The 55,399-nt window shown below is 41.0% G+C and overlaps 1 protein-coding gene and 1 long non-coding RNA gene across 2 annotated transcripts; both read left to right on the forward strand.

Moving 5' to 3' along the window:
* Window positions 1-20,552: 20,552 nt before the first annotated feature.
* On the forward strand, window positions 20,553-22,056 carry LOC143117559 (HEPACAM family member 2-like). The gene is made up of 4 exons (XM_076279276.1): window positions 20,553-20,634; window positions 20,952-21,299; window positions 21,441-21,732; window positions 22,047-22,056. The coding sequence occupies exons 1-4, from the start codon at window positions 20,574-20,576 to the stop codon at window positions 22,054-22,056; spliced, it is 711 nt and encodes a 236-aa protein (XP_076135391.1). The 5' UTR covers window positions 20,553-20,573.
* LOC143123927 (uncharacterized) lies at window positions 22,054-23,771 on the forward strand. Its single transcript, XR_012986959.1, has 4 exons — window positions 22,054-22,131; window positions 22,780-22,816; window positions 22,928-23,088; window positions 23,375-23,771. It is a non-coding gene; the product is annotated as an uncharacterized LOC143123927 (long non-coding RNA).
* The last annotated feature ends 31,628 nt before the right edge of the window (window positions 23,772-55,399 follow it).

Genomic DNA, 55,399 nt, shown 5'->3' on the forward strand with positions numbered 1-55,399 from the left:
GTTTGTTTGGTTTGGTTGGTTCGTTTGGTTTGGTTTGCAATGGCTTAGTTTTAGATTCATTATTGAATGTATAATAAGAGGGAGATAGATAGATAGATAGATAGATAGATAGATAGATGCATACACACATACTTTCAGACATATATACATAAGTACATAGATACGTTCAAACATAGGTGTATAGATAGTCATACTTATGATATAGAGTTCATGTTCTTCCATCTCCCTGCAGTACTCCTGACCATCCAGAGGGGGAGCTGTCTGTGATCTACAGCAGTGTTCAAACTAAATCCTAAAAATAACCCAGCTGGCAATCTTGGAGAGAAGAAAAACATTAATTTATGCACATTTAAGACATGTTTGAAGGAGGTACATTTCCCATTTATTTTTGATTATGAAGGTCATTCTCTATTAGGATTATATATTTACTAAATAGACAGATCTACTCCTAGCCATTTTACAATCAATATTAAGAAAACTTTAACTTCATTTTGAAAGATTTATTATACTAATATCTAATATACTTCTATTTATTTTGGCATGGTTTGATAAAGGCAACACTGCTGAAATGCACAGTATATAGCAATGTCAAAATAAGAGCCATGTGAGATTAAAGGTGCGATTTGTAGGATTGTTACCGAACGTTCTGTAGGCCAAAATCAAAACACTGGTGAACGTTCTCAAGACTACCAGACGCGAGCCTCTTCTGGGTTGCCAGAGGTAATGAAGACTTAGCTAACGTTAGTTGACCTGCAGCTGCTTTAACGTTTCTCCAACCATGACCCAGCTACACATTACGGAAACAGTGAAAACAAAAAATACCTCTCTAACCAACGTAACATATTTAGCTGAAGTTAGCGATGCAGATTAAGTTTAGCCTAGGCTACCTGCTGTGGAGAAATATGGCCAGCTCTGCGTCAGACTTGATTGATATTCTTCGTTTGACGAAGACGTCACCATCTCAGGAAGCTCCTCCGATGTCCACTTACTTTGTTTCTTGCTTTAATTTTGGAAATTTGCCTGCCTCTCGTAGGCGTTCATGACTACAACTGACAGCTGTTGACAGTTGGCCTTAATTAGCTAATTTGGCAACCCAAATAGGAGGACGCGCTAGCCCATTATTAATACACTATTCTAGAATTAATCATTCAAAACATAAACGAAAATTCCAAGAGATTCCGCCCTGTAACTCATTTTTTTTCATGGGTTTTAGGGGTTTTACGGGTTAGAGTAATGTTGTCAAATAAGCCATTACTTCAATTTATCGTGTTTTCTTACTCTCTGACAACATATGGTGATCATTTTTGGAATGGTTACAGTTTATTTTCCATTATTTCCTACATACTGGACCTTTAAAGGCTTTTTGAACATGTAACCCAGGGGTCGGCAAATAGTGGCCCGCGAGATGACGTTAATTTGCTGTTTAAATAAAAAAAAAAAAAAATTTTTTTTTTTTTAACCCCATGTTTTTAAAAAGAAAAAAAGGCCTACAGCAATCCCATCAATTTCAAAACATTTATTGAGGTATAGATGATAGTCCTACTAAAGTGACAAAATAACAGGTGGAACATCCTTGCAGTTATCCATGACGCACAGGTCGGAACGGTATTGGCACGCGAGTGCGCGTAATCTTGTGCAAAAAAAAAAACAAAAGTGTCCTGTCTCCCTCTTCCAGTGGGCAAGGTCAAAAATAGCCTATGTTTCGTTAAATTAATAGGCTTGGCATTAATAAATGCAGGCAGGCTCAACACATACCTCTGCTTCCATTCTTCTTTGTAGGTCCTGCATTCTGAATCAATTTGACTGGCTTTTGGGCTTTTGACAACGACATTTTGCATCGATAACTAGCATATAGCAATGTTCAGCTAATCATTTACACGTCATCCAAAAGAATAATATTTGTACACATTAGTTACGGCAAGTTGCTAGGCAAGTCGCCTGTTTCATGAGAGACGACAGGAGATGCAGCAGGCGGCATAAAAACAGCGCACATAAGCAAATAAACGTTTTTAATGGAATTAAATTAAATGCATTTTAAAAGTTAGATGATGTTTATTTTAATATAATATAATAACTAATAATTTAAATAGTAGGCCTATAACCCCCCACCCCCCCATTACAAAAGCTATGGCCCGCGATGCCATTGTCTGAAAAAAAATTGGCCCGGGTCCAAACGTAATTGCCGACCCCTGATGTAACCCCCACACGAGAGCTTCACACATTTTTCAAAAATGTGTTATGCTTTCAGAATTGTTTTCCAAGAGGTAAAAAACATTATATATAGTTTTGCCCAGAGTTGCTAGTGTCATTGCAGACTTTTCCAAAGTCACAGCAACCATCGGAGTCATCACAGCACAGTAGCCTACATTGCATTTTTTGTTCCCCCCCCCACACACACACACACACGCACACTCACACACACACTCACTCACATTCTCACATGCCTGTATAGCGTGTACACACACATCATACATTTATACATTTTTTAAAAAAAATATTATTTACACTGCCCAAGTACCTTGTATGATTGTTACATATTCACTGCAAATCAAATGTGAATGTGTTTGACAAGTTTGGGTTTTGCATGCATTTGCCTCACATAGCTTTTGGTTTATTGTAGCACAGTTGTTTCATTTTAATAGATGACACATTATAATATCATTTCAATCAGACATTTATACAAATAATTTCTAATTTGTTTATAAGCACCTGTAAACATTGTCATATAGTGTACCATTGCTGTTGTTTCCTATGTAATTTCATTGACCACAATGCAATATTCCCACTGTTCTAATCAAATTTTATTATGTTAGACCAATCAAATGTTTTGTGTTTATTTGAATTGTGTAAACAACCAATGATTATTTGTTTTTTTTATTCTGCCCGCAAACTTGCGGGGAACATGAACATTCCATCTCTTCAGTCAGGCTTGTCAAGGCTTGTCAGTCCCAGTTTGCCCGAAGAAAAAAGAAGTCACTGTTTCTCCTGCTCCGCCTGTCAGTGCTGTTTCATGGAGACTTAGCGGTGCTTTTATTGCACTGCACTTAGTGGTGCAGTTAATGTTTAGTCAAAGATTGTTAAGGCGGAGCAAGATACTTCGTCGTAGTTCATGTCTATGGGCGCGAAATGGGGATCGAATCCTGTCTGCATAAAGAGGCATGTCGATGACGTATTGATGAGCGTACGTTGCAAACTGCCAACAGCAGCAGCATAAATAACTGGCGCACACCTGATATAAAGTCGATTTTCTCCAGACTGGAATGCTCAAAAATGCTAAAAATGTACCTGAAATGTTCACAAGGGTTTGAGGATCATGAAAACGTGCCTGAAATTCACATTCCTAACTCTATAGAACTAAGACCTTAGCATATGTGGTAAAATTCTGAGCTATACCCATAGACTTCAATGGAGCAGTCGCTGCCTCTGCTCTGCATAAAGGGGGATTTTGACCCCCCCCCCCCCCCCGTGCGATCCGGGTTCCCGGAAGTGGCTCCTGATGAAGTATCTTGCTCCGCCTTAACAATCTTTGGTTTAGTGCTACTGGTTGTTAGCTACTAGCTACTCTAGCTCTTGCTGCAGTTTTTCTTTGGAGATGAACTCGATTAGGCTATACCTCCGGTGCTGGACCCACCAGAGCTACACCTCCCGATGTCAACTGCTTTACCGCCCGCTGCTGAGTCCAATGGAGGACCAACCGCCCTGCTACTGCTGGTGTCGTTGGCTACCTCGGCTAACTCAAGGCTGCTGCTTGCCTCCCGTCTACGCTGGGACACTGGTCATCAGCTCATTGGCTGAGTGGTGTGAAACAGTCCGTTCGTGACTTACACTTACACTGACACACACACTCGGTCTCCACCACGAGCGACCGACGAGTCGCGGTTGCTACCTTGCCTTCAGCTCATAGAGCTGACTTCAGTGCACCAACAAGCTCCAAAGGCCAGCGCTTGGGGGTTCATATCTGCTCATTGTGTATTGTCTTCACATGATTGTTTTCTCTGTGTTAATGTTGCTGTTTACACGGCGAATCGGTGTCTGTGTATATATTGTTGTTTTTTTCCCTTCAGAGTGAGTTGTTCCTCGCTAGTCTGCTTGTCAGGGTTCTGTATCACTTTTACTTCTTATTGAAGCTCTTTATTAAATAAATATTCTGTACTGTTAGCCTATATTTCATTATACTTTGGGTGTATTGGCAATTCATTTCTGTATGCATCCACTTACTATTTACACATACACTGTATCATTTGTATTCTGTAGGAATACATTATACACTAGCCTAAGGTAAGTGTAGTATTTTTACAGTGGAGGCACCGCGCTATTGAATTTATTGTGTTTTGTTAGCCTACTGGAATTCAGGAATCTCAGCCAGCTCACCATTCCAACGCTGAGAATTCAGGATCCTGTTTGCACCACTCTTGTATACTGATTGTAACTAGTGCCAGTGCACACCCGTTAAGAAGGGGTTTCTTTGAAAGACCAACTTTTTTGTTAAGCATATTTTGCAGTAGACTGTATACCATGTTTTAAACTTGTAACCCAAGAGTTTTTGAGGATCTGCCATGTCTCTATATCTTTCCATAAAAATATTTTCAAATAGCAATCAGGGGGTCTTGTTTTATTTTTCATATGTGGTGTCTTTGTATGGAATCCTGAAGTGGACATGGACTGTGTGTCTAACAGTGATGTGGAGCCCCCTACTGGCCGTTGTGCTGCATTACCAAATGAGTGCTGGTCAATCAAGGAACTGCAGGGGATGGGCCACTGACATGCACACACACTGACAAACAAGACACATACGTGCACATACACACACACACACACACACACACAAAGAGATTCTACTTTTAGATTTAGGTCCTCACACATTTTGTGAGAAGCTGTGCCAGTAAGAATCAGCTGGTTTAGTGGTTGGAACAAATTTGTGGTAGGACTTTTACTTTCTGAAGCCGGACACCTCTGGTTCGTAGTAGCATGTATTGTCCAGTAGGGGGCATCCATAACAGCAATCCCAGTATGCCAATGTCCAGTTTAAAAAGGCTGGAGCTGCAGAGGGGTGAGTTTGTAACCCCTGAAGACCAGAACACTTATTAATATGATTTTACTTTTTTAGTTTACCACATTAGTAGGTTTGTTTGATTTGGGTTTTAGATTAAGTCCCCTACATTATTGCTAAATTTCACTGAAATGTAAGAAGGGATAGATAGATAGATCAATATATAGATACTGTAGATAGATAGACAGACAGACAGAGACAGACAGAGCTTCCAGATGCTTCCTCCGTGCAACACATAGTGTGTTGGTGAGAGGGGAAGAAATATACTTTGAACCGAGACACAAACCTGGATTTCCGTGGTCCGTATACCCCTGTGGGGTGTGTGACACACGCATGCAATGAGTGTGTGTGTGTGTGTGTGTGTGTGTGTGTGTGTGTGTGTAGCACTCTAGCACACCACCTGTGTTTGGTCACATTTAAGTCGCCACAGTTCTCTGTGTGCTTCTCACTAAAATGGATAAAAAAGCATCTAAAGTGCAGTTACAGTGCTGCATAGAAGAGGGAAGAATATCATGTATGGGGAAAAGCTGAAATCATACACACATTATTATTGTTTCCTGACATGCATATGTCTATGTTTATCTTGCATTCTTTTCAGGTGCTCATATCTGGGGAACTTTATGTGTGACTGTGTGTGTATCCATTAATTTATTCGACCTTACAACATAAATGTACTACAACTCACTCTCTCTCTCACACACACACACACACACATTCTCACTCACACACACTATCTCTCTCTCTCTCTCGATTCTCATCGCAATATGAATTTTAACCCTCCGATATTCATCCAAATAGTGAACACTTCTCAATCATGGTTTCGCCTACAGGTTTTCATCATCAGCTGGCCAAAATACTAAACCATTTCCTATTTTCTTGGCTCATACTGTGAGTGAGAGCAAGGATTTGTGGGTAATACCATATGTTTGTTGTTGATTCCATATAGTTGTGTGAGTTGTCTCTCAACGTCATCTGAAAATCGGCCTGCTAACATGTGCCATGGCGTTCAAGCATAGAAGTGACGGCAAGAATACAAGGAGCAGGAGGAAAGGGTGGCAAAGCTGGCAAAATGAGCGGCATTTAGATTTGTAGTAAGGAGCGGAAATGACACGACTACGGATGACACCCATCCCAGCAGCAGCAATGAGTGTCAGCCACCAGGCAGGTCTGCTTTGAGTGTCCTACAGTGTCACGCATTAAGCAGGGGTTGAGACCACAACTACAAATAGTGACACATGCAAACATGCAGACAGAACAGGACTCTTCCTCTCCATGTCTTACTGTTGTATAGGTCAGAAAAGTGATGATTTCTGCTACTCATACAGTATTGGCATAACCACACAACATGTCACACACACACACACACACACACACATAGACACACACACACACACACACTGATTGGCATAACCACACATGTTACAGTGAACATAGAAAGGTAGCTCATATATAAAACTTTTTGTAAGTATTTGAAAGGAGTGTGTGTATGTGTGTGTATAAATCTATGCAGTGAATACACAGATCCCACAGACCCTTTCCAAATGAGAACAACAACATACAGTCCTATGCAAGACCCAGAGGATGACAACTTGTAAGTAGAACTGAATTTAATTTGGTAGTGCTTGTCAACCGTGTGCTTTTTATATCCAAACACGAATGTTTGAACATTTTTAGAATATTCTGAGAAATAGCGTGTCACACTCGGCATAACACATACTCCCACAAACTGCAAAACAGTGTGAAAGCTGCAAATGCAGACCCATCACCTCTGACGCCACTGGGTGTATGGAGGGAAGAACGTGTGGTTGTGTGTTGGACTATGCTCCACCATAGGTATCTAAGGTATAATGTAACATAGACTATGCTCCTCCATAGGTATAAGGTATAATGTAACATAGACTATGCTCCACCATAGGTATCTAAGGTATAATGTAACATAGACTATGCTCCTCCATAGGTATCTAAGATATAATGTAACATAGACTATGCTCCACCATCCACCATAGGTATCTAAGGTATAATGTAACATAGACTATGCTCCACCATACACCATAGGTATCTAAGGTATAATGTAACATAGACTATGCTCCTCCATAGGTATCTAAGGTATAATGTAACATAGACTATGCTCCTCCATAGGTATCTAAGATATAATGTAACATAGACTATGCTCCACCATCCACCATAGGTATCTAAGGTATAATGTAACATAGACTATGCTCCTCCATAGGTATCTAAGGTATAATGTAACATAGACCACGCTCCACCACAGGTATCTAAGGTATAATGTAACATAGACTTTGCTCCACCATAGGTATCTAAGGTATAATGTAACATAGACTATGCTCCACCATAGGTATCTAAGGTATAATGTAACATAGACTTTGCCCCAGATGCACAGAGCAGGGAAGACACACATGCAGATATTCACATCTTTGAAATAATCCCTTACTTGATCAACAAATTAATCAATCCTGCCACTTGTAAGATAATTCTTTCAGAAATGGTATCAAGCTTGTGTTATAATAACCAAAAATAGGAAGTACAAAAAAGTGTCCTTCCAGATAATGACGTCAGTGTCTTAAACATAGCAGTTTGTTCCTGTACATCAGTTGACCACAGGCATCTGAATATATTAGAGATGCATGCTTCTATTAATGCTCAGACCTGCTGTTAGTGTTCCTCATGCACAGTACTGACTGAACTCTACAACCAGCACGGTAAGTCTTAGAGTCAGTTATGTCTTATTACTTTACTACATTAACTTAACAAGCAGTCTTGTCTTTTATAGCATGTTATTATTTAAAAAAAATAATGGGCATGTATTGACCAAATTTTAAATCAATTTTAAAATGTTTTATTTCAGTTCTATATATTCACACACACACACACACACACACACACACACAGTAGGTCAGTGGAGGCTCTGTTAGAGTCCATTGTGTTGCTCCATAAAGGTCAAACTTCTTTAGTGTCTAGGATGACACATACTGTATACTACTGCTCATGAGGTCCTTTTGAGGGACATGTTCAACTCAAGAATCCTAAAGGTTTTTGTAAGTGGGTTGTACGTGAGTTACCTTGAACGTCTCATCATGCCCATGACGTCACTCTCATAAATATTAGAAAGCTAGATACCGCATTGACTGTCGAGTTCTATTAGGTGGCATTGTAAACGCGGCTGCGGCTTGTCTATGGGCAACATTTTCAGGCAATCACAGACACCTGTCTGATTTCCAGTCAGAGTCTCATGCTCCTTCATCGGCCTCCAGTTATTGTTGCCCCCACCAAGATGGCGTCGCTATTTACGTACGTTCTGGAGCCCAATGCGGTATCTAGCTTTCTAATGTCTATGCTTGCCTTCCTGTTTCTGCTACAGTGACTCACTAGCTCCTCTTGAGGCACAAACTGGCATTGCGAGGCCAGGGTCATTACAGGCCAGGGTCATCATGTTTTACTGTAGTAGACATCTGGCAACACAGAGCAAAGGCAGCTATGACACATCAAGACAGTTACTCATTCACATTATATACTTGGCCTTACACATTTAGTTAGTTGTACACATTTAGAAGTGTATAAAAACAATTAAATGTATCTGCCAATGGATTAAGTAAATTTATCTTATTTTTTTTAAAGTCTTAAATCTTATCTTAATTAAGATTTGTGCAGTGTTTTTGTGTCATTTGTGTCAAAGTTACATTGTATTCATTGTGTGTTTCTTCTTCTCAGTCACAGTGTCAAATTGTTTGTGTTTATTTCTTCATTCCCCCGTGGGAAATTTATTCACACTATGTGTGAGGTCAACGGCCAACTGCATCTTAAGAAAAAAAAAAGTTGACTAAAAGAGAGGTCAGCAAAAAAAAAACGTCTATCTGTCAGTAGGGTGGCAAAAGAGGAACCTGCTGCCTCTGTTGTTAAGTTACAATGCCAGACACCCCGAGTCTCCCGGAATGTCTGGGAGTCTCCCGCATATTGATAGCGGCTCCCTGACGCCCGCAAATTAGGCAAAATCTCCCGGAATCTATAGTGAGCGATCAAGAGCACGCATGCGAAACCGCGTGTACATTTGAGTGTAGCACGCACACGACGGGAGAGAGAGAGAGGGGTGGTGCGTGTGTGCCTGAGCGCATCCAAGACAGAGAGCATCCCGATTGGCCTGTTTCGCTAAATCAACCAATCAGTTTTCAGTGTAGGCGGGCTTTCAGTGCCTCAAAAAAAGGAAAATGTAAGACCCATTTCAAAGTGTAGGCTATTGTCTCATAAGTGTCTAATAATGATAGGCCTATGTCTTACACGCTGCACTGTTTGTAAAAGTGCCCATGGCGGGTTAAATGATTGCAAAAGACATGTTGAGGTGAGTTTATCAAGTGTCAATTCATGTGCATATTATTCAGGCCTATACTAGATGGCTAGTTGCCAAGGCTACATGAAAAGACCAAACTACCAAAATCTACATATTTTATTTTTTACAATTTCTATCTAGGCCTTCCTTATTTGGTGTACTGACTAGACATTATTGAACATATTAATCTGTATTTAAGTAGGCTAATTTTTTTTTTTATTATTATTTTTTTTTTGGGGGGGGGGGCTTCATGATACCTCCCTGAAATGACTTTTTGCAGGTTGGGATGTCTGCAATGCTAATACAATGACGACAACAAAGAGTTGTGTATATAGGAAATGTAAGTTTTCTGGAACACTTCTTAACTCATTGAGTGCCAAAAACGTTTTTCCTTCCCATGCGTTGAGTGCCAAAAACGTAATATTATGCTTTTTTTTAAAATTACGAAACTAGACACTCTAACACACCTTATATGTGATTTTGGGAACTCTGTGATGAATGGAAATGAAATATATGACGATCGTGAAACTCATGAAAACGCACACATCTGGACATTTTATCTGGACATTTTATCATAACTTGGTTGCCGCTTTGGGTCGAATCAGTGACGCATGCACGTCAGGTCAAAAACAGGCCATTTTCGTTGGTCTATCACTAGGTGGCAGTTTCGCCAGGTCTCGCTGATCACTTCCCGGAAAGTCACACAAGTAAGTAACAGGCAACACTTCATATTTCATGAAAGACGTTATATCTCCATTTCTAGAAAAAAAACAGCGATTTTGGTGAAAACTAGCCACTGTTTAGCTTGGGATTTCTCAGGAACAGAGGCGTGTAGAAATACACGGTTTGCACCCACCGAGAGCTTAAAGTCTCACCTTTTAATCGAGCTATTGCATGTGTTCATAGCTATAACACAGAATATGCTGTGGCTGTACAAAAATCATCAACAATGGCCTAGATTGCTGGCACTCTAGGACAAAGCTCCCGAAAACAGCTTGGCATTCAATGAGTTAATTCATACAGAATCCTAGCCTGGCTAACGTCATACCCTCATCTCAAATGAGACGGGGTCTGGGAACTAGGCATTAATTTTCTCGTATTTGAAACGTGGTTTACGAATGCCCAGAGCCGTTTATTGGGCGCTACGAATGTCTATCAATTGCGTCTGTACGTGGCTCATAACGGCTATGGTGTGTCGTCATCATCTTACTGCCCTCCCTCCGTTCTGTGATTGGTCCCCTAACTGAGGCGAAAATTTGCTCCATGGTATCCAGGCTGCCAAGCAGCGTGAATTAAATCGCGCGCAAGGCAGCATGGGAAAACCCAGGCTAACAGAATCCTGAATCATTCTTAATATTACTGGCAGTCTGTAAATCTGATTAAGCTATCATCTCAGCAGAAAGGAACCTGCTTTTTCTTCTCTGTGAAGTTACAGTATCGTGAGAAGGAGCATCTTACACTTGGCTCTTTACCCCTGTGTGTGAGTCGACCACAAGCGCCTGAATGTTTAAAGGAACCATATTGTAACGTTTACCAAGAGCCAGAGTTTCATTAACTGGTTTATTGAACAAGCACACAATGTAGCATGTAACACACAGCGGCCCGTGTCAGGCCCAGAACGCAAAGAGGCAGAACTTCCTCGAACCGTAGACTATATTCCTCGGGGGGTCCCGCCCCCCCTCTCGCCAGGCTGCCAACCATGAGCGTGCCCGGGGTTACGCAAAGCACGGTCGCTACAATATGTAAGAAATGTATTTCAATTAATCATAAAATGGCCCTGATATGTCACTAGACATTAAGAAATCATGTTCATTTCAAATACTTATATTACTGACAACAGTAGTCCGGCCAGGATATTGTCATTTAAAATGTGAAGTTGCAGACCTCAACTGATGTTGATGTTGTCATGTTGTGTTTTGGCCGGATGCGCCACCCTGCACCTATCTACTAATCACGAAGTCAGTAGTGTTTCGGCATCCAGATCCGGTTGCCAGCTCTGCCAGTCAGGGTGGAGGGGATACACCGCTCTACAGTAATTTGAAAGTGATTGCAGTACCAGTTTTGGCCACAATCTTACATACGGTTCCTTTAACAGCTCAGAGCTGCACGTGCTGCACATTTACAGCCACTGAACAGTCAGCGAGGTAAGACTCTTATAGGGCACTACTTTGTTTATGAGGTAAAACTCTTACAGAGCACTACTTTTGTATTGAGGTAAGACTCTTATAGGGCGCTACTTTGTTTATGAGGTAAAACTCTTACAGAGCACTACTTTTGTAATGAGGTATGACTCGTATAGGGCGCTACTTTGTTTATGAGGTAAAACTCTTACAGAGCACTACTTTTGTAATGAGTATGACTCGTATAGGGCGCTACTTTGTTTATGAGGTAAAACTCTTACAGAGCACTACTTTTGTAATGAGGTATGACTCATAGGGCGCTACTTTGTTTATGAGGTAAAACTCTTACAGAGCACTACTTTTGTAATGAGGTATGACTCTTATAGAGCGCTACTTTGTTAATGAGGTAAAACTCTTACAGAGCACTACTTTTGTAATGAGGTATGACTCTTATAGAGCGCTACTTTGTTAATGAGGTACGACTCTTATATAGCGCTACTTTGTTTACTATACAGCACTGTTTACGAGGTAAGAGTCTCATAGGACGCTACTTTGTTTACGAGGTAAGACGACTACAATGCTGCAAAGATTACAGTATGTAGTAAGAACAGTCAGTAACACATTATTAATAAATAATATTTATATACTGCAGACTAAGGCTAAAGGCCTGAATAATATGCACATGAATTGACACTTATTAAACTCACCTCAACATGTCTTTTGCAATCATTTAACCCGCCATGGGTAATGCTAAAGTCACTGTTACAAACAGTGCAGCGTGCAAGACTAGGCCTATCATAATCATTATTTTTTTCTCTTATGATAGAAGGGTAGCCTTGGGTCTTACATTTTCCTTTTTTTGAGGCACTGACTCTGCTATGACGCTCCTGTTCTGAACTGATTATTTAAGTTCGGGAGAAAAGAGATAAAAACTACACTGAAAACTACACTGAAAACTACACCTACACTGAAAACTGATTGGTTGATTTAGCGAAACGGGCCAATCAGGATGCTCTCTGTCTTGGATGCGCTCAGGCACACACGCACCACCAGCTCTCTCTCTCTCCCGTCGTGTGCGCGCTACAGATGCACATGCGGTCTCGCATGCTCGCTCTTGATCGCTCACTCTAGATTCCAGGAGATTTTATCTAATTTGCGGGCGTCAGGGAGCCGCTATCAATATGCGGGAGACTCCCGGAACTTCCGGGAGACTTGGGATGTCTGTACTGCCATTCTCAAACAAGGGTCAAGGTCACTTTACAAAAAACAGCTCACTAATTTTGATGTTGCAAAGTGCAATACAGCAGAAATGAGTTGGGTAATGTGGAGTGTTTTGTTTTCAAATCTAGAGTAACATGATGCGGATTGGCTTTAAGTGAGGGTTTCATGGAAACCGTGTCACTGTAAATGAGTTCTTGAGAACTTCCTCATCTGAGGGCTGGGCATCCATCCTGAGTTTGGATGTAGCGTGATATTGGGTGTCGCCTAGTGACAGCCCTGGCATAACTATCACTTTATTCTTTTTAAACTTTTCCTCAGCAATTGCCTCTAGAGGTGTGATCAGCTGCCTATGAAAAAAGGGTGGGAAATTGATCACTTTTGAAATGCCTAAAAGGAGAATTCCTGTGAGATATTGACCTAAAGTGTGTTGAAACATGATACCGAGTGTGAACGTATGTCTCATAGCTTATCTCGGCTTGTCCCCTGCACTCCGAAATCTGGCGCTAGTTAGCCGATGCTACCAACAGGTTTTCAAAGGGGATGCCTCGAGCATCGGTCTAGCTGTGGTAACTTCAGTGTTTTAAAGACTGAATCACTCACGATAATCATATTTGTCATTTATTTCATTACGAACGTAACAGGGCATCCATGCAGCAGGTTTTCTATCTAGTATTTCATCAACTCAATATACCTAATGACCCTGAAGGTCAACTGAACCTCTTGTGGTGTGGCGTGGTACTGCAGATAAGTGCAACATAAATATCAGGATACCACACTAGCCATGCAAATAAATCACTGTGTTACACCATTTACGAGGCTCAAAGTAGCTCCACACTTCATTGGTAGACTTCTGAGGGCCCTGACATTTAAGACGAGACATTCAGAACTTTGAAAAAGCACTGGTAGTTTATTTACAAGACGATTTATACAGACAGTACCTTCAGGAAGTTTACCGTTCGCCGCCATCTTGAATTTAGTCACAATAAGTCGAGCGACAAGTACGAATGAACAGGTATGATAAGGGATCAGATTCCGAAAATAATTTCGTGGAAATGCATGGATTCCAGTTGCTTCCAGTAGCAACAAGAGAGAGAGAGAGAAAGCATGCATCAGATACTTAACTGAACAGACAGTCAATCAATCAATCATCACACAGTTTTTCTGTATACAACAATTCCAAGCATCAATATTCTGCATGCAATAAAATCCTCCATCCTCCAGCACCAAATGTTTTATTCAGTGTTAATACACGACTCTTCATAATGCTGAAGAATGCGCCATTCACTTGAATGGGTCTTCCCAACGTTCGGTGGTCTGCTAATTCTCAATAACAGACCGTTGCTAAGTATAACAGACCGCTGTCAAGGAAAATGGGTTTTGTGCTTCTATTTCACATCTTTCATATCACTACGCAAGGACTGGAACTTCATTCAAAAGTAAAAGCGGACGGTTGAACTTCAGCTGTGTTCTAAAGAATGCTGCGCGTCGGGGTTCGGGACCTATTTCCCGATAATGACCTTACTTACTGCAACACAAAAAGAAGGGGCTGCACATGACTGGTCCTGTGAGTCTGTTCCTGTACTGTAACTGGAGTGGTGTCTATGAATGTCCTGCTGCTGCTTAGAATATGATTTCAGTATACTTAGAAATGTAGTGACTTGCAACAAAAATGAATGATGAATGATTAATTATCTTTCTCCAATATCACCTTTGACAGAGAGCAGGCTTCTGTGTGGAGGTCACTGAGATGATGATCAAAACTTTCCTCCTCCTCATAGTCATCCTCCAAGGTTAGCAGTAGTCTCATGTTAGTGACATCACTTACACATAACATCATTTTGAGATGACACTTTCATTTTTTTTTTAATTGAAACTAGTCTTTGAGTTTGTAAATCTTGTTTCATGAGAGGTAACACAGACATTCACAGTAAACGGGCGTTTTTCTTGCAGATGTCAATAACAGTGGTGCAGAAGTTGACTGGGTGACCCTCCCGGATCAGAACATCTGTGCTGTGAGTGGGTCATCAGTGGTCATGCCCTGCTCATTCACTCATCCATCAGGTTTCACTGTCACTAAAGTGTTCTGGGTGACTGTCAGTCAGTGGACAAATGAAGCCCCTGATCTGAAGTCTAATGGGTCTTACAAGGGCCGTGTGCAGTATTTATGGAAAAATGACACCAACTGTGCCCTGCAACTGAACAAAGTGAAAAAGAAGGACAGCACAAATTATTATGCAAGGATTGTGACAAATAATGACCAACATAAATGGCGAAGCAAATCTGCAGTTCAGTTGTCAGTTACAGGTATGTCTCACAGTAATTGTGTATGACAACACACCAACACATTTATTTGCTTTGCCTGTGTGTGATGAATATTTATCTTGTCATTATTTTCATAATTTCTAATGTGTTATTTGTTTACTTGTATCTCACTTTTCCTCCAAGAACTCAGGATTAAGGAGTCAGGAATCAGGATCAATAAATCAGAGGTGATTGAGGGAGGTCAAGTGCAGCTGAACTGTAGCACCACCTGCAGGCCAAATGGAAATCACACAGTGATATGGAGAAAGAATGGACAAGATGTACCCACTGAACAAACAGCTAACAGTGAACTCAAGCTACTGAATGTCAGTGTAGATGATGGTGGCAACTATTCCTGTGCACTGAAAGACCACACAGGACTTCCTTCTACACCAGTGGAGATAACTGTCATGTGTGAGTTTGAAGAAAGCCACTCGTCAGTCAGAATACAGTACTGTAGCTCAGTACTAAATGATACTAAACAAAGAGGCATATTGCTCACAGGGAGTTATTGTTGTTAGTGTTTGTTCTTATGTCCCTGTTGTCCCTGATGGAATGCTCTGTGATCATATTAATCAGATGAGTCTATTAATTTCAATATCTCGTTCAATATCTCCAGTCTCTCCAAAGAACACCTTGGTCTCTACTTCTACTGATGTGATGATTACCAAGGGCAGTTCAGTGACTCTGTCCTGCAGCAGTGATGCCAACCCACCAGTGGAGAACTACATCTGGTTTAAGGTGGATGAGTCCACTCCAGTAGGATCAGGACAGCAGTACACCATCACTAACATCAGCTCTGAGGATGGAGGACTGTACTACTGTGAGGCCAGGAACAAATATGGAGCTGAGAACTCATCTGCTGTGTCCATCACAGTCACAGACCTGGGTATTTAACTTTCCCTTTGTGTTTCTGCACCAAGATTAGCTGATACTATTGAGTCATTAATGGAACTGTTTGTCCCTCACAGGAGCCCGTAGTCCTGTATTGTATGTGGTAGCAGGAGTCTCAGTCTGTGGAGCTGCAGGTCTGATCTGTGTGCTGGTCTGGATCAGGTCAGTACTGATCACTCTCACTTTGCCATTTTATTCAGTAAAGTCTCTTCACAAGGTGAGCATCTATTACCTAGGAATTAGGTAATCATAATATGTTGTGTAGTCGTTAGGGCTGAGACAATAAACATTAGACTACATGAGAAACTGTGGAGAGGGAGTAAACAGGTTTCTGTAATGGATACCAACTGGTGACCTAATGTAGTGCAAATTGGTAGCAACATCTTTCATTGTATTGTACGAGACAGAAAATAACCATTAGTTACATAAGACTAAATTATTTGCTTAACTAGTTATTACTATTGCTGTGAATTAAAAGCCAAAGATGGACAACCATATACAAACCTATGTGTCCTCATGTATTACACTTCTCAGTGTGTGTGTGTGTGTGTGTGTGTGTGTGTGTGTGTGTGTGTGTGTGTGTGTGTGTGTGTGTGTGTGTGTATGTTCCCACAGGAGGAAGAACAGTACCTCCAGCTCAAACTGTTGGAACACAGACAAGAACACACAGGTGAATATGTACCTGTGTGGAGGGGGGGGGGGGGGTCCTTTGAGATGGTATGTTTGGACACAGCAGTTCAACTTGGGGACAAAATTGCTACCAACACCAATATATTGGGTTAGATACACACAACATGCGCATGCTGATGAACATGTTAATCTATCACCAGTATAATGTTTTGTTATTTTTTTATTATAATGTGAATTGACTATGTTAATAGTGTCTCATTGGAGAGTATCTCTTTCTGTCTTTGTTTTAGGATGATGTGGATGATCCTCAGACAGGACACACTGATGCCATCCAGATGAGATCAGTCCAGAGACCTGATGCAGTCTACCAGACCCTGAACCCCAACACCACCCAACCTGATGCAGTGTACCAGACCCTGAACCCCAACACCACCCAACCTGATGCAGTCTACCAGACCCTGAACCCCAACACCACCCAACCTGATGCAGTCTACCAGACCCTGAACCCCAACACCACCCAACCTGATGCAGTCTACCAGACCCTGAACCCCAACACCAACCAACCTGATGCAGTACAAGAGCCTGAACCCCAACACTGTGGATTGTGATGGAGTTGACCAAAGTCTGAATGAACTCCCAACCTAAGTAAATTTATTTTTTTCATTTGTTTTTCCCTTAATAACTATTGTGTGTCAAATTTTATTTCATGGTGAATAATTTATTTCTGATATGTCACTGTATTCATATTCCGAGGGGATAATCTGTGGTCTTCATTGAAGAGGTCTATTACCACATATTGCATATTATATTATTACTTCAAGTCCTTTAACACATTTTTGTATGATGTGCATTTGCTTGACACCATGTTTGCAAAGCTTGTTGCTTTTTAATATGAGATAGAAAGTCTGATCTAATTTTCATGAAGTATTTTTCAAAAATATGTTATTCACACTTTTGTTATTTGTTTTGTGCATCATGTTGTTGCAGTGAGCTGTATGCCCTGTTCTCAACATTCACAAGTCATTATTGTACAGGTCTGTGCAAGTTTTTGGGTTTGTCAAGTCTCAGAATAAGCTTGAATAAAAAACCTTTGAACTCACAAAGCATTACAGCGGTCTGTTCTTTATTTATTTATAGTCATCAATCAAAAATGCTACAAAATCTAAACATACTTCAACAAACCTTTATGTTGATTACAATTGCACAATTGATAATATATCTATAAAACATGAGTAAATTAGGTCCTACAGTAAAATCATTCAACTGACTGGCTGTAGTTAGAGGAAGAGTTGTCTGTGAGCTGTTTATGATTGTGTCATTCCACTTCTAATCCAGCAGAGGGCGCTCTTTATGCTGTACTCTGTAGGTCAGTGGAGGCTCTGTTAGAGTCCCTTGTGTTGCTCCATAAAGGTCAAACGTTAGGGGGCAACCGTGGCCTAATGGTTAGCACTTGGGACTGGAGAGTTGCCGGTTTGAATCCCGACCAGTAGGCACGGCTGAAGTGCTCTTGAGCAAGGCACCTAACCCCTCACTGCTCCCCGAGCGCCACTGTTGTTGCAGACAGCTCACTGTGCTGGGATTAGTGTGTGCTTCACCTCACTGTGTGTTCACTGTGTGCTGAGTGTGTTTCACTAATTCACGGATTGGGATAAATGCAGAGACCAAATTTCCCACACGGGATCAAAAAAGTATATACTTATACATCTTTAGTGAAACATCTTTAGTGATGATCTTTAGGATGACACATATACTACTGCTCATGAGGTCCTTTTGAGGGACAAGTTCAACTCAAGAATTGTTTTTTGTAAGTGGGTTGTATGTGAGTTATCTTGAATGTCTCATCATGCCCATGACGTCACTCTTACTTGCCTTCCTGTTTATGGTTCAGTGACTCGCTAGCTCCTCTTGAGGCACAAACTGGTATTGCGAGGCCAGGGTCTGCATGTTTTACTGTAGTAGACATCTGGCAACACAGAGCAAAGGCAGCTATGACATATCAAATCAGTTACTCATTCACATTATATACCTGGTCTTACACATTTAGTTAGATGTACACATTTAGAGATGTATCAAAACAGTTACTCATTCACATTATATACCTGGTCTTACACATTTAGTTAGTTGTACACATTAAGAGATGTAAACTAAAATTCCTCTCTGTACCTTTAAGCCAGATGAACTCTATTATAGCTCTTCCCACTTCCCTACACTTCTGCTATTTCTGTGATATCATCTTGCAGACATTTGGTGCACTACAAAAAATAACCAAGTGTTAATTTTATATGAAGATATCTAGTTTGTATTGTGTTTAGTATAAAATACTTACCTTGAACTTTCTTGTAAGATTATTTGACTCAAAATAAGTTGAAATGTTCTTAAATTAAGATATAAAAACAAGTAAATTTATCTGCCAATGGATTAAGTAAATTGATCTTTAAAAAAAAAAATCTTAAATCTTATCTTAATTAAGATCTGTGCAGTGTTTTTGTGTCATTTGTGTCAAACGTTACATTGCATTTGTTGTGTTTTTCTGCTTCTCAGTCACAGTGTCAAATTGTTTGTGTTTATTTCTTCATTCCCCCGTGGGAAATCTATTCACACTATGTGTGAGGTCAACGGCCAACTGCATCTTCAAAAAAAAAAATATTATTTTTATCTGTGGTGAGTAGGGTTGGCAGAAAGGAACCTCCTGCCTCTACTCTGGGAAGTTGCAATGCTAACAGAATGCTGACAACAAAAAGTTGTGTATATAAGTTGTGTATATAGGAAACTGATAGTCTGTCAATCTCATTAAGTTATCATCCCAGCAGAGAGGAACCCGCTGTTTCTGCTCTGTGAAGTTACAGTGTCGTGAGAAGGAGCATCTTAGACTGGGCTCTTTACCCCTGTGTGTGAGTTGACCACAAGCGCCTGAATGTTTAACAGCTCAGAGCTGCACGTGCGGCACATTTACAGCCACTGAACTCAGCACTCAACAGTCAACGAGGTAAGACTCTCATAGAGTGCTGCTTTGTTTACGAGGTAAGACTCTCATAGAGTGCTGCTTTGTTTACGAGGTAAGACTCTCATAGAGTGCTGCTTTGTTTACGAGGTAAGACTCTCATAGGGGGCTACTCTTTGAGCTAATTTGTTTTTAATGCTGCAAAGATTATGTAGTAAGAACAGTCAGTGTCACTGACTCAGTGACACCAATATTTAATATGTAATGTTTATATACTCCATTCTCAAACAAGAGTCAAGGTCACTTTAGAAAAATCAACTTACTAATTGCCATGTTGCACAGTGCAATTCAGCAGAAATGAGTTGGGTAACGTGTAGTGTTTTATATAAACATCTAGAATTATGATGCAGATTGGCTTTTTAGTGTTTCATGGAAACCGTGTGACTGTAAATGAGTTCTTGAGAACTTCCTCATCTGAGGGCTGAGCCCTCTGAGTGGGTGTAGCATGATATTGGATGTCGCCTAGTGATACATATTTTGCCCAGTTTATGAAATGAAAACAGTGTTAAACTAAAACTGTGAAGGCCCTGCTATCACTTTATTCTTTTTAAATTGTTCCTCAACAGTGTCTAGAGGTGAGGTCAGCTTCACATATGTGTTCTTTCATTTCTGTCAAATGTCCTGTGTGTGTGTGCGTGTGTGTGTGTGTGTGTGTGTGTGTGTGTGTGTGTGTGTGTGTGTGTGTGTGTGTGTGTGACAGAGAGAGAGACATAGAGAGAGAGAGATATTTGCATCAGACACAATTTCCTGCATGCAATCAAATCCTCCATCCTCCAGCACAACATGTTTTATTCAGTGTTACTGCAACACAAAAAGAAGAAGCTGCACATGTCTGGTCCTGTGGGTCTGTTCCTGTAACTGGAGCGGTGTATATGAATGTCCTGCTGCTGCTTAGAATATGTTTAGTGCATATTTAGAAATGTAGTCACTTGCAACAAAAATGAACGAATAATAATGATCTTTCTCCAATATCACATTTGACAGAGAGCAGGCTTCTGGGTGGAGTTTACTGAGATGATGATCAAAACGTTTCCTTCTCTCGGCGTGACTTTCCTCCTCATAGTCATCCTCCAAGGTTAGCAGTAGCCTCATGTTAGTGTTATTGTGTATAGGTGGCATCACTTACACATAACATCATCCTCCAAGGTTAGCATTAGCCTCATGTTAGTGTTATTGTGTACAGGTGGCATCACTTACACATAACATCATCCTCCAAGGTTAGCAGTAGCCTCATGTTAGTGTTATTGTGTACAGGTGGCATCACTTACACATAACATCATTTTGAGATTACACTTTCTTTTCTTTTAAATTGAAACTAGTCTTTGGGTTTGTATATCTTGTTTCATGAGAGATAACACAGACATTCACGGTAAATGGGCGTTTTTCTTGCAGATGTCAATAACAGTGGTGCAGCAGACGACTGGGTGACCCTTCCGGATCAGAACATCTGTGCTGTAAGTGGGTCATCAGTGGTCATGCCCTGCTCATTCACTCATCCATCAGGTCTCACTGTTACTAAAGTGTTCTGGCTGATTGACCTTCAGTGGACAAATGAAGCCCCTGATCTGAAGTCTAATGGGTCTTACAAGGACCGTGTGCAGTATTTATGGAAAAATGACACCAACTGTTCCCTGCAACTGAACAAAGTGAAAAAGAACGACAGCACAAATTATTATGCGAGGATTGTGACAAATGATGACAAATGGCGAAGCAAATCTGCAGTTCAGTTGTCAGTCACAGGTATGTCTCACAGTAATTGTGTATGACAACACACCAACACATTTATTTGCTTTGCCTGTGTGTGATGAATATTTATCTTGTCATTATTTTCATAATTTCTAATGTGTAATTTGTTTACTTGTATCTCACTTTTCCTCCAAGAACTCAGGATTAAGGAGTCAGGAGTCTGGATCAATAAATCAGAGGTGATTGAGGGAGGTCAAGTGCAGCTGAACTGTAGCACCACCTGCAGGCCAAATGGAAATCACACCGTGATATGGAGAAAGAATGGACAAGATGTACCCACTGAACAAACAGCCAACAGTGAACTCAAGCTACTGAATGTCAGTGTAGATGATGGTGGCAACTATTCCTGTGCACTGAAAGACCACACAGGACTTCCTTCTACACCAGTGGAGATAACTGTCATGTGTGAGTTTGAAGAAAGCCACTCGTCAGTCAGAATACAGTACTGTAGCTCAGTACTAAATGATACTAAACAAAGAGGCATATTGCTCACAGGGAGTTATTGTTGTTAGTGTTTGTTCTTATGTCCCTGTTGTCCCTGATGGAATGCTGTGATCATGCTGTGTTGATCACCTTCACAGATCTAGGTATCTCTCTCTCTCTCTCTCTCTCTCTCTGTCCTTTTTAATCCCAGGTCATAATTTCTTGCTGCATCTGTTTGTGTGTGTGTGTGTGTGTGTGTGTGTGTGTGTGTGTGTGGGTGAGTGTGTGTGCATGTCCTGCTCTGTTTGTCCCTCACAGGAGCCCGTAGTCCTGTACTGTATGTGATAGCAGGAGTCTCAGTCTGTGGAGCTGCAGGTCTGATCTGTGTGCTGGTCTGGATCAGGTAAGTTCTGATCCCCAATGAGTTTAACTCTCACTACTACACTATAACACTGAGTACTGATCCCCAATGAGTTTAACTCTCACTACTGCACTATGACACTCAGTACTGATCACCAATGAGTTTAACTCTCACTTCTGCACTGACACTGAGTACTGATCCCCAATGAGTTTAACTCTCACTACTACACTATACTGTAACTCTCATTACTGACACCATAGGGGCCGGTGTTTCTCTTTATTTAGGGTGCATTCACACTAGACCGTTTGGTCCAAACCCGAGCTCGTTTGGACCAATGGTTCAGTGATTTTTTTTTAACATGAACACAGTCTATAGAACCCGCATGCGGACCTGGGTCCGGACCAGGCGCTGCTAGAAATCGGGGGGCTGGGGTACGGTTTGTTAGAACTCCGGTGCAATACAAATGCTATCTGTTCCAAAACCAGGAAATATACTGCTGTTTTGTGACGTTGCAAAGCGATATTGGTAAAAAGAATCTAGTGGGTCAGGGCTAGGGAGGAGTAATCACACTCGGGTACGGTCCAGTTAACCGGTGCCAGTGTGAATGCAACCTTAGATTACACTAAGCCACAGATAACTTTCACTTTCATCTTGATTTAACTTTGATCACATTTCCATTTGGTACATTAGCAGGACCAGGAGGAGGAGGAGAGAACACAACAAAGAGGTGAGATGGCTGTTCCTTTAACCATCATTTGTAATGAAGAAAATCATCTTAGTGTATTGAAGAGATGCTGGTGATTTCAGGATGATAGGTTCTGTTTTCCTTTATTTTCAGAGGTCTGCTGGTCCCCCCAGTGCTGAGGCTGCAGGAGGAGCAGATGATGATGGTCACTACCCCAACATCAACCCCAACGACTTCAGACAGAGTGTAGGAGTTCAGGAGGACGACGTCCAGTATGCCAGTGTCCAGTTCAAAAAGGCCGGAGCTGCACAGGGGTGAGTCTGAGACTAAGATCGGAAGACCTTTTATTTATGTGAGCATATCAGTTGGTTTGTTTGGTTTGGTTGGTTTGTTTGGTTTGGTTTGCAATGGCTTAGTTTTAGATTCATTATTGAATGTATAATAAGAGGGAGATAGATACATAGATAGATAGATAGATAGATAGATGCATACATACATACTTTCAGACATATATAAATAAGTACATAGATACGTTCAAACATAGGTGTATAGATAGTCATACTTATGATATAGAGTTCATGTTCTTCCATCTCCCTGCAGTACTCCTGACCATCCAGAGGGGGAGCTGTCTGTGATCTACAGCAGTGTTCAAACTAAATCCTAAAATTAACCCAGCTGGCAATCTTGGAGAGAAGAATTAATGTATGCACATTTAAGACATGTTTGAAGGAGGTACATTTCCCATTTATTTTTGATTATGAAGGTCATTCTCTATTAGGATTATATATTTACTAAATAGACAGATCTATTCCTAGCCGTTTTACAATCAATATTAAGAAAACTTAAACAAGTCCATTTTGAACGATTTATTATACTAATATCTAATATACTTCTATTCATTTTGGCATGGTCTGATAAAGGCAACGCTGCTGAAATGCACAGTATACAGCCATGTCAAAATAAGAGCCATGTGAGATTAAAGGCTTTTTACATGTAACCCCCACACGAGAGCTTCACACTGCTTTCAAAATTGTTTTCCAAGAGGTAAAAAACATTATATATAGTTTTGCCCAGAGTTGCTAGTGTCATTGCAGACTTGTCCAAAGTCACAGCAACCATCGGAGTCATCACAGCACAGTAGCCTACATTGCATTTTTTTTTCCACACACACACACACACACACGCACACTCACACACACACTCACTCACATTCTCACATGCCTGTATAGCGTGTACACACACATCATACATTTTTTTAACAAATATTATTTACACTGCCCAAATACCTTGTATGATTGTTACATATTCACTGCAAGTCAAATGTGAATGTGTTTGACAAGTTTGGGTTTTGCATGCATTTGCCTCACATAGCTTTTGGTTTATTGTAGCACAGTTGTTTCATTTTAATAGATGACACATTATAATATCATTTTACTCAGACATTTATACAAACTAGATGTACCGCAGAGCGGTACAAAATATGACCGCCGCTCAGTCCAGCACATTTTTTCCACAAAAATAAATCACGCTGAAAGGCCTATATGATTCTAACTGTCTCACGAAATTGCATTATCCACACTCAATTCTCACTGGTATCTGCTAGACAACAAGTACCAAAACATGATTAGTTCATAGATTTCACATGTAAAATTAATTTTATACAACCCCACCTCCATCTTGCCTGTTCATAATTCTGAGAAATTCTTGATTGTTTGTGTTATGTTTATGTTATGTGTGTGGGTGTGTGTGTGTGTGTGAGTGTGTGTGTGTGTGTGTGTGTGTGTGTGTGTGTGTGTGTGTGTGTGTGCGTGCTTGTGTGTGTGCCTGCGTATGTGCCTGTGCATGCAAGCGTACATATGTCTACTGTGTGAGTATGTGTCATACGTATGATTACTGTGAATGTATGTGTGTGTGTGTGTATCTGTGTGTGCACATGAAATGGGTTAACATGACCCCTGGAGGCAAACATAAGGGAAAAAATGGTCATCCTAGTCCCTACAGTTCTCAAGATATTCACAGAGAACTGTGTCTGTCCTACCCTCCTTTCGGGGGGTCCAGTCCAGTGGGGGGGGGGCTTCAGATCAAAACGAAAAATGACGGTTCCATGCTTTCCATGTGGGGCTACATGCCCACCAAGTTTTGTGTACTCCGGTCATAATGACAACACTTCCAATTTCGTGCAGTTTTGACTATGTTAGGTCACAGATACCTGCGATTTCAACACCTCATTTTTACTTTTTTGTGTTTAACTAGGTGGCGCTATACATGAAATGAGTGGTTATTGAATGGGTTGACATGGCCCCTTGAGATCAACATACAAAAAAAAATGGTCCTCCAAAACCTTACGGTTCTCGAGATATTCACAGAAAACTGTGTCTGCCCTACCCTCCTTTCGGGGGATGCAGTCCATCAGTGGGGCTACAGATCAAAACGAAAAACGATGGTTCCATGCTATCCATGTGGGGTTACATGTCCACCAAGTTTCGTGTACCCCGGTCTTTCAGTGTCCCGGGAATCCTTGATGGAAATTTGGGCATGCGAAAAAGAAAAAAAAAAAAAAAAAAAAAAATCTGACTAAACCTATATGACCGCCGCTTCGCTGCGCGGCGGTCATAATAATTTCTAATTTGTTTATAAGCACCTGTAAACATTGTCATATAGTGTACCATTGCTGTTGTTTCCCATGTAATTTCATGGGACACAATGCAATATTCCCACTGTTCTAATCGAGTTTTTTATGTTAGACCAATCAAATGTTTTGTGTTTATTTGAATTGTATAAACAACCAATGATTATTTGTTATTTTATTCTGCCCGCGAACTTGCGGGGAACATGAACATTCCATCTCTTCAGTGAGGAGAAGGCTCGTCAGTCCCAGTTTGCCCGGAGAAAAGAGAAGTCACTGTTTCTCCTGCTCCGCCTGTCAGTGCTGTTTCGTGGAGACTTAGCGGTGCTTTTATCGCACTGCACTTAGTGGTGCAGTTACTGTTTAGTGCTACTGGTTGTTAGCTACTAGCTACTCTAGCTCTTGCTGCAGTTTTTCTTCGGAGATGAACTCGATTAGGCTATACCTCCGGTGCTGGACCCACCAGAGCTACAACTCCCGAGGTCAACTGCTTTACCGCCCGCTGCTAAGTCCAATGGAGGACCAACCGCCCTGCTACTGCTGGTGTCGTTGGCTACCTCGGCTAGCTCAAGGCTGCTGCTTGCCTCCCGTCTACGCTGGGACAACGGTCATCAGCTCATTGGCTGAGTAGAGTGAAACCCTCCGTTTGTGACTTACACTTACACTGACACACACACTTGGCCTCCACCATGAGCGACTGACGAGTCGGACGAGCATTGTAGCGGTTGCTACCCTTCCTTCAGCTCATTGAGCTGACTTCAGTGCACCAACAAGCTCCAATGGCCAGCGCTTGGGGGTTCATATCTGTTCATTGTATATTGTCTCCACATGATTGTTTTCTCTTAATGTTGCTGTTTACACAGTGAATTATTGTGTGTGTATATATTGTTGTTTTTTTCCCACACTGGTATTTAGCCTTAGCTAACAGGGTAACAGCTAGAACATTAACGTTCAGCTGTAGGTTCCCTTCAGAGTGAGTTGTTCCTCGCTAGTCTGCTTGTCAGGGTTCTGTATCACTTTTACACCTTATTGAAGCTCTTTATTAAATAAATATTCTGTACTGTTATATTTCATTATACTTTGGGTGTATTGGCAATTCATTTCTGTATGCATCCACCACTAGTTACTATTTACACATACATTGTATAATTTTTATTCTGTAGGAATACATTATACACTAGCCTAAGGCAAGTGTAGTATTTTTACAGAGGAGGCACCGCGCTATTGAATTTATTGTGTTTTGTTAGCCTACTGGAATTCAGGAATCTCAGCCAGCTCACCATTTCAACGCTGATAATTCAGGATCCTGTTTGCACCACTCTTGTATACTGATTGTAACTAGTGCCAGTGCACACCCGTTAAGAAGGGGTTTCTTTAAAATACCAAATGTTGTTAAGCATATTTTGCAGTAGACTCTATACCATGTTTTAAACTTGTAACCCAATAGTTTTTGAGGATATGGCATGTCTCTATCTCTTTCCATAAAAATATGTTCAAATAGCAATCAGGGGGTCTGTCTTATTTTTCACATGTGGTGTCTTTCTATGGAATTCTGAGTGGACATGGACTGTGTGTCTAGCAGTGTTGTGGAGCCCCCTACTGGCCGTTGTGCTGCATTACCAAATGAGTGCTGGTCAATCAAGGAACTGCAGGGGATGGGCCACTGACATGCACACACACTGACAAACAAGACACATACGTGCACATACACACACACACACACACACACAAAGAGATTCTACTTTTAGATTTAGGTCCTCACACATTTTGTGAGAAGCTGTGCCAGTAAGAATCAGCTGGTTTAGTGGTTGGAACAAATTTGTGGTAGGACTTTTACTTTCTGAAGCTGGACTTTTACACCTCTGGTTCGTAGTAGCATGTATTGTCCAGTAGGGGGCATAACAGCAATCCCAGTATGCCAGTGTCCAGTTTAAAAAGGCTGGAGCTGCAGAGGGGTGAGTTACTTGTAACCCTTGAAGACCAGAACACTTATTAATATGATTTTACTTTTTTAGTTTACCACATTAGTAGGTTTGTTTGATTTGGGTTTTAGATTAAGTCCCCTACATTATTGCTAAATTTCACTGAAATGTAAGAAGGGATAGATAGATAGATCGATCAATAGATAGATACTGTAGATAGATAGACAGACAGACAGAGACAGACAGACCTTCCAGATGCTTCCTCCGTGCAACATATAGGGTGTTGGTGAGAGGGGAAGAAATATACTTTGAACCGAGACACAAACCTGGATTTCCGTGGCCCTGTGTGACACACGCATGCAATGAGTGTGTGTGTGTGTGTGTGTGTGTGTGTGTGTGTGTGTGTGTAGCACTCTAGCACACCACCTGTGTTTGGTCACATTTGAGTCGCCACAGTTCTCTGTGTGCTTCTCACTAAAATGGATAAAAAAGCATCTAAAGTGCAGTTACAGTGCTGCATAGAAGAGGGAATAATATCATGTATGGGGAAAAGTTGAAATCATACACACATTATTACTGTTTCCTGACATGCATATGTCTATGTTTATCTTGCATTCTTTTCAGGTGCTCATATCTGGGGAACTTTATGTGTGACTGTGTGTGTATCCATTAATTAATTTATTCGACCTTACAACATCAATGTACTACATCTCTCTCTCTCTCTCTCTCTCTCTCTCTCTCTCTCTCTCTCTCTCTCTCTCTCTCTCTCTCTCTCTCTCCTCATCGCAATATGAATGGTAACTTGATAATTCATCAAAATAGTGAACACTTGTCAGTCATGGTTTCGCCTACAGGTTTTCATCATCAGCTGACCATTAGCGACTTTCAACAGAACTATAGTCTTAAACCATGAAATAATTTAGCTCTCAAATAGAAAAAAAAAATACTAAATAATTTCCTATTTTCATACTATATCATACTGTGAGTGAGAGCAAGGATTTGTGGGTAATACCGTATGTTTGTTGTTGATTCCATATAGTTGTGTGAGTTGTCTCTCAGTGTCATCTGAAAATCGGCCTGCTAACATGTGCCATGGCGTTCAAGCATAGAAGTGACGGCAAGAACACAAGGAGCAGGAGGAAAGGGTGGCAAAGCTGGCAAAATGAGCGGCATTTAGATTTGTAGTAAGGAGCGGAAATGACACGACTACGGATGACACAGATCCATCCCAGCAGCAGCAATGAGTGTCAGCCACCAGGCAAGTCTGCTTTGAGTGTCCTACAGTGTCACGCATTACGCAGGGGTTGAGACCACAACTAAAAATAGTGACACATGCAAACATGCAGACAGAACAGGCCTCTTCCTCTCCATGTCTTACTGTTGTATAGGTCAGAAAAGTGATTTATGTTACTCATACAGTATTGGCATAACCACACAACATGTCACACACACACCCCAACAGACACACACACATAGACACACACACACACACTGATTGGCATAACCACACATGTTACAGTGAACATAGAAAGGTAGCTCATATATACAACTTTTTGTAAGTATTTGAAAGGAGTGTGTGTGTGTGTGTGTATAAATCTATGCAGTGAATACACAGATCCCACAGACCCTTTCCAAATGAGAACAACAACATACAGTTCTATGCAAGACCCAGAGGATGACAACTTGTAAGTAGAACTGAATTTAATTTGGTAGTGCTTGTCAACAGTGTGCTTTTTATATCCAAACACGAATGTTTGAACATTTTTAGAAAATTCTGAGAAATAGCGTGTCACACTCGGCATAACACATACTCCCACAAACTGCAAAACAGTGTGAAAGCTGCAAATGCAGACCCATCACCTCTGACGCCACTGGGTGTATGGAGGGAAGAACGTGTGGTTGTGTGTTGGACTATGCTCCACCATAGGTATCTAATGTGGCAAGTGGTAGGTTAGCTCTCTAATAGAAATGTCGACTACGCCATCTGAGGCCCTGCCCCTCAGAATATTCAATCAATTGGACTAACTTAGTACATGAAGCCCAACCAGGCAACACAGGTTCGTGGTCACAGAAAACCAGAGGCGTGGTTCCAAAAATACACTGTCTTTATTAACAAATATTAAAAACATATAGGGAGTGAGTTCTCTCCAGACAGTCAGACTTTTTGCCACTAAGGCACTGACACAAACGGCCTACAAGGCCTGGACACACATGACACACACACATACACCAGAATGAGCTCATCAGAGTACTGGCTGAGGAGGGATGGGAGGAGCCAGGAACAGGGCTGGAGCTTACCCAGGGCTGGAGAGCATATCAGGCAGAGGGTCTACAGACACACCACACGTGAATATGTCAATAGCAAATACTCAAAATGCACCACAGCAGGAAAAGTGAAGGGACGCCACCACCTCGAGATAGTCCGCCACCCCAGTTGGCCTGCAGCTCCTGTCCGGCACGAGAGGAGAATCAAAGAAGGAGCCAATACTCCTAATACGCACAATGCACAGTATATGCACAGTATAGGCAGGTGAACATCGTATCTTTATACAGTAGTTAAGGTCTACTGGACGAGAGCTTCCGTCGGTATACAGTTCTCCCGTGTGAAAGTTTAAAATGTATACAAACATACAATAAACAAAACATGTAAAATCGACCATCACAACTTAGGTAAAAACAAAACAAAACAAAACAAAACAGCAGCGTTCGGAACTTGAACCAAGATGCCTTGATGTTGCCGCTCCTTGTGTTACCGCAAGCTCTGCTACACAAAAGATACAATTAAAAACCCACGCAAGCTACATATTATTTTGAAGACGATTAAAATTACATACCAATCAGCTGAGGTCGGCTATGAGGCCCATGTTCAGCAGCCGACAGCAAACTAAAACCCCCAACGTTTGTGTTAGCTATACTAGCCTACAACATTTAGGAAACGTTACTACTCACGCAATGCCACGATAACCTACCAGGAATGTCACTGGATGCATGCACAGTGAGCAGGAGGCCAAAAGAGCACAAGGGATCCCGCGGTGAAGGCAGGAGTCAGGTGGACAACCAACAGTATGCAGCTGTGACGTCAGCCTTCAAATTAAAAGTTACAATTTAAGTAGCCACTTCCCTACGCTAATTGGCTCACCTCCGAATGCAAAGAGCCACTTGCAATGGCACTACTGGGTTAAGCAAGGGGCGTGGACCTTGTCCTGTTACATAAGGTATAATGTAACATAGACTATGCTCCTCCATAGGTATCTAAGGTATAATGTAATATAGACTATGCTCCACCATACAGTAGGCAGGGTTGCCAACTTTGGGTGTTTGGCTGGAGTGAGATTTTGTGAAGTCATAGTGCGTGTGCGTTAAATTTTTCCCTAAACCTAATTATGACCGCCGCGCAGCGAAGCGGCGGTCATATAGGTTTAGTCAGATTTTTTTTTTTTTTTTTCTTTTTCGCATGCCCAAATTTCTGTCAATGATTCCCGGGACACTGAAAGACCGGGGTACACGAAACTTGGTGGGCATGTAACCCCACATGGATAGCATGGAACCATCGTTTTTCGTTTTGATCTGTAGCCCCCCCGCTGGACTGGACCCCCCGAAAGGAGGGTAGGGCAGACACAGTTTTCTGTGAATATCTCGAAAACCGTAGGGTTTAGGAGGACCATTTTTTTTTTGTATGTTGATCTCAAGGGGCCATGTCAACCCATTCCATGTGCACACATGTGCACAGATACACACACACACACACATACAGGCACAAACACAAGCACGCACGCACACACACACACACACACACACACTCACACACACACACACACATAACATAAACATAACACAAACAATCAAGAATTTCTCAGAATTATAAACAGGCAAGATGGAGGTGGGGTTGTATAAAATGAATTTTACATGTGAAATCTATGAACTAATCATGTTTTGGTACTTGTTGTCTAGCAGATACCAGTGAGAATTGAGTGTGGATAACGCAATTTAGTGAGACAGTTAGAATCATATAGGCCTTTCAGCGTGATTTCTTTTTGTGGAAAAAATGTGCTGGACTGGGCGGCGGTCATATTTTGTACCGCTCTGCGGTACATCTAGTTTTTAAAATGTCTGTCCCCTGACTTTTTTGCTATGTATAGTATAATCCCTGATTTAAGTTTCTTCAAAATGTACAATTAAATTATTGATTGCACTTGAAAACAAGACCAGTGTTTTAACCCTGTGGCATGGAAGGATTATGAGCCACTGGGCCCCTGGGCACAGACATGAAAAGGGCCCCCCTGCCCACCTGAAAAAGGTAGTAGCTTAGTAGAAAAAATGGAAAAATAACCCCTTAAATGATGACTTCTGTTGAGTTTTGTGGAAAGAAATGGACAGATTGAGACTTATGAATGTGTGTATGAGTGTACGTATGTATCAGGGATGGAAATAGCCTAAAATATTTTTTTCCACCTACCATTGTGGCTGGTGGATTCCAAAGTCTACCAGCCACTAGAGATACAGTATGAACATTTGATGAAAAATCATGACCAAAATGATCACGGTTATTGGTTATATGGTTATATGATTAAAATGTGCTGACTTTTCTTCTAAACCTACCATCAATGTTGGACAGAACTCATAATTGGCCTGCCCTTCATGCCCAGTAGCAACAAATCTAAAGGTCAACAGAACAGCTATACTGTCATAAAAGTGGTGTGGCTCCTTTAAGACCCAATCCACTGGTGTGAGTTCTGGAGCCATCCAACTTTATCTAACTCTATACTATCCTACATCATCTGATTTTAATATTATGTCTAGGCTACAGTATATTTAACATTTAACATTTATTTTCTATTTGGCCTGTTATGAAATTATGCATTGACCAATATAAGCACACTTAAATACATGCATGCTTAGCATTTTGCGAAAACAAATCATTATGGCTACATCGACAAACTCTTAGCCATGAGCTATATATCCTGTGATTTTAATATTTACACATACGTAGGCATTTAAGCACAGCTCAGTTTTAAGACACTTAAAGCCCAAAATTGGAGACCATATAGAAATTTGCTACCATTTCAAAACCGGATTACACTGGAACGGCTTATTGTACAGGGGATTGCATTACACCTTTGTGTTCGGTAAGGTCTGCTGTTTATTCTGGTTTACGGTTTGTCATGTGTGGAACGAAAAGTTTGTGAGATATTCCTCCTATAGGAATTGAAATTAGCGCAGAGCTATAGTTGCCTAATATGATTATTTCTTAAAAGTTAATTTATTTTTCTCGCGAACCGTTTATCGCAGCAAATAGCGGCTATAGCACCTTATAAAAGATGAGAAAAAGTTATTTCATGTGATGTCTGTGAGGCTACTTCGCGAGTAGTTCCTAGAGAAGAATGGGCGGACACACTTTATGTCGGTCTGCCTCATGTCTAAATAGCAGCGTGTTCCGTGAAGGTGTCGCGGACCGGATTAAAATAGCCTAGTCAGCGAATCAACAATCAGAGAAAACTGGGCTGAGAACGTCGTAGGCGGATATTAGACCTACCTGCTGTTGGTCTAGACATATGTATGCCTTAAACTCGTATCCTGTCATTTAGAAACAATGCTGTGGGCTAGTCTAGTCATCAACAAAAAATGAACGGATTGCAAAAAAAAAAGAATGGATTTGGCGTGACATTTCTTGAGTGTGCGTGAGAGCGTGAGATTGGTGCTGAAAGCGTGAGTGTCACGCCAGATGCGTGAGAGTTGGCAACCCTGCAGTAGGTATGTAAGGTATAATGTAACATAGACTATGCTCCACCATCCACCATAGGTATCTAAGGTATAATGTAACATAGACTATGCTCCACCATAGGTATCTAAGGTATAATGTAACATAGACTATGCTCCAGCATAGGTATCTAAGGTATAATGTAACATAGACTATGCTCCAGCATAGGTATCTAAGGTATAATGTAACATAGACTATGCTCCAGCATAGGTATCTAAGGTATAATGTAACATAGACTTTGCCCCAGATGCACAGAGCAGGGAAGACACACATGCAGATATTCACATCTTTGAAATAATCCCTTACTTGATCAACAAATGAATCAATCCTGCCACATGTAAGATAATTCTTTCAGAAATGGTATCAAGCTTGTGTTATAATAACCAAAAATAGGAAGTACAAAAAAGTGTCATTCCAGATAATGACATCAGTGTCTTAAACATAGCAGTTTGTTCCTGTACATCAGTTGACCACAGGCATCTGAATATATTAGAGATGCATGCTTCTATTAATGCTCAGACCTGCTGTTAGTGTTCCTCATGCACAGTACTGACTGAACTCTACAACCAGCACGGTAAGTCTTAGAGTCAGTTATGTCTTTTTACTTTACTACATTAACTTAACAAGCAGTCTTGTCTTTTATAGCATGTTATTATTTAAAAAAAATAATGGGCATGTATTGACCAAATTTTAAATCAATTTTAAAATGTTTCATTTCAGTTCTATATATTCACACACACACACACACACACACACACACACACACACACACACACACACACAGTAGGTCAGTGGAGGCTCTGTTAGAGTCCATTGTGTTGCTCCATAAAGGTCAAACTTCTTTAGATAGATAGATAGATAGATAGATAGATACTTTATTGATCCCCAGGGGAAATTCAAGTGTCTAAATTGATAGTGTCTAGGATGACACATACTGTATACTACTGCTCATGAGGTCCTTTTGAGGGACATGTTCAACTGAGTTATCTAGAACGTCTCATCATGCCCATGACGTCACTCTCATAAATATTAGAAAGCTAGATACCGCATTGACTGTCGAGTTCTATTAGGTGGCATTGTAAACGCGGCTGCGGCTTGTCTATGGGCAACATTTTCAGGCAATCACAGACACCTGTCTGATTTCCAGTCAGAGTCACCTGCTCCTTCATTGGCCTCCAGTTATTGTTGCCCCCACCAAGATGGCGTCGCTATTTACGTACGTTCTGGAGCCCAATGCGGTATCTAGCTTTCAAATATCTATGCTTGCCTTCCTGTTTCTGCTACAGTGACTCACTAGTTCCTCTTGAGGCACAAACTGGCATTGCGAGGCCAGGGTCATTACAGGCCAGGGTCAGCATGTTTTACTGTAGTAGACATCAGGCAACACAGAGCAAAGGCAGCTATGACACATCAAGACAGTTACTCATTCACATTATATACCTGGCCTTACACATTTAGTTAGTTGTACACATTTAGAAGTGTATAAAAACAATTAAATGTATCTGCCAATGGATTAAGTAAATTTATCTTATTTTTTTTAAAGTCTTAAATCTTATCTTAATTAAGATTTGTGTAGTGTTTTTGTGTCATTTGTGTCAAAGTTACATTGTATTCATTGTGTGTTTCTTCTTCTCAGTCACAGTGTCAAATTGTTTGTGTTTATTTCTTCATTCCCCCGTGGGAAATTTATTCACACTATGTGTGAGGTCAACGGCCAACTGCATCTTAAGAAAAAAAAAAGTTGACTAAAAGAGAGGTCAGCAAAAAAAAAACGTCTATCTGTCAGTAGGGTGGCAAAAGAGGAACCTGCTGCCTCTGTTGTAAAGTTACAATGCCAGACATCCCGAGTCTCCCGGAATGTCTGGGAGTCTCCCGCATATTGATAGCGGCTCCCTGACGCCCGCAAATTAGGCAAAATCTCTTGCAATAAAAATGACTTTATATTTACATCAAATTCACATATTTGCATTCAGCGCTGCGTCAATTTTGTTGTGTGTTGTGTCCATATAAGCTGAGATCAAGCCTACACCTTTAATCATAAGATACAATATGTTTATTTTCTTTGATAAGAAGAATCATTATTTAACCTACAAAAAGCATAATGGTCTCTTATACTGTAGCCTAAGGTATAATGTAACATAGACTATGCTCCAGCATAGGTATCTAAGGTATAATGTAACATAGACTATGCTCCACCATAGGTATCTAAGGTATAATGTAACATAGACTATGCTCCAGAATAGGTATCTAAGGTATAATGTAACATAGACTATGCTCCAGCATAGATATCTAAGGTATAATGTAACATAGACTATGCTCCACCATAGGTATCTAAGGTATAATGTAACATAGACTATGCTCCAGCATAGGTATCTAAGGTATAATGTAACATAGACTATGCTCCAGCATAGGTATCTAAGGTATAATGTAACATAGACTATGCTCCAGCATAGGTATCTAAGGTATAATGTAACATAGACTTTGCCCCAGATGCACAGAGCAGGGAAGACACACATGCAGATATTCACATCTTTGAAATAATCCCTTACTTGATCAACAAATGAATCAATCCTGCCACATGTAAGATAATTCTTTCAGAAATGGTATCAAGCTTGTGTTATAATAACCAAAAATAGGAAGTACAAAAAAGTGTCATTCCAGATATTGACATCAGCATTTTTAACATAGCAGTTTGTTCCTGTACATCAGTTGACCACAGGCATATAAATATATTAGAGCTTCATGTTTCTACTAATGCTCAGAGCTGCTGTTAGTGTTCCTTATGCACAGTACTGACTGAACTCAACAACCAGCACGGTAAGTCTCAGAGTCAGTTATGTCTTATTACTTTACTAAATTAACTTAACAAGCAGTCTTGTCTTTTATAGTATGTTATTATTTAAACAAATAATGGGCATGTATTGACCACATTTTAAATCAATTTTAAAATGTTTCATTTCAGTTCTATATATTCACACACACACACACACACACACACACACACACAGTAGGTCAGTGGAGGCTCTGTTAGAGTCCCTTGTGTTGCTCCATAAAGGTCAAACATCTTTAGTGTCTAGGATGACACATACTACTGCTCATGAGGTCCTTTTGAGGGACATGTTCAACTCAAGAAACCTAAAGGTTTTTGTAAGTGGGTTGTACGTGAGTTATCTTGAACGTATCATCATGCCCATGACGTCACTCTCACAAATATTAGAAAGCTAGATACTGCATTGACTGTCGAGTTCTATTAGACGTCTATCTGTCAGTAGGGTGGCAAAAGAGGAACCTGCTGCCTCTGTTGTTAAGTTACAATGCCAGACATCCCGAGTCTCCCGGAATGTCTGGGAGTCTCCCGCATATTGATAGCGGCTCCCTGACGCCCGCAAATTAGGCAAAATCTCCCGGAATCTATAGTGAGCGTTCAAGAGCGAGCATGCGAAACCGCGTGTACATTTGAGTGTAGCACGCACACGACGGGAGAGAGAGAGAGGGGTGGTGTGTGTGTGCCTGAGCGCATCCAAGACAGAGAGCATCCCGATTGGCCTGTTTCGCTAAATCAACCAATAAGTTTTCAGTGTAGGCGGGCTTTCATCTCTTTTCTCCCGAACTTAATTAATCAGTTCAGTGTATAGGAACAAGAGCGTCATGGCAGAGTCAGTGCCTCAAAAAAAGGAAAATGTAAGACCCATTTCAAAGTGTAGGCTATTGTCTCATAAGAGTAAAAAATAATGATAGGCCTATGTCTTACACGCTGCACTGTTTGTAAAAGTGCCCATGGCGGGTTAAATGATTGCAAAAGACATGTTGAGGTGAGTTTATCAAGTGTCAATTCATGTGCATATTATTCAGGCCTATACTAGATGGCTAGTTGTCAAGGCTACATGAAAAGACCAAACTACCAAAATCTACATATTTTATTTTTTACAATTTCTATCTAGGCCTTCCTTATTTGGTGTACTGACTAGACATTATTGAACATATTAATCTGTATTTAAGTAGGCTAATTATTATTTTTATTTTTTTTGGGGGGGGGGGGGGGGCAATGCTAATACAATGATGACAACAAAGAGTTGTGTATATAGGAAATTTAAGTTTTCTGGAACACTTCCCATGCGTTGAGTGCCAAAAACGTAATATTACGCTTTTTTTTTAAATTACGAAACTAGACACTCTAACACACCTTATTTGTGATTTTGGGAACTCTGTGATGAATGGAAATGAAATATATGACGATCGTGAAACTCATGAAAACGCACAATCTGGACATTTTATCTGGACTTTTTATCATAACTCGGTTGCCGCTTTGGGTCGAATCAGTGACGCATGCACGTCAGGTCAAAAACAGGCCATTTTCGTGGGTCTATCACTAGGTGGCAGTTTCGCCAGGTCTCGCTGATCACTTCCCGGAAAGTCACACAAGTAAGTAACAGGCAACACTTCATATTTCATGAAAGACGTTATATCTCCATTTCTAGAAAAAAACAGCGATTTTGGTGAAAACTAGCCACTGTTTAGCTTGGGATTTCTCAGGAACAGAGGCGTGTAGAAATACACGGTTTGCACCCACCGAGAGCTTAAAGTCTCACCTTTTAATCGAGCTATTGCATGTGTTCATAGCTATAACACAGCTGTACAAAAATCATCAACAATGGCCTAGATTGCTGGCACTCTAGGACAAAGCTCCCGAAAACAGCTTGGCATTCAATGAGTTAATTCATACAGAATCCTAGCCTGGCTAACGTCATACCCTCATCTCAAATGAGACGGGGTCTGGGAACTAGGCATTCATTTTCTCGTATTTGAAACGTGGTTTACGAATGCCCAGAGCCGTTTATTGGGCGCTACGAATGTCTATCAATTGCGTCTGTACGTGGCTCATAACGGCTACGGTGTGTCGTCATCGTCTTACTGCCCTCCCTCCGTTCTGTGATTGGTCCCCTAACTGAGGCGAAAATTTGCTCCATGGTATCCAGGCTGCCTAGCAGCGTGAATTAAATTGCGCGCAAGGCAGCATGGGAAAACCCAGGCTAACAGAATCCTGAATCATTCTTAATATTACTGGCAGTCTGTAAATCTGATTAAGCTATCATCTCAGCAGAGAGGAACCTGCTTTTTCTTCTCTGTGAAGTTACAGTATCGTGAGAAGGAGCATCTTACACTTGGCTCTTTACCCCTGTGTGTGAGTCGAACACAAGCGCCTGAATGTTTAAAGGAACCATATGTAAGAAATGTATTTCAATTAATCATAAAATGGCCCTGATATGTCACTAGACATTAAGAAATCATGTTCATTTCAAATACTTATATTACTGACAACAGTAGTCCGGCCAGGATATTGTCATTTAAAATGTGAAGTTGCAGCCCTCAACTGATGTTGATGTTGTCATGTTGTGTTTTGGCCGGATGCGCCACCCTCCACCTATCTACTAATCACGAAGTCAGTAGTGTTTCGGCATCCAGATCCGGTTGCCAGCTCTGCCAGTCAGGGTGGAGGGGATACACCACTCTACAGTAATTTGAAAGTGATTGCAGTACCAGTTTTGGCCACAATCTTACATACGGTTCCTTTAACAGCTCAGAGCTGCACGTGCTGCACATTTACAGCCACTGAACAGTCAGCGAGGTAAGACTCTTATAGGGCACTACTTTGTTTATGAGGTAAAACTCTTACAGAGCACTACTTTTGTATTGAGGTAAGACTCTTATAGGGCGCTACTTTGTTTATGAGGTAAAACTCTTACAGAGCACTACTTTTGTAATGAGGTATGACTCGTATAGGGCGCTACTTTGTTTATGAGGTAAAACTCTTACAGAGCACTACTTTTGTAATGAGGTATGACTCGTATAGGGCGCTACTTTGTTTATGAGGTAAAAATCTTACAGAGCACTACTTTTGTAATGAGGTATGACTCATAGGGCGCTACTTTGTTTATGAGGTAAAACTCTTACAGAGCACTACTTTTGTAATGAGGTATGACTCATATAGGGCACTACTTTGTTTATGTGGTAAAACTCTTACAGAGCACTACTTTTGTAATGAGGTATGACTCTTATAGAGCGCTACTTTGTTAATGAGGTAAAACTCTTACAGAGCACTACTTTTGTAATGAGGTATGACTCTTATAGAGCGCTACTTTGTTAATGAGGTACGACTCTTATATAGCGCTACTTTGTTTACTATACAGCACTGTTTACGAGGTAAGAGTCTCATAGGACGCTACTTTGTTTACGAGGTAAGACGACTACAATGCTGCAAAGATTACAGTATGTAGTAAGAACAGTCAGTAACACCAATATTTAATAAATAATATTTATATACTGCAGACTAAGGCTAAAGGCCTGAATAATATGCACATGAATTGACACTTATTAAACTCACCTCAACATGTCTTTTGCAATCATTTAACCCGCCATGGGCAATGCTAAAGTCACTGTTACAAACAGTGCAGCGTGACTAGGCCTATCATAATCATTATTTTTTTTCTCTTATGATAGAAGGGTAGCCTTGGGTCTTACATTTTCCTTTTTTTGAGGCACTGACTCTGCTATGACGCTCCTGTTCTGAACTGATTAATTAAGTTCGGGAGAAAAGAGATAAAAACTACACTGAAACTACACTGAAAACTACACCTACACTGAAAACTGATTGGTTGATTTAGCGAAACGGGCCAATCAGGATGCTCTCTGTCTTGGATGCGCTCAGGCACACACGCACCACCCCTCTCTCTCTCTCCCGTCGTGTGCGCGCTACAGATGCACATGCGGTCTCGCATGCTCGCTCTTGATCGCTCACTCTAGATTCCAGGAGATTTTATCTAATTTGCGGGCGTCAGGGAGCCGCTATCAATATGCGGGAGACTCCCGGAACTTCCGGGAGACTTGGGATGTCTGTACTGCCATTCTCAAACAAGGGTCAAGGTCACTTTACAAAAAACAGCTCACTAATTTTGATGTTGCAAAGTGCAATACAGCAGTTGGGTAATGTGGAGTGTTTTGTTTTCAAATCTAGAGTAACATGATGCAGATTGGCTTTAAGTGAGGGTTTCATGGAAACCGTGTCACTGTAAATGAGTTCTTGAGAACTTCCTCATCTGAGGGCTGGGCATCCATCCTGAGTTTGGATGTAGCGTGATATTGGGTGTCGCCTAGTGACAGCCCTGGCATAACTATCACTTTATTCTTTTTAAACTTTTCCTCAGCAATTGCCTCTAGAGGTGTGATCAGCTGCCTATGAAAAAAGGGTGGGAAATTGATCACTTTTGAAATGCCTAAAAGGAGAATTCTGGTGTGATATTGACCTAAAGTGTGTTGAAACATGATACCGAGTGTGAACGTATGTCTCATAGCTTATCTCGGCTTGTCCCCTGCACTCCGAAATCTGGCGCTAGTTAGCCGATGCTACCAACAGGTTTTCAAAGGGGGTGCCTCGAGCATCGGTCTAGCTGTGGTAACTTCAGTGTTTTAAAGACTAAATCACTCACGATAATCGTATTTGTCATTTATTTCATTACGAACGTAACAGGGCATCCATGCAGCAGGTTTTCTATCTAGTATTTCATCAACTCAATATACCTAATGACCCTGAAGGTCAACTGAACCTCTTGTGGTGTGGAGTGGTACTGCAGATAAGTGCAACATAAATATCAGGATACCACACTAGTCATGCAAATAAATCACTGTGTTACACCATTTACGAGGCTCAAAGTAGCTCCACACTTCATTGGTAGACTTCTGAGGGCCCTGACATTTAAGACGAGACATTGAGAACTTTGAAAAAGCACTGGTAGTTTATTTACAAGACGATTTATACAGACAGTACCTTCAGCAAGTTTACCGTTCGCCGCCATCTTGAATTTAGTCACGATAAGTCGAGCGACAGGTACGAATGAACAGGTATGATAAGGGATCAGATTCCGAAAATAATTTCGTGGAAATGCATGGATTCCAGTTGCTTCCAGTAGCAACAAGAGAGAGAGAGAGAAAGCATGCATCAGATACTTAACTGAACAGACAGTCAATCAATAAATCATCACACAGTTTTTCTGTATACAACAATTCCAAGCATCAATGTTCTGCATGCAATAAAATCCTCCATCCTCCAGCACCAAATGTTTTATTCAGTGTTAATACACGACTCTTCATAATGCTGAAGAATGCACCATTCACTTGAATGGGCCTTCCCAACGTTCGGTGGTCTGCTAATTCTCAATAACAGACCGTTGCTAAGTAAAACAGACCGCTGTCAAGGAAAATGGGTTTTGTGCTTCTATTTCACATCTTTCATATCACTACGCAAGGACTGGAACTTCATTCAAAAGTAAAAGCGGACGGTTGAACTTCAGCTGTGTTCTAAAGAATGCTGCGCATCGGGGTTCGGGACCTATTTCCCGATAATGACCTTACTTACTGCAACACAAAAAGAAGGGGCTGCACATGACTGGTCCTGTGAGTCTGTTCCTGTACTGTAACTGGAGTGGTGTCTATGAATGTCCTGCTGCTGCTTAGAATATGATTTCAGTATACTTAGAAATGTAGTGACTTGCAACAAAAATGAATGATGAATGATTAATTATCTTTCTCCAATATCACCTTTGACAGAGAGCAGGCTTCTGTGTGGAGGTCACTGAGATGATGATCAAAACTTTCCTCCTCATAGTCATCCTCCAAGGTTAGCAGTAGTCTCATGTTAGTGGCATCACTTACACATAACATCATTTTGAGATTACACTTTCATTTTTTTTTTAATTGAAACTAGTCTTTGAGTTTGTAAATCTTGTTTCATGAGAGGTAACACAGACATTCACGGTAAATGGGTGTTTTTCTTGCAGATGTCAATAACAGTGGTGCAGAAGATGACTGGGTGACCCTCCCTGATCAGAACATCTGTGCTGTGAGTGGGTCATCAGTGGTCATGCCCTGCTCATTCACTCATCCATCAGGTCTCACTGTCACTAAAGTGTTCTGGCTGACTGTCAGTCAGTGGACAAATGAAGCCCCTGATCTGAAGTCTAATGTGTCTTACAAGGGCCGTGTGCAGTATTTATGGAAAAATGACACCAACTGTGCCCTGCAACTGAACAAAGTAAAAAAGATGGACAGCACAAATTATTATGTGAGGATTGTGACAAATGATGAGCCACAGAAATGGCTAAGCAAATCTGCAGTTCAGTTGGCAGTTACAGGTATGTCTCACAGTAATTGTGTATGACAACACACCAACACATTTATTTGCTTTGCCTGTGTGATGAATATTTATCTTGTCATTATTTTCATAATTTCTAATGTGTTATTTGTTTACGTGTATCTCACTTTTCCTCCAAGAACTCAGGATTAAGGAGTCAGGAGTCTGGATCAATAAATCAGAGGTGATTGAGGGAGTTCAAGTGAAGCTGAACTGTAGCACCACCTGCAGGCCAAATGGAAATCACACCGTGATATGGAGAAAGAATGGACAAGATGTACCCACTGAACAAACAGCCAACAGTGAACTCAAGCTACTGAATGTCAGTGTAGATGATGGTGGCAACTATTCCTGTGCACTGAAAGACCACACAGGACTTCCTTCTACACCAGTGGAGATAACTGTCATGTGTGAGTTTGAAGAAAGCCACTCGTCAGTCAGAATACAGTACTGTAGCTCAGTACTAAATGATACTAAACAAAGAGGCATATTGCTCACAGGGAGTTATTGTTGTTAGTGTTTGTTCTTATGTCCCTGTTGTCCCTGATGGAATGCTCTGTGATCATATTAATCAGATGAGTCTATTAATTTCAATATCTCGTTCAATATCTCCAGTCTCTCCAAAGAACACCTCAGTCTCTATTCCTACTGATGTGATGATTACCAAGGGCAGTTCAGTGATTATGACTTGCAGCAGTGATGCCAACCCACCAGTGGAGAACTACACCTGGTTTAAGGTGGATGAGTCCACTCCAGTAGGATCAGGAAAGCAGTACAGCATCGCTAACATCAGCTCTGAGGATGGAGGACATTACTACTGTGAGGCCAGGAACAAATATGGAGCTGAGAACTCTACTGCTGTGTTAATCACAGTCACAGGTATGGGTATTTCTCTCACTTTCTCTCTTTCTCTCTCTCTCTCTCTCTCTCTCTCTCTCTCTCTCGTTTGTCTTCTGGATGTTTATTATCTCTCCTGCTCTCTGAACTGTGTGTTTGTGTGTGTGTGTGTGTGTGTGTGTGTGTGTGTGTGTGTGTGTGTGTTGTTGTGTGTGCATGTTCTGTTCTGCTCTGTTTGTCCCTCACAGTACCCCGTAGTCCTGTATTGTATGTGGTAGCAGGTATCTCAGTCTGTGGAGCTGCAGGTCTGATCTGTGTGCTGGTCTGGATCAGGTCAGTTCTGATCCCCAATGAGTTTAACTCTCACTACTGCACTAAGACACTGAGTACTGATCCCCAATGAGTTTAACTCTCAGTACTACACTATGACACTCAGTACTGATCCCCAATGAGTTTAACTCTCACTTCTAGACTATAACACTCAGTACTGATCCCCAATGAGTTTAACTCTCACTACTACACTATGACACTGAGTACTGATCCCCAATGAGTTTAACTCTCACTACTACACTATGACACTGCGTACTGATCCCCAATGAGTTTAACTCTCACAACTACACTATGACACTGCGTACTGATCCCCAATGAGTTTAAGGGCTATATTTTGGGGCACCAGCGCATGGCGTACAGTTCGTTTTTCAGTCGCGCGAAGTTGAATTCGGTATTTTGCACCTTTATTTTTTAAGCATTGCGCCCAGGGGTGTGGCAATTAACAACCTAGGGCGGGCCCTGGCGCATTGTCTAAAAATCGCTATCATACACCACCTAAACCTGGTCAGAAGTCAATGGCGAGTTGTTCATATGCTATTTTAAGGCGAGACACGGCAGGTGAAAACATCGTTTTTTCATGCACTGGTCAATTTCGAGATTTTGAGCTAGTCTGTTACCTTAGCATGTATTCTATCACACTACTACAACAAAAAAGTCCGATTTACACATTTAGGTGTTTATTTCATTATATTGTGTCTACTCGCGCCTGTATATTTATCCTAAATTCAGCAAAAGTTAGCATTCTAACCTTGCATGCACTCCCGCGACTGTGACCCAAAACATATCGTGTATAGTACCGTTGGAAAGCTCTGTTTTTCCTGTATCACGCTATGTGATCCATATATGGACACTTCCTTTGTATCAGCAACCAATCGCGAAAGTTCAAAGACGAGGCTAGGCTGAGAACGGAATCTCATTGGCTGTCTTTCAAGGCTGTTTTCTCAAAACGAGTTTCCTCTCCCACTCTGAGCAAGGAAACTCCACTTCAGAAGCACTTACATACACCAAACTTTCTAGACTTATGCCTAACTATATTTCGAAGATATTTACAGAGGGGTTTGTTGATATATTATTCCTAGCCTGACTTACATGACATTTTATGCCTAAAAACATGGCAAAAATCGATTTTTTAGGGCTATTGACATTATATTCTGATTTACAGGATAACTAAAGTAGATATTCATAAATCCCTCTGTAAATTTTTCAACATCTATTATCTGAACACAATGAAAACATAATTTTGAACCTGGCTGTATCCAATGCTCAGGTTTCTTGTTTTAAAATGTATGCAAATTAGCGCATATTTAATTAGATAATGCCTAATTTGCATATGTAAACATTAAATTACAGAAAACTTGTAATACATTTTTTTCTCATATTAATGTAAGTAATCAACTGGGTAAGTTTCATAGTGATATCTGCTTGTTAAAAATTTTACCCTATTCACCTGTAGTGTCTCGCCTTAAGAGCGCATGTCAACAGTCATATTGGCAGGTGCACGCACCATCCTTTTATCATTCATGAACGCACACCAGCGCACGTCCATGCAAAGCATTACAACTTGCACGATTACAATGGTAAACATAATTAGAATAAAGATATTACGAAATACTGTACATCTCATGATGAGTAGTTATTCACCATCATTTGCAAATTGGTAATGACGGTTAAAAGTGATTAGGGGAGAGGCGAGAGACACGTATGGAGCACAGCTGAAGACGCACTGTCACGAGATATAAGCAACTCCTCTGCAGGATAAATGTTGTTTTATTCAGTCATTTGAGCAACATTAGGGTAAGTGTTGCTTTTTCCAGCCTATGTTTTCGATGGTAACCCATTGTCAGCCAATAGTGAAAGTAACTGCATATAACTGTCTTGTCGTTGACTGACTCCTTGGTGAAGTTAGTTTCACTTTGCCAATGAGTTCAAATAATAGACGAGTGCAAATGCGTGAAGGCTATGCTAGGTTTTAGTAAAGCATGGTTTAAGAATGACTATTCCATACGGTCTCGCAAGCAGCCTCCTTCAAATGCGCCGTTGAATGCCAAAATACCGATGCATTTATTTGACATATCGCGCGTTGCGCCGTTAAAGGGAATGACAGATGTCATTCTCATTGGTTTAAAATGATGTTACGCCCCAAACACACCCATATGACTGATTAAAAGACCTAGGAACACCTTGTTACGCCATGCGCTCCACTTTTGAGAACGAAAACCCTCCCAATGTGAACTGGACATCCTACTAAATTTGAATAGACTTTTGACAAGTGACGATGCACTTTAGGGGCTGTATTTTCCCCTAGGGCCCTATCATGACATTCTAAAGTGCATCGTCACTCGTCAAAAGTCTATTCAAATTTAGTAGGATGTCCAGTTCACATTGGGAGGGTTTTCGTTCTCAAAAGTGGAGCGCATGGCGTAACAAGGTGTTCCTAGGTCTTTTAATCAGTCATATGGGTGTGTTTGGGGCGTAACATCATTTTAAACCAATGAGAATGACATCTGTCATTCCCTTTAACGGCGCAACGCGCGATATGTCAAATAAATGCATCGGTATTTTGGCATTCAACGGCGCATTTGAAGGAGGCTACTTGCGAGACCGTATGGAATAGTCATTCTTAAACCATGCTTTACTAAAACCTAGCATAGCCTTCACGCATTTGCACTCGTATATTATTTGAACTCATTGGCAAAGTGAAACTAACTTCACCAAGGAGTCAGTCAACGACAAGACAGTTATATGCAGTTACTTTCACTATTGACTGACAATGGGTTACCATCGAAAACATAGGCTGGAAAAAGCAACACTTACCCTAATGTTGCTCAAATGACTGAATAAAACAACATTTATCCTGCAGAGGAGTTGCTTATATCTCGTGACAGTGCGTCTTCAGCTGTGCTCCATACGTGTCTCTCGCCTCTCCCCTAATCACTTTTAACCGTCATTACCAATTTGCAAATTATGGTGAATAACTACTCATGAGATGTACAGTATTTCGTAATATCTTTATTCTAATGATGTTTCCCATTGTAATCGTGCAATTTGTAATGATTTGCATGGACGTGCGCTGGTGTGCGTTCATGAATGATAGAAGGATGGTGCGTGCACCTGCCAATATGACTTTTGACATGCGCTCTTAAAATAGCATATGAACAACTCGCCATTGACTTCTGACCAGGTTTAGGTGGTGTATGATAGCGATTTTTAGACAATGCGCCAGGGCCCGCCCTAGGTTGTTAATTGCCACACCCCTGGGCGCAATGCTTAAAAAATAAACGTGCAAAATACCGAATTCAACTTCGCGCGACTGAAAAACGAACTGTACGCCATGCGCTGGTGCCCCAAAATATAGCCCTAGAATGTCATGATAGGGCCCATAGGGTATTGGTGAGAGGGGAAGAAATACACATTGAACCAAGACACAAACCTGGATTTCCGTGGTCCTTATACCCCTGTGTGGTGTGTGACACATGCATGCAATGCGTGTGTGTGTGTGTGTGTGTGTGTGTGTGTGTGAGTTCCTGTGGTCAATATACCCCTTTGTGGAGTGTGTGACGGACATATGCAATGTGAGTGTATGTGTGTGTGTGTGTGTGTGAGTTCCTGTGGTCAATATACCCCTTTGTGGAGTGTGTGACGCACATATGCAATGGGAGTGTATGTGTGTGATGCGTGTGTGTGTGTGTGTGTGTGTGTTTGAGAGAGTGTGTTTGGGTGGGTTCCTGTACCACCCCTTTGTGGAGTGTGTGACGCACATACTGTATGCAGTATGTATGTGTGTGTGTGTGTGTGTGTGTGTGTGTGTATGTGTGTGTGTGTGTGTATGTGTGTGTGTGTGTGTGTGTGTGTGTGTGTGTGTAGCACTCTAGCACTCCACCTGTGTTTGGGCACATTTGAGTTGCCACAGTTCTCTGTGTGCTTCTCACTAAAATGGATAAAAAAGCATCTAAAGTTTGGTCAGCAGTTCATGAGAAACATGTTCACACACTTTATCTGTGGTCTGTGGCCAAGGGCATGGCACTGAAGAAACGACTTCTGCTTGAGTTTGCAGTTACAGTGCTGCATAGAAGAGGGAAGAATATTATGTATAGGGATAAGCTGAAATCATACACACATTATTATTGTTTCCTGACATGCATATTGCATTCTTTTCAGGTGGTCATATCTGGGGAACTTTACGTGTGACTGTGTGTGTATCCATTAATTTATTCGACCCTACAACATAAATATACTACAACTCACTCTCACACACACACACACACACACACACACTCACTCGCTCACTCACTAACACTAACTCTCTCTCTCTCTCTCTCTCTCTCTCTCTCTCTCTCGTTTCTCATCGCAATATGAATGTTAACCCAACGATATTCACCCAAATAGTCTCTAGTCTTAAAGCATGAAATAATTTAGCTCTCAAATAGAAAAACAAATTCTAAATCATTTCCTATTTTCTTGGCTCATACTGTGAGTGAAGGCAAGGATTTGTGGGTAATACTGTATGTTTGTTGTTGATTCCATATAGTTGTGTGAGTTGTCTCTCTCAACGTTATCTGAAAATTGGCCTGCTAACATGTGCCATGGCGTTCAAACATAGAAGTGACAGCAAGAACACAAGGAGCAGGAGGAAAGGGTGGCAAAGCTGGCAAAATGAGCGGCATTTAGATTTGTAGTAAGGAGCAGAAATGACACGACTACGGATGACACAGATCCATCCCAGCAGCAGCAATGAGTGTCAGCCACCAGGCAGGTCTGCTTTGATTGTCCTACAGTGTCATGCATTACGCAGGGGTTGAGACCACAACTAAAAATAGTGACACATGCAGACATGCAGACAGAACAGGCCTCTTCCTCTCCATGTCTTACTGTTGTACAGGTCAGAAAAGTGATGATTTATGTTACTCATACAGTATTGGCATAACCACACAACATGTTACACACACACACACACACACATAGACACACACACACACACACACACACTTATACAGTATTGGCATAACCACACAACATGCATGTTACACACACACACACGCACAGACACACACACACACACACACACACACACACACACACTTATACAGTATTGGCATAACCACACAACATGCATGTTACACACACACACACGCACAGACACACACACACACACACACACACACACACACACACTGATACAGTATTGGCATAACCACACAACATGCATGTTACACACACACACACACACACAGACACACACACACACACTGATACAGTATTGGCATAACCACACAACATGTTACAGTGAACATAGAAAGGTAGCTAATATATAACATTTTCTGTAAGTATTTGAAAGGAGTGTGTGTATGTGTGTGTATAAATCTATGCAGTGAATACACAGATCCCACAGACCCTTTCCAAATGAGCACAACAACATACAGTCCTATGCAAGACCCAGAGGATGACAACTTGTAAGTAGAACTGAATTTAATTTGGTAGTGCTTGTCAACAGTGTACTTTTTATATCCAAACACGAATGTTTGAACATTTTTAGAATATTCTGAGAAATAGCGTGTCACACTCGGCACAACACACACTCCCACAAACTCCCCCCAAAACACTAACTGCAAAACAGTGTGAAAGCTGCAAATGCAGACCCATCACCTCTGACGCCACTGGGTGTATGGAGGGAAGAACGTGTGGTTGTGTGTTGGACTATGCTCCACCATAGGTATCTAAGGTATAATGTAACATAGACTATGCTCCTCCATAGGTATCTAAGATATAATGTAACATAGAATATGCTCCACCATCCACCATAGGTATCTAAGGTATAATGTAACATAGACTATGCTCCACCATCCACCATAGGTATCTAAGGTATAATGTAACATAGACTATGCTCCTCCATAGGTATCTAAGGTATAATGTAACATAGACTATGCTCCTCCATAGGTATCTAAGATATAATGTAACATAGACTATGCTCCACCATCCACCATAGGTATCTAAGGTATAATGTAACATAGACTATGCTCCTCCATAGGTATCTAAGGTATAATGTAACATAGACTATGCTCCACCATAGGTATCTAAGGTATAATGTAACATAGACTATGCTCCAGCATAGGTATCTAAGGTATAATGTAACATAGACTATGCTCCACCATAGGTATCTAAAGTGTAATGTAACATAGACTTTGCCCCAGATGCACAGAGCAGGGAAGACACACATGCAGATATTCACATCTTTGAAATAATCCCTTACTTGATCAACAAATTAATCAATCCTGCCACTTGTAAGATAATTCTTTCAGAAATGGTATCAAGCTTGTGTTATAATAACCAAAAATAGGAAGTACAAAAAAGTGTCCTTCCAGATAATGACGTCAGTGTCTTAAACATAGCAGTTTGTTCCTGTACATCAGTTGACCACAGGCATCTGAATATATTAGAGATGCATGCTTCTATTAATGCTCAGACCTGCTGTTAGTGTTCCTCATGCACAGTACTGACTGAACTCTACAACCAGCACGGTAAGTCTTAAAGTCAGTTATGTCTTATTACTTTACTACATTAACTTAACAAGCAGTCTTGTCTTTTATAGCATGTTATTATTTAAAAAAAATAATGGGCATGTATTGACCAAATTTTAAATCAATTTTAAAATGTTTTATTTCAGTTCTATATATTCACACACACACACACACACACACACACACACACACACACACACACACAGTAGGTCAGTGGAGGCTCTGTTAGAGTCCATTGTGTTGCTCCATAAAGGTCAAACTTCTTTAGTGTCTAGGATGACACATACTGTATACTACTGCTCATGAGGTCCTTTTGAGGGACATGTTCAACTCAAGAATCCTAAAGGTTTTTGTAAGTGGGTTGTACGTGAGTTATCTTGAACGTCTCATCATGCCCATGACGTCACTCTCATAAATATTAGAAAGCTAGATACCGCATTGACTGTCGAGTTCTATTAGGTGGCATTGTAAACGCGGCTGCGGCTTGTCTATGGGCAACATTTTCAGGCAATCACAGACACCTGTCTGATTTCCAGTCAGAGTCACATGCTCCTTCATTGGCCTCCAGTTATTGTTGCCCCCACCAAGATGGCGTCGCTATTTACATACGTTCTGGAGCCCAATGCGGTATCTAGCTTTCTAATATCTATGCTTGCCTTCCTGTTTCTGCTACAGTGACTCACTAGCTCCTCTTGAGGCACAAACTGGTATTGCGAGGCCAGGGTCATTACAGGCCAGGGTCATCATGTTTTACTGTAGTAGACATCTGGCAACACAGAGCAAAGGCAGCTATGACACATCAAGACAGTTACTCATTCACATTATATACCTGGCCTTACACATTTAGTTAGTTGTACACATTTAGAAGTGTATAAAAACAATGAAATGTATCTGCCAATGGATTAAGTAAATTTATCTTATTTTTTTAAAGTCTTAAATCTTATCTTAATTAAGATTTGTGCAGTGTTTGTGTCAAAGTTACATTGTATTCATTGTGTGTTTCTTCTTCTCAGTCACAGTGTCAAATTGTTTGTGTTTATTTCTTCATTCCCCCGTGGGAAATGTATTCACACTATGTGTGAGGTCAACGGCCAACTGCATCTTAAGAAAAAAAAAAGTTGACTAAAAGAGAGGTCAGCAAAAAAAAAACGTCTATCTGTCAGTAGGGTGGCAAAAGAGGAACCTGCTGCCTCTGTTGTTAAGTTACAATGCCAGACATCCCGAGTCTCCCGGAATGTCTGGGAGTCTCCCGCATATTGATAGCGGCTCCCTGACACCCGCAAATTAGGCAAAATCTCCCGGAATCTATAGTGAGCGATCAAGAGCGCGCATGCGAAACCGCGTGTACATTTGAGTGTAGCACGCACACGACGGGAGAGAGAGAGAGGGGTGGTGCGTGTGTGCCTGAGCGCATCCAAGACAGAGAGCATCCCGATTGGCCTGTTTCGCTAAATCAACCAATCAGTTTTCAGTGTAGGCGGGCTTTCATCTCTTTTCTCCCGAACTTAATTAATCAGTTCAGTGTATAGGAACAAGAGCGTCATGGCAGAGTCAGTGCCTCAAAAAAAGGAAAATGTAAGACCCATTTCAAAGTGTAGGCTATTGTCTCATAAGTGTCTAATAATGATAGGCCTATGTCTTGCACGCTGCACTGTTTGTAAAAGTGCCCATGGCGGGTTAAATGATTGCAAAAGACATGTTGAGGTGAGTTTATCAAGTGTCAATTCATGTGCATATTATTCAGGCCTATACTAGATGGCTAGTTGCCAAGGCTACATGAAAAGACCAAACTACCAAAATCTACATATTTTATTTTTTACAATTTCTATCTAGGCCTTCCTTATTTGGTGTACTGACTAGACATTATTGAACATATTAATCTGTATTTAAGTAGGCAAATTTTTTTTTTTTTTTTTTTTTTGGGGGGGGGGGGGGGCTTCATGATACCTCCCTGAAATGACTTTTTGCAGGTTGGGATGTCTGCAATGCTAATACAATGACGACAACAAAGAGTTGTGTATATAGGAAATTTAAGTTTTCTGGAACACTTCTTAATTCATACAGAATCCTAGCCTGGCTAATGTCATACCCTCATCTCAAATGAGACGGGGTCTTGGAACTAGGCATTCATTTTCTCGTATTTGAAACGTGGTTTACGAATGCCCAGAGCCGTTTATTGGGCGCTACGAATGTCTATCAATTGCGTCTGTACGTGGCTCATAACGGCTATGGTGTGTCGTCATCATCTTACTGCCCTCCCTCCGTTCTGTGATTGGTCCCCTAACTGAGGCGAAAATTTGCTCCATGGTATCCAGGCTGCCAAGCAGCGTGAATTAAATCGCGCGCAAGGCAGCATGGGAAAACCCAGGCTAACAGAATCCTGAATCATTCTTAATATTACTGGCAGTCTGTAAATCTGATTAAGCTATCATCTCAGCAGAGAGGAACCTGCTTTTTCTTCTTTGTGAAGTTACAGTGTCGTGAGAAGGAGCATCTTAGACTGGGCTCTTTACCCCTGTGTGTGAGTTGACCACAAGCGCCTGAATGTTTAAAGGAACCATATGTAAGAAATGTATTTCAATTAATCATAAAATGGCCCTGATATGTCACTAGACATTAAGAAATCATGTTCATTTCAAATACTTATATTACTGACAACAGTAGTCCGGCCAGGATATTGTCATTTAAAATGTGAAGTTGCAGACCTCAACTGATGTTGATGTTGTCATGTTGTGTTTTGGCCGGATGCGCCACCCTGCACCTATCTACTAATCACAAAGTCAGTAGTGTTTCGGCATCCAGATCCGGTTGCCAGCTCTGCCAGTCAGGGTGGAGGGGATACACCGCTCTACAGTAATTTGAAAGTGATTGCAGTACCAGTTTTGGCCACAATCTTACATACGGTTCCTTTAACAGCTCAGAGCTGCACGTGCTGCACATTTACAGCCACTGAACAGTCAGCGAGGTAAGACTCTTATAGGGCACTACTTTGTTTATGAGGTAAAGCTCTTACAGAACACTACTTTTGTAATGAGGTATGACTCATAGGGCACTACTTTGTTTATGAGGTAAAACTCTTACAGAGCACTACTTTTGTAATGAGGTATGACTCGTATAGGGCGCTACTTTGTTTATGAGGTAAAACTCTTACAGAGCACTACTTTTGTAATGAGGTATGACTCATAGGGCGCTACTTTGTTAATGAGGTAAAACTCTTACAGAGCACTACTTTTGTAATGAGGTATGACTCTTATAGAGCGCTACTTTGTTAATGAGGTACGACTCTTATATAGCGCTACTTTGTTTACTATACAGCACTGTTTACGAGGTAAGAGTCTCATAGGACGCTACTTTGTTTACGAGGTAAGACGACTACAATGCTGCAAAGATTACAGTATGTAGTAAGAACAGTCAGTAACACCAATATTTAATAAATAATATTTATATACTGCAGACTAAGGCTAAAGGCCTGAATAATATGCACATGAATTGACACTTATTAAACTCACCTCAACATGTCTTTTGCAATCATTTAACCCGCCATGGGTAATGCTAAAGTCACTGTTACAAACAGTGCAGCGTGCAAGACTAGGCCTATCATAATCATTATTTTTTTCTCTTATGATAGAAGGGTAGCCTTGGGTCTTACATTTTCCTTTTTTTGAGGCACTGACTCTGCTATGACGCTCCTGTTCTGAACTGATTAATTAAGTTCGGGAGAAAAGAGATAAAAACTACACTGAAACTACACTGAAAACTACACCTACACTGAAAACTGATTGGTTGATTTAGCGAAACAGGCCAATCAGGATGCTCTCTGTCTTGAATGCGCTCACGCACACACGCACCACCAGCTCTCTCTCTCTCCCGTCGTGTGCGCGCTACAGATGCACATGCGGTCTCGCATGCGCGCTCTTGATCGCTCACTCTAGATTCCAGGAGATTTTATCTAATTTGCGGGCGTCAGGGAGCCGCTATCAATATGCGGGAGACTCCCGGAACTTCCGGGAGACTTGGGATGTCTGTACTGCCATTCTCAAACAAGGGTCAAGGTCACTTTACAAAAAACAGCTCACTAATTTTGATGTTGCAAAGTGCAATACAGCAGAAATGAGTTGGGTAATGTGGAGTGTTTTGTTTTCAAATCTAGAGTAACATGATGCAGATTGGCTTTAAGTGAGGGTTTCATGGAAACCGTGTCACTGTAAATGAGTTCTTGAGAACTTCCTTATCTGAGGGCTGGGCATCCATCCTGAGTTTGGATGTAGCGTGATATTGGGTGTCGCCTAGTGACAGCCCTGGCATAACTATCACTTCATTCTTTTTAAACTTTTCCTCAGCAATTGCCTCTAGAGGTGTGATCAGCTGCGGTAAGCTATAATCGTATTTGTCATTTATTTCATTACGAACGTAACAGGGCATCCATGCAGCAGGTTTTCTATCTAGTATTTCATCAACTCAATATACCTAATGACCCTGAAGGTCAACTGAACCTCTTGTGGTGTGGAGTGGTACTGCAGATAAGTGCAACATAAATATCAGGATACCACACTAGCCATGCAAATAAATCACTGTGTTACACCATTTACGAGGCTCCACACTTCATTGGTAGACTTCTGAGGGCCCTGACATTTAAGACGAGACATTGAGAACTTTGAAAAAGCACTGGTAGTTTATTTACAAGAAGATTTATACAGACAGTACCTTCAGGAAGTTTACCGTTCGCCGCCATCTTGAATTTAGTCACGATAAGTCGAGCGACAAGTACGAATGAACAGGTATGATAAGGGATCAGATTCCGAAAATAATTTCGTGGAAATGCATGGATTCCAGTTGCTTCCAGTAGCAACAAGAGAGAGAGAGAGAAAGCATGCATCAGATACTTAACTGAACAGACAGTCAATCAATCAATCATCACACAGTTTTTCTGTATACAACAATTCCAAGCATCAATGTTCTGCATGCAATAAAATCCTCCATCCTCCAGCACCAAATGTTTTATTCAGTGTTAATACACGACTCTTCATAATGCTGAAGAATGCGCCATTCACTTGAATGGGCCTTCCCAACGTTCGGTGGTCTGCTAATTCTCAATAACAGACCGTTGCTAAGTATAACAGACCGCTGTCAAGGAAAATGGGTTTTGTGCTTCTATTTCACATCTTTCATATGACTACGCAAGGACTGGAACTTCATTCAAAAGTAAAAGCGGACGGTTGAACTTCAGCTGTGTTCTAAAGAATGCTGCGCGTCGGGGTTCGGGACCTATTTCCCGATAATGACCTTACTTGCTGCAACACAAAAAGAAGGGGCTGCACATGACTGGTCCTGTGAGTCTGTTCCTGTACTGTAACTGGAGTGGTGTCTAGGAATGTCCTGCTGCTGCTTAGAATATGATTTCAGTATACTTAGAAATGTAGTGACTTGCAACAAAAATGAATGATGAATGATTA

The sequence above is a fragment of the Alosa pseudoharengus genome, unplaced genomic scaffold (genome assembly GCF_046254945.1).
Source record: "Alosa pseudoharengus isolate Yale_2024_CS ecotype anadromous, Long Island Sound unplaced genomic scaffold, YU_APseudo_1.1 YU_APseudo_1.1_scf_1, whole genome shotgun sequence".
In the NCBI taxonomy this organism is placed as follows: Eukaryota; Metazoa; Chordata; class Actinopteri; order Clupeiformes; family Clupeidae; genus Alosa; species Alosa pseudoharengus.

Bases quoted from the DNA above. Each gene is read 5' to 3' on its own strand.
- LOC143117559 (XM_076279276.1), top strand. From the start codon at position 20,574: ATGATGATCAAAACGTTTCCTTCTCTCGGCGTGACTTTCCTCCTCATA. The intron at 20,635-20,951 runs GTTAGCAGTAGC...TTTTTCTTGCAG, and splicing joins CCTCATAGTCATCCTCCAAG to ATGTCAATAACAGTGGTGCA. The intron at 21,300-21,440 runs GTATGTCTCACA...TTTTCCTCCAAG, and splicing joins AGTTCAGTTGTCAGTCACAG to AACTCAGGATTAAGGAGTCA.